The sequence below is a fragment of the Drosophila subpulchrella genome, unplaced genomic scaffold (genome assembly GCF_014743375.2).
Source record: "Drosophila subpulchrella strain 33 F10 #4 breed RU33 unplaced genomic scaffold, RU_Dsub_v1.1 Primary Assembly Seq15, whole genome shotgun sequence".
NCBI classification, from domain to species: Eukaryota; Metazoa; Arthropoda; class Insecta; order Diptera; family Drosophilidae; genus Drosophila; species Drosophila subpulchrella.
The window spans coordinates 423,540-495,628 of record NW_023665489.1 but is presented as its reverse complement, the minus strand read 5'-3'; the positions used below and the strand labels follow the sequence as shown (position 1 = coordinate 495,628).

Here is a 72,089-nt window from a genome sequence, read left to right as displayed (position 1 = left end):
TAAACATAAACATATTTTAAAATGCGCTTAAATCTATATTTAGATGTATTTACATGCCTATTAATTATTTTTTCTACGCCGCCCTGCAAAGTCGCTTCTCATGTACATATGTACATATATATGTATAGACAGATGCACGTGATTTTCATTGCTTTTCATAAAATTTTGCATATTCTTGAATATCTTTCGCAAATTCTTTGTTATTACTCAATTAATTTTGGTTTTAAATTTTAGCGAGCACTTTCAAGCTTATGTGGTGGATGCCGAACTGGAATCTTATACGATTGTATATAAACAATAATTATAAGTGAATCACAATTAAGAAATTTTAGTAAATAAGTATACAAGACACAATGTAAATATCTAAAATAATATGTAAATAAGAAATACTGTAAATATTTTGTACAAACTGTAAATAGGTAATAAAACGTATATGAAAATAAAATAAATAATAAAAAAAATTGGTATAGTATTTTTTAATTAAATTTGTCTTTTACATTATATTATCAATTTGGTATTTTAAATATCCAATCTACTACAATGTACATTTAAAATTATAATATCAAATCTATAATAATATCAAATTTACAACGAAAATATTTCAAAAAATTGATACCGCCTAATGTAAAAATGATATTACCGAAATATCGTTTTTACCATTTCGAACATATCAAATTGATACACCCAAAAAAATCTGTGAGTGTCAATTTGATAAGTGTGGGTGAAAATGACATTACACCTAGGATCAAATTTATGGGATCAATTTGATCCTAAGTGAATGTCAAAAGTATACTACATTGTATGAAAAATCTTTTTTGATCCTAATTAGTGTCATTTTGACCAAATCCAGGGTCTCGTCGATACCAATAATTGTATTTCTATTTTCGAAATTCGAACTGCGCCTATCGTGCAAGCAAGCGTAGTTATCGATAAGTCATTGTGAGCTCGTCATTGCGTAAAAGACGACAAATATTTCAGTGCAAGGTGCTAGTGTTTATTGAATCAGGTAAGTACATTCCTAATAATATAATATGTAATATGTAATGTAGTTTGCGGTTACATACATACTTATTTACGCAGGAATGTGTATCTCTTCGTTAAAGCGATCTTCAATTCATAGATACACACTGCACATATATATGTATGTAAGCATGTAAGCACTGACGGTGACATCGCTTGCAATTTTTGAATGTAATATTTTTTTTCTCATTTAAGTTCACTATGGAGGACCAAGAATGCAGATGGCCCGCCTGTTCACGTATTTACACCTAGTCGACGGCAGCAAATTTATAAGATTAAAAATACACATATAACTTCAATAAAGAAAACTAATTTGTTGAAAAAAAAAAATGAAAAAGAAATTATTGTTCTTTTGTTTTGGGTGTGAAATCAACAATAAATTCGGGTCATATTGATACTAAAATCGTATCAAGTTGGTCTTTTTATACCCCGAATGAGTATCAAAATACTGCGAAATAGTGTCAATGTGACCACATATTCTTACTAAAAAATGCCAAAGCGTAGTGTCCTTTTGACACCAAAAAGTGTTAAATTGATATTTTGGAAAATATCAAAATGACACCAAAATAGTGTCAATTAGATGTTCTTCGTATCAGAGATTTTTTGACACCTAATTAATGGCATATTGATGACGATTTTTTTTTTGGCTGTATGTGCCGTATCAAGGCCGAATTGATACTGGATTTCATCAAATTGACCATCATATCATATCAATTTTTTTTTCTGTGTAGTAGATGCAATCGCTCTGTTGGAGCCCTCGGAGCCTCCCAAAAAGGCGCTGCAGAAGGCAGTGCGGTGCGTAAAGAATCTAAGCTGCACTAAAAAGAAGGCAACGCAGACCCCAGGTGCTGGAGAGGAGGTACCAACGACTCCGATAAGGCCAGGAACCCCCGAGCCAACATTTCAAAATCATGAAATAAATAAATAAAAAAAAATATAGAAATTAAATAAAAGTGTAAGTATATTTGCTGCCACGCGATGAAAAGGTGCCTAACGTGTGCTTTTTCTGCTACTTAAACAAGCGCTTAACGTGCTGAACGTGTGCTTTTTCAAAAAAGCGCTCAAAAAGGGCGCTCAAAAAAGCGCTCAATGCGTGCTACTTTTTGAGTTCTGATGTACCCTAGGACATGCCTATGTTAATTTAAACACTCATTTTCATACAAATTGTGCGCTTTTTTGAAAAAGCACACGTTCAGCACGTTGAGCGCTTGTTTAAGTAGCAGAAAAAGCACACGTTAGGCACCTTTTCATCGCGTGGCAGCAAATATACTTACACTTTTATTTAATTTCTATATTTTTTTTTATTTATTTATTTCATGATGTTGAAATGTTGGCTCGGGGGTTCCTGGCCTTATCGGAGTCGTTGGCACCTCCTCGCCAGCACCTTGGGTCTGCGTTGCCTTCTTTTTAGTGCAGCTTAGATTCTTTACGCACCGCACTGCCTTCTGCAGCGCCTTTTTGGGAGGCTCCGAGGGCTCCAACAGAGCGATTGCATCTACTACACAGAAAAAAAAATTGATATGATATGATGGTCAATTTGATGAAATCCAGTATCAATTCGGCCTTGATACGGCACATACACCCAAAAAAAAAATCGTCATCAATATGCCATTAATTAGGTGTCAATGCGATACTATTGAGTGTCAAAAAATCTCTGATACGAAGAACATCTAATTGACACTATTTTGGTGTCATTTTGATATTTTCGAAAATATCAAATTAACACTTTTTGGTGTCAAAAGGACACTACGCTTTGGCATTTTTTAGTAAGAATATGTGGTCACATTGACACTATTTCGCAGTATTTTGATACTCATTCGGGGTATAAAAAGACCAACTTGATACGATTTTAGTATCAATATGACCCGAATTTATTGTTGATTTCACACCCAAAACAAAAGAACAATAATTTCTTTTTCATTTTTTTTTTCAACAAATTAGTTTTTTCTATTGAAGTTATATGTGTATTTTTAATCTTATAAATTTGCTGCCGTCGACTAGGTGTAAATACGTGAACAGGCGGGCCATCTGCATTCTTGGTCCTCCATAGTGAACTTAAATGAGAAAAAAAATATTACATTCAAAAATTGCAAGCGATGTCACCGTCAGTGCTTACATGCTTACATACATATATATGTGCAGTGTGTATCTATGAATTGAAGATCGCTTTAACGAAGAGATACACATTCCTGCGTAAATAAGTATGTATGTAACCGCAAACTACATTACATATTACATTATTATTAGGAATGTACTTACCTGATTCAATAAACACTAGCACCTTGCACTGAAATATTTGTCGTCTTTTACGCAATGACGAGCTCACAATGACTTATCGATAACTACGCTTGCTTGCACGATAGGCGCAGTTCGAATTTCGAAAATAGAAATACAATTTTTGGTATCGACGAGACCCTGGATTTGGTCAAAATGACACTAATTAGGATCAAAAAAGATTTTTCATACAATGTAGTATACTTTTGACATTCACTTAGGATCAAATTGATCCCATAAATTTGATCCTAGGTGTAATGTCATTTTCACCCACACTTATCAAATTGACACTCACAGATTTTTTTGGGTGTATCAATTTGATATGTTCGAAATGGTAAAAACGATATTTCGGTAATATCATTTTTACATTAGGCGGTATCAATTTTTTGAAATATTTTCGTTGTAAATTTGATATTATTATAGATTTGATATTATAATTTTAAATGTACATTGTAGTAGATTGGATATTTAAAATACCAAATTGATAATATAATGTAAAAGACAAATTTAATTAAAAAATACTATACCAATTTTTTTTATTATTTATTTTATTTTCATATACGTTTTATTACCTATTTACAGTTTGTACAAAATATTTACAGTATTTCTTATTTACATATTATTTTAGATATTTACATTGTGTCTTGTATACTTATTTACTAAAATTTCTTAATTGTGATTCACTTATAATTATTGTTTATATACAATCGTATAAGATTCCAGTTCGGCATCCACCACATAAGCTTGAAAGTGCTCGCTAAAATTTAAAACCAAAATTAATTGAGTAATAACAAAGAATTTGCGAAAGATATTCAAGAATATGCAAAATTTTATGAAAAGCAATGAAAATCACGTGCATCTGTCTATACATATATATGTACATATGTACATGAGAAGCGACTTTGCAGGGCGGCGTAGAAAAAATAATTAATAGGCATGTAAATACATCTAAATATAGATTTAAGCGCATTTTAAAATATGTTTATGTTTAAATGCAATTATGTTTATTCTTAGATGTACATACTTATTAATTTTGTTTTTACGCTGACACAGCCTCTACACATACACACGCTTACGCATACGTATGTATGTACATACATAGTTGCACGTGCTTTTGAAAATCGCACACGATTTTATTTTTTTGCACTTATTATGTTTCTATGTTATTATAACACTTTGGACATATACACATTATACATGAAGTTTACTCACCATTTCCTTGTTCTTCGCTAAGTGAAACACTGAAAATTTACGTCTGACCGGCTTCACGATAAAACTCAAGTGTCAAAAAATCCACTAAACGTATGTAAGTGCAAGCGAGACAACATGGTCGAAGTAGGCCAATTCGAATTTCGAATGTATCTTTTTCGCTTCCACTCACGTGATTGATGTCGCCGTATTCATATATCCTCTCTTTTTCGATGTCAAAGAATTTCCGAAAAGAGAGAAATCGACAACTTGACATTTTTTGGTATCAATTTGACATTATTTAATGGTAAAAATGATATGTGTCTAAAAAACACAAATTTACCATGCGCATATCAAATTGATCCTGGCTCATTTTTTTTTCTGTGTACTAGAAAAAAATTAGTTTTAAAAAATGAACGAGACAAGAATAAAAACGAGTGACCGTAATCGTTATTTGTAAGATTTAATTAAAATTGAAGAAAATGTTATTTTTGGCATTTAAAGTAAAAATCCCAGAAGTCTTTTAAAAATTAAACTTACAAATAATAGTTACTTTTGGCCCGAATAAAAACTAACTTTGTACGGCGCGGGCGAAAATAAAGGAACAAGTTCCTCGGATAATATGCCTAAAATGGAACTATTTATGCTTCTCTTATCTATGGACTTATCTAAAAATTCAAGAAATATTTTAAAAAAACATGAGAAGAAATTCTGAAATTTTTATTTGCGGTCACTTGATTTTTTATTTTCTTATTTGTATTAAATTATAAATAAAAATATACCAAGCGATATAAACATATTTTGTGTTATTTATTATTTTGCAGTAGCGGGAAAACTAACACTTTTCCAGGGACTTAAAATTGAGACTTTTATTTAAATAGCCATGTTTGTTTAAGTATACAAATGTACAAATTGTGGTTTAATATTAATATTCATTTTTAACGAATTTTAACAACAAACATAAGTTTTAAAAACAAACATCAAACATTTACGAAAAAATTTCACATTATTTAAAAGCCAAGGGTGCACAAAAGTCAAGCTATTTTAATTGCTGGGCCTCTTTGCCTTCACCTGCGTTTATCCAGCGGAGACATGGCGAGAGAGGGAGAGCCCAAAAGTACTTTTGAGCGTTCTCTTTGCCGACCCCGACTGAGAGCGCTTCTGCCTTGCGCTCAGCTCTGCCGCCGTCGCTGGCTGCGCTGCCGACGTCGCAGTCGACTTCTTGATGATTGGGTCCATGGTAGAATTATACATGATACAATTACTGAAGGTAGTCCCGTCGGCAAAATCTCGTCTCTACAATGAGTGCGAGTGAGAGGGACTCGCCCAGTAAGTGCGAGCGAATCGACAATTGAGTGTGTGGATTAACCCTTAGATGGTGCGTGGCGCTTTAAGTTGCGTGTTGTAATAAAAAGAGTTGAAGGTATTTTTTATAGTTTAATTTTTAATAATTTAGAATTTGACAACAGGCGTTGTTTTTGTTTTTGGCTTGCAAGCCGTTTGTTGAGGTTCTTAATTCTAAAATATATTCTAATCTTAAAATAAAACTTTTTTATATCTAAATTAATATTTACATTTTCCGCTGATCTTAATAATATTTGCTTAACATGTTTGGTTTTTTGAAAATCATCATTAACAAAGACTAAAAATAGTTGCTCCAATTTTTTTAGTTTTTCTATAAACTGGACAGACGGTCATTTTTGCATAAGGGTTAAAATTGCCAAGAAAATGGTCCGCAGACGTGCTCTCGCGTCAAGCAACGAACATGCACTGAAGCCGAACACGACCGCTTCGTGAGCCGACGGGACTACCTTGTATAATTCTACCATGATTGGGTCCTTATACTCAATTGTGGAGCTGCAGAGTATGTACATATGTGAATTTTCGCGAAGAGACAAGCAAGGGATCCAATGTTGTGCAACGACTTTGCAAAGGAGTGAACGTCACTCAGCCATACACGGATTGTTTTCTGAGAAAATGTTGTATAGTATCCGTACAGCATATGACTAAGGACGGTTGTGAGTCGAGGAGCAGCTAGCCGCCAGGGCAAATAATAACCTCCTATGTGTCACCTGTACAGGGGGGGTCTCAGATCCCTCCGAACTTATTTTACGTGGCGTGTTCCACAATGAAGGGATTACAACCACGGCATTCTAATACACCCACAAGTGAGTATATAATGCACGGGTCTAGATTAAGCGCCAGAAAAACGCCCCGGAATATAAGCTATAGCTATGTACATAGCAACCACCCCAGTAGTAATTCGAGTACTTACTTGTCGGGCAAGCACTCGCCCTTGCGTAGGGGCGAGATCTATCTAAAATCTCTGCCGTTCTGTGGGTCACAGCACCCGAGTTGTATAACGCAACATCCACGTCGAGCCCGAAGACTTTACCCGCGATATAGGTGTCAGCCACAGCCACCACGATACTCCCACTAGGGGGCCAACCTCAATGAGCAGTCTTGGAACTGCTCAACCCGTGGTACCGAGATTACAGGCTCGGTGAGCCTCACCCCTTCAGCTCCGACAAGCTCGGATGGGGCAACCATTGCCATATTAGTCGCCTCCTACGACAAGCTATGGCAGGCTGTGGCAGTATTTTTCGCCGCTACCACACGGCAAAAGAGGGGTGGGACTAACGTCCCGGCGCCTGTGGTTCCTCCCTCGTCGCATCCATCCTTCGCCTCGAGAAGGCAGCATCGGCTAAAACTCCTAGGAGTCGCATCCGTTCTGGGGTCTCGACTTCTCCCGCGACGATCCATCTTCCCTGGTCTCGAACGACTCCAAGGGCATCCAGGTCCCGCAAATCGTTATACAGGCGGCATTCACACAGTATGTGGCGCCAGTCCTCTCTTGCCACGCCACATGAGCATGCGGTCGTGGTGCTGAGGGTCCTGCCTTGCAGAAATGCGTTCATCGACCGTTGTCCTGTCAGCAAGAATCCGGCTTTGAGGGTAAAGACAAAGTCTTTCCTCTTGTAGACGAACGCTGCCTCTGGGAAAAACTCGCGAGTCACGGAGCCGTGTTCCGCGCGATCCCATCTGAGTTGCCACTCATTTAGCAGACGTTCGTCTAGCAGCGCCATCTTAGCTTTCTAGTCCAACACGGACAGGTCCTGTCCGTGGAGCCAGTCGCTCTCATCCAGGGGGACATCCTTCCTCAGCTTGAACTTCACGGCGATCCTGTGAGCATCCAGATCTATTGGAGGAGCACCAGCAAGCACCTGCAGTGCCACCGTGGACACTGTGCGGCATACCGGTAGGCATCCTAAAAGGATGGACCTCTGGCACGAGGTGAGGAGTTTAAGGGACTTGCCCCTACTCGCCGCCTTGTACCAGACCGAGGCACCAAAGAGTGCACAGGGGACCATGAGTCCGCTGTAAATCGTCCTCTTAGCACGGGAGCTGAGCCCCCAATCGACTCGAAGCACCCGCGCTAGCCCTCCGGCAACTCCAGCCAGCCGATCTCTGAGAGCAGAGATATGCGGGAGAAAACTCAACCGCTCGCCGACTAAGATGCCAAGGTACCGGCATTTGGTGACGTAAGGCAGGCTTGCTCCAGCAAACCGTACCGTCGGTCTCCTCGTGCGTGAAAGCTGTCCTTTCAGCAACATTATTGCCGTCTTGCTGGTTGACACACTCACTCCAACCTCAGCTCCCCAGGCTCCCACGATGTCCATCAACTGCTCGCCCTTCCGCTCCAGATCGGCACGGGAATTCCCGTCGACGAAAAGCAAAAGATCATCTGCAAACGCACAATGTGGCTCCAAGCGCTGAAGCAGCACATCCATCAGTAAGTTCCAAGTAAATGGACCACTGACGGACCCTTGCGGGCAGCCCCGTGTAGCCGTAACTGTGGCTGCTTCATATCTGCTGATGATGCTTGCCCTACGGCCGGAGAAATAACTTTTCCACAAGTCAATTTCTCGACAGCCTACGTCGACAAGCCGATCCAGCACCGCGCTCCACTCCACGTTGTCGAAGGCTCCTTTGAAATCAACAAAGATTCCAAGAACCCTCCTCTCACGACTGTTGGCAACGAAGTTTTTGGCGTGTATCCACGCATCCACCATGCCATCTGCAACCATCCGGTAGCACAACCTTCAGCCGATACACCATGATTCCTTCAAGCGCCTTTCCGAACACTGGCAAAAGGCATATGCCACGATAAGAGGCAGTATTGCTCCTGTCCTTGTCTTAGTACAGCTTCGTCAGGTGCTGAGGGATGGCTCGCCATACCTCCTTGACAATACCGCCCGTGATGCCATCCATACAAGGCGATCGCCGGCTTCTCAGCCTCGCGACGCTGGTTGCCACCTCGAAGGCTTCGAGGATCGGTGGGTCACCAGGGGGTAAGCCTTCTCGTGCCGTCGACTTCGCAACAGGAAAGAAGTTGCGGAGGAGCACATTTGCGCAGTCGTGCCAAGTTACGGAAAGCGCGCCGTTCGACCGGAGACATTCGAGATCGGCTGTCTTCTTCCGGCCTCGGCATATTCGGTAGACGTGCCCCCATGGATCATCCTTGTGCCGTCCCACGAAGTCCCGCCAGTTTTTGTCCTTTGTCGTCAAGATAAGCTTCTTGTACTGGCCTGAGGCAAATCTCAGTCCAGCGGCAAGTTGCTCAGCATCGTCGGTGCCACTTCGGCGAGCTGCCTGCAGCCTACGCCTCAGACTCCTGTCCTCTTGGCGCTTGGTACTCAGTTCAGGATTCCACCATATTACGTTTCCCCTCGCTGTAGGTATCCTGCGCCCTATCACCCTGTCGCACACTTCATGTACGATGGAGCGAAGGGCAGACACATGGTCGTCCAACGGCTATTCCTCCAGTTCCTCAAGGCTTTGTGCTGCACTCCTTAACTCTACACTGAATCTTCGCCAACTTGCATTGGAGAGCTTCCATTGCTGTACCGGAGCTAGGCTCTCAACGGTACTGCTCGGATCTGGAATAACCTCAACAGTAATGATGTTGTGGTCACTCAGCTCCCAGAAGTCAACTCTCCACTCATATGTTGCCCATACTCGCGCTGCTTCGTTGGCGAAGGTCACGTCGATATCACCTCTGGAGCGGTAATTATCGAAAGTGAACGCCTGGCTGGCCGTATTCAGCACACTGGCACCGCTTGCAAATTTCCACTCGTTCATGAGCTGTCCCCGTTCACGGTTAAGGCGGTCTCCAGAGTTGTCTGGAGATTTGCTGAACCACATAGGGGAAACTGCGTTGGCATGAAGTCCGAGGATTGTCGGTGTTATGCTAGCTAATAGCAGAACCGTATCCAGGTAGTCAGTGTAGGGCTCCAGGGCAGCTAGATGCTGGCAGTATACGGAGGCCAGAAAGATTGTACCATATCTTCCTGTGACACTCACGCACACTCCGTAGTCCGTCGTCAAGGCCTCGATGGGCATGCAGATCGCGGATGGGTCGTCCACGATGATGGCAGCTTTCTTTCTCCTATCGGCGAAGATCCTCATTCCTCCAGGCAGTCCAGTCAGTCGCTTGCCCGCGTCCACATAGGGCTCCTGGACTAGTGCAAAAAGATGGCCAGCATCTCTCACCTGCTTAGCAAGCTCGATGACAGCGCAGCGGCCTCGACCACAATTCGCTTGGATGAAGCTAAACATGATCAATGTCTAGCTTGCACCCTGGCTAGCAGCGCGCCGTATATCGGGCAGCTACCCGAGGGCATATAATGCCCCGAGGGCATCCCTTTATGACGGCAATTACGGCATTCCACCGTATTTCTGCACTTAGCCACGACGTAGTCGTTCTGCCCACGCTGGTGGCAGACCTGCTTCTCTCGGGCGTACCGACACCCGTTGACCTTACTATCAAAACTGAGGCATCGGTGGCACGCGTAGGTTCGCACCTGAGAGCGGCAGCGGTAAGAAAACCAATTCACATACACTCTCCCGCCTTCGAGAACGGCCAGCGCCTGGTCATCGGCCCCCAACGTCACGTTAACTGTGGCGCCGCCAGCAGATGACCAGGGCTTGGTCGCCAGGACTACCGCCTTCTGGAACTCCTTGAGGGTCATCTCCTCAAAGTTCTTCTCCTTCAGCTCCATCATCAACTCGTCCGGTCCCACGGAGGTGACCACATCCTGGACCGTCACTCGGGGCTTCGCGGCAGTATTCCTGGACACCTTGAGGCCCACCTCGGCGAACTTTGCGGAGGCAACGACCTTCGACATCTCCGCCTGCGAAGGCGTGCGAATGATAGCGCCGCCCCGCTTCAGCTCACGCACCTCGTGCACTCTTACGCCCAGTGCAGGCGCTACCTTCTTGCGGATCTTTTCGGCGATCTGCTTGCCTGACAAGGCCGGGTCGTCGCACGCGACGACTGCCGACCAGGTCTCCCGGATCTTCCGCGGTGCGGCTACGGTGGCAAGGCCGGCAACAGGGGCAACAGGGGCAGCAGGTGAGGCGACTAGGTGCGCGCCTCTAGCAGCGGTGGCTGCATTTGAGGCGGCCGAGGCGACCGGTGTCTGCCTCTTCAAGCGATCCTCCAGCACTCCAATCCGGACCAGCAGGGCTCCGACGACCTCCTCGGCTTGAGACATGGGACATCCTCATGATATCCGCCCTGATGTCGCCCATCTCGGCAGCAACGGCTCCGTTCCCCCTCCATTCCCTGCCCGAGAAGGATTTTTCCGGGCTGGCTGGTACAACAAAGGTCCCTCCCTAAGCAGCAGCAGCGGCGGGGGCAGCGTTAGCGGTGGGGGCAGCGGCGGGGGCAGCGGCAGTGGCGTGCGTCGGCAGAACAGCGACGGAAGCTGCGGTAAGGTCAGCGGCGGTTGCGTCCAGCGCCAACATCTTGCACCTCGAGGCGTCCCTCAGCGTCGCTTTATTGCGCTTGCCTCTGGGGCGCCCCCTGCCCGAGCTGCTTCCACGGCTGCTCGCACTTTCGCTACCAGACTCCACGACCACCATTTTTGGTGGCGCCATCTGCCGGTTATCGGCCCTACTACGTAAGCTCTTTGATAGTCGAGACTTACCTTTTTCTATCAGCTGGTTCCAAAAGCTCGATCAGCTGATCAGCTGATTTAAGCTCAGCGGAGACACGAACCGCACAGCTGTGGCCGACAAAATGTGCCTAAATTAGGCAAACGCCTCTCTCGAGAAAGCGCCTCTCTCGCGACGCACGTGTCTTAATGGAAAATTTCCAAAAATAAAAACATGGATATCGCCCGATTTTCGCAATATTTCGTACGAAAAACACGCGCACTGTGTTCGCTAGCACGAAACACGAATTTTTGTACTATTTTGCACAATGTACCTGTGGTTTTTCTGCCTAAATGCACTATACTCGCGGAGCGTACGGAAAAACACGTCAGTTCTCGCGAGCAATCAAACACCGACTGTGTGTAGATAGGGATAGTAGAAATCTCGTTAACCCATTCGTGCGCGTCACTAATTAGATAATTATTTTTTTTTTTTTTTCCGTGGTGCGGCTACGTTGGCAAGGGGGGCAACAGGGGCAACAGGTGAGGCGACTAGGTGCGCGCCTCTAGCAGCGGTGGCTGCATTTTAGGCGGCCGAGGCGACCGGGGTCTGCCTCTTCAAGCGATCCTCCAGCACTCCAATCCGGACCAGCAGGGCTCCGACGACCTCCTCGTAGCGGTTTGCCACTAATTGGAACTTGAGACTCGCAGTAGGGCTTGAGACATGGGACATCCTCATGATATCCGCCCTGATGTCGCCCATCTCGGCAGCAACGGCTCCGTTCCCCCTCCATTCCCTGTCCGAGAAGGATTTTTCCGGGCTGGCTGGTACAACAAAGGTCCCTCCCTTAGCAGCAGCAGCGGCGGGGGCAGCGTTAGCGGTGGGGGCAGCGGCAGTGGCGTGCGTCGGCAGGAGCAGCGACGGAAGCTGCGGTAAGGTCAGCGGCGGTTGCGTCCAGCGCCAACATCTTGCACCTCGAGGCGTCCCTCAGCGGCGCTTTATTGCGCTTGCCTCTGGGGCGCCCCCTGCCCGAGCTGCTTCCACGGCTGCTCGCACTTTCGCTACCAGACTCCACGACCACCATTTTTGGTGGCGCCATCTGCCGGTTATCGGCCCTACTACGTAAGCTCTTTGATAGTCGAGACTTACCCTTTTCTATCAGCTGGTTCCAAAAGCTCGATCAGCTGATCAGCTGATTTAAGCTCAGCGGAGACACGAACCGCACAGCTGTGGCCGACAAAATGTGCCTAAATTAGGCAAACGCCTCTCTCGAGAGAGCGCCTCTCTCGCGACGCACGTGTCTTAATAAAAAATTTCCAAAAATAAAAACACGGATATCGCCCGATTTTCGCAATATTTCGTACGGAAAACACGCGCACTGTGTTCGCTAGCACGAAACACGAATTTTCGTACTATTTCGCACAATGTACCTGTGGTTTTTCTGCCTAAATGCACTATACTCGCGTACGGAAAAACACGTCAGTTCTCGCGAGCAATCAAACACCGACTGTGTGTAGATAGGGACAGTGGGAATCGGATCCCTCCGCTTTTATTTAAAGTGGCATGTTCCGCAATGAAGGGATTACAACCACGGCATTCTAATATACCCACAAGTGAGTATATAATGCACGGGTCTAGATTAAGTGCCAAACCAACGCCCCGAACTGGAAGCTATAGCTATATACATAGCAACCACCCCAGTAGCAATTCGAGTGCTTACTTGTCGGGCAAGAACTCCCCCTTGCGTAGGGGCGAGATCTATCTAAAATCTCTACCGTTCTGTGGGTCACAGCACCCGAGTTGTATAATGCAACATCCACGTCAAGCCCGAGGACTCTACCCGCGATATAGGTGTCAACCACAGCCACCACGATACTCCCACAAGGGGCCCAACCTCAATGAGCAGCCTTGGAGCTGCTCAACCCGTGGTACCGAAATTACAGGCTCGGTGAGCCTCACCCCTTCAGCTCCGACAAGCTCGGATGGGGCAACCATTTGCCATATTAGTCGCCTCCTACGACAAGCTATGACAGGCTGTGGCAGTATTCTTCGCCGCTACCACACGGCAGGGGTTTTGGACTAAAAGTCCCTCCTCCTGCGGAACGCCTCGTCAGCAAACGTGTTGAGTCGTCGAGTCCTTTCCTCATCCTCCAGAATCCTTCCAAACGTCCAGTTTTCACCATCTCGCTGCACTCCAAGTCCATCAAGGTCGCGCAAATCTGCATAGAGGGGGCAGTCACACAAGACGTGCTGCCAATCCTCAACTGGATCGCCACATGAGCATGCGGCAGAGTCCGACAGCGCTCTATTATGCAGAAATGCGTTTAACGATCCGTGTCCAGTGATCAGGAATCCGGTGCGCATCGGAAATCCGAAGTGTGGATTCCGAAATGCCAGAGTGACATCTGGGATGAACTTGTAGGTCACCCGTCCAGATGCATCTACGTCATCCCATCTGTCCTGCCATCTGTGCAGTAAGCACTGCTCCATACGCACCATCTTCTCTTCCCAGCTCAGACTCGTGAGGTCTTCGCCATACAGCAGATCGTATTCCTCCAGCGGGTATCCACGCTTTAGTTTGTATTTAACTGCCATTTGCATGGCAGCTAAATCAAACGGGGGAACGCCAGCAAGAACCTGCAGTGCCGCAGTGGACACTGTTCGGCATACCGGAAGGCTTCCCATAAGGATTAGCCTCTGGCAAGCAAGGAGTCGCCTCTTGGCCACAACTTGCTGCGTCGTAGTGACATACCATACCGAGGCACCAAATAGCGCACAGGGCACCATGAGTCCGGCATAGATGGTCCGTCTGGCTCGAGGACTGAAACCCCAGTCTACTCGAAGCACACGCGCCAATGCTGCAACGACTCCAGCCATACGCTGTCGAAGGTTCCCGACGTGCTCGAGAAATCTCAAGCCTTCGCTGACTGTGATGCCAAGGTACCGGCAGCTGCTTACATACGGCAAGTTTGCACCAGCAAATTTTACCGCAGGGGGGCGACTTGGTACACGCGAAGGGCCACGCGTAAAGTGTTCGCTTCCTTTAAGCAGCATAATTACCGTCTTACTGGTGGAAACGGCAACGCCGACTTCCATCCCCCACGTTTCAACGATGGACATTAGTTGCGCTCCTTTTGTCTCCAGCGCGAGTCGGGAGTTTCCCTCGACGAGAAGCAGCAAATCATCGGCATACGCACTCGGTGTGCAGTACGACTCAAGGCGCCGGATCAGTACATCCATCAGCAGATCCCAAATGAATGGGCCGCTGATTGACCCCTGCGGACAGCCTCTAGTTACGGGCACATCAACTTCCTCGTAAATGCTTCGGATGACTGCTCTTCTGCCTGAGAAGAAGCTCTGCCACAAGCCCATCTCTCGGCATCCCAACTCCGCCAATCGGCGCAGTGCAGCACTCCATTCCACATTGTCAAAGGCTCCCTTGAAGTCCACGAAAATGCCGAGCACGTATTTCACCGGGCTGGCGTGAATACTGCTCTTCACGTGCATCCAAGCATCCTCCACACAACGTCCTTGGCGAAAACCGAACTGCCACCTGCAGCCTTCCGGAAGAACTTCTCTCACACGATCTACCATGATGGCCTCCAGCACCTTTCCGAAAACCGGAAGCAGGCAAATGCCGCGGTACGACGATGGCTCTCACCTGTCCTTGTCGGGTCCCTTGAGCAGAGCTACCACACGAGGGCATTTCCACTCAGCAGGGAAGTACCCCGACCGGATGCAGCTGGAATACATCGCCGTAAGATGCTGAGGTATGGCGCGCCACACAGCCTTGCAAATCGTACCGTTGATGCCGTCCATGCCAGGCGAGCGTTTGCTCTTCAACCTAGCGACACAAGAACCAACCTCAGAAACTTCCAGGGGCGGTGGGAATTCCTCCGCTGAGGCAATCGGTGCATCGGACTCCGCAACTGGGAAAATGTTGCGGAGGAGCACACGCGCACAGTCACTCCAGTTGGTGACTAGCTCGCCAGTTACGCGAAGGCACCCAATCTCCGTCCGTTTCTTGCGACCTCGGCACATCTTGTAGACGCGCCCCCAGGGATCGTGTGAATTTTCTCCCACGAAGCGTCTCCAGCTGTCCTCCTTCGTCCTCAGGATGAGCTTCTTGTAGGCGGCCGAGGTAAGTCTCAGCTCGCGCACAATAAGCTCGGCCACGTCGTCATGGCGACGACGTCTGGCATCCTGAAGTCGGCGCCTAAGTCTCCTGACTTCGCGGCGCATCGCACTAAGGTCAGCGGTCCACCAACCTGGTCTCGATCTCGGCGATCCTGCAGTCCTCCTACCCAGAACAAGGTCACACACTTCGTGGACGATCCTGCGAAGGGTAGAGGCTTGTTGGTCCAGCGGCGATTCTGAGAAGTCTTCCGGAAGTTCGGTTGCCCTACTCACCATTTCCTGCTCGAACAACCGCCAACGTGCATTGGAGAAGTTCCAGGACGGCACCGGAGCTAGGCTCTCAACGGCTGTATCGGTCGTTGGGTTGGCCACAACAGTAACGATGTTGTGGTCACTCAACTCCCAATCGTCCACTCTCCACTCGTATGTGGCTAGCATAGATCCTGCAGGGTTGGCGATCGTCACGTCGATGTCGCTCCGTCCGTTGATGGACTCGAACGTGTACACCGAACTTGGTTGGTTTAGAAGCACGGCTTCCTTCTCCACAATCCACTGAGACAGCAGCTCACCCCGATTATAGTTTGCAAGTCCCTCAGCGTGAGGAGGGAGCTTGCTAAACCACATGGGGGATGCTGCGTTCGCATCAAGGCCAAGGATTGCGGGGGTTCTGCTGGCCAGCAGCAGGACCGCATCCAAGTACGCGAGGTACGGTGGTAAATCGGCATCAAACTGACAATATGCGGAGCATAGCAAGATTAAGCCAAATCTTCCTTTAATGCTCACACATACGCCGTACTCCGTGGTGAGGGGCTCTACTTGCATGAAGGTGACATCCTGGTGATTAACTAGGATGGCCGTCTTTCCTCCTCGATCGGTAAAACTCCTTATACCGTCAGGCAGCTCATCCATCCTCCCGTCGTTCACATATGGCTCCTGGACCAGTGCGAACAGGCTCTTGCTCTCTCGCAATCGGACTCCGAGCTCGATGGTAGCAGCTCGTCCTTTGCCACAATTTCCTTGGATGAAGCCATACATTTTTAATGGGTAACATTCACCCGCGCCAGCACCGCCGCATACACAGGGCACCCGGGGGACAGCATATGGTGCGCCGATGGGTAGCCCTTGAAGCGGCAATTCCGGCAGTCCACCGGATTGGTGCAGCCTCGCGCATTGTGGCCAGTCTGTCCGCACTGTCGGCAGACCTTGTCGTTCTCCTTCATCCTGCAACTGGCCACCTTGTGGTCGAAACCGACGCACCTATGGCACGCATAAGTGCGCACCAAGGCCCGGCAGTTGTACGCAAACCACCCAATGTAGGCTTTTCCTCCGTCCAGGACATCAAGTGCCGTCGCGTCGACCTCTAGCGTCACGTTGACCGTGGCGCCATTAGCCTGCGACCAGGGCTTTTCGAGCCGCATCGTCCTCTTAAATTGTGCCAGGTCCATCTTGTCCTCGAAGTTGTTTTTATACAACTCCGTCATGAAGTCCTCGGGAGTGTGCGCAGTGTCGACGCTGCTAACTACAACCTTTGGCTTAAGTTCCGGGGTGTGCTTAATTTCAAGTCCGGCCTCGCTGAACTTCTTGTTTGCCATCACACGCTTAAGATCTCCTGACGACAGGGTACGTATAACGGCACCGCCACGCGTCAATCCCCTGACTTCATGGAGTCGGACTCCTAGTGCAGGAGGGATTTCCTTCCGCACCTTCTCCGCCAGCTGCTTGCCCGAGATGGTCGGGTCTGGGCTGTGCACGACTGCCGACCAGGTCTCCCGCGACTTTCGCGGCATCGGGATCGGCGTGGCAGAAGGCACTGGCAAACTGGGGTACGCGACTGCATACGACGGCTGGTTGGCAACAGCGACTGGTCGCTGAGCTGGCGGCGGTGGCGTCTTCTTGCACTGCTTGTAGCGATCATCGAGAATGGCATTCCTTATCAACAGCGACGAGATCAAGGCCTCGTATCTCGCTGTGACTTTCAGTATCTCCGTTTGGAGTTTCAAAGACACGACATTCACGAAGAGCCCTAGCATTTCATTCCTGATGGCAGTCGACTCTTCTTCGACGCGGCACGATCCTTGCTTCACCACCTCCATGGGGCAGTGCGACGAGCGAACAACGGGAGGGGGATAGGGGACTACGACCTTAGCTCCAACGGCGACATTGGCTGCAGCGGCTTATGTCGAGGCTTCAGCGGCGTCGGCAGCGGCAGCAGCAGCGGCAGCAGCAGTAGCGGCTGCAGCTACTACAGCAGCAGTGGTGGCGGCAGCAGCGGGAGCGGGCGGCGGCGGCATCTCCAGAGAAGAGAGCGTCTCCTCTACAAGGGGCTCTGGCCCGCCTCCAACTCCATCCACGGCAACAATTTTTGCCTGCGAGGCATCCCGTGCGGCAGCACCTCGTCTTCGCTTCCCCTTCGGGCGGCCTTTTCGACTAAGGCTGACGCTTCCGCGACTGCTGGCAGATTCGCTGCCCGAGCATCCACCCTCCGTCTCCATCGGAGATGGAGCCATCGCCCACCTACCCTCTAAACTTTCTCGAGCAAGCTCACTTACCCGATAACAGAAAGCTTAGGCGGTACACGCACAGCTGATGCGCGAGAGAAATCACGCGCGGGAGAGGGAACACCTGCGCTCTCGCGAAAGCTCTCTCACGAAAGCGCTCTCTCGAAAGCGCTCTCTCGAAAGCGCTCTCCTAGCGCTGACTTTCCGCAAATATTTTTGCACCACCGTATTCCTTTCACTAAGGCACGAATTTTAACGCAAAATTTGACTTTGTACACCAAGTACTTCTCGAGATATGACGAAATGATTGGGACCACGAAAAAAAAAACACGTCCGTCGTTAATCCATTCATGCGCGTCACAATTTAGATATATTTTTTTTTTTTTTTATACTTATTTATTTACGTCTGCCCGGGGGCAATATATTAAATTTTTTGATAAAATTGAGTGTGAGTTAACAAAAGTTTGTGTGGTGAGGTGTATTTAGAGTGTACAAAATAGGTGGGGTTTTTTTTTTTAATTTTATTAAATAAGCTTAAATATATAAAAGAATAAAAGTGGTAGAAGAAGAGAAGAGGTAGAAAAGCTCCGATCCCGCGGAACTGCCGCAAAGCTATACTTCGCGGGACGGATGGCGGTCAGGTTGCCGCTCGTCCTTATGACTCGATGCGTCGACTCCGTTCTCGACGCCTAAGATCCTTCAGGATGCTAGCGGCCATGTTGGCTATCGCGTCCCACTTGCTTTGATCTTCCAGCATGCAGCTGATCACGTTGTCCGCTGTCAGGTTACAAACGGTTGTCGTTTCAGCTTCGGCTCGGTTCCTAGCGTATAGGGGGTAGATGAATATCGCCAGGGCTTAGTCGCCAGGACCACCGCCTTCTGGAATTCTTTGAGGGTCATCTCCTCAAAATTCTTCTCCTTGAGCTCAATCATGAATTCGTCCGGTCCCACGGAGGTGTCCACATTCTGGACCGTCACTCGGGGCTACGCGGCAGTATTCCTGGACACCTTGAGGCCCACCTCGGCGAACTTTGCGGAGGCAACGACCTTCTTCATCTCCGCCTGCGAAGGCGTGCGAATGATCGCGCCGCCCCGCTTCAGCTCACGCACCTCGTGCACTCTTACGCCCAGAGCAGGCGCTACCTCCTTGCGGATCTTTTCAGCGATCTGCTTGCCTGACAAGGCCGGGTCGTCGCACGCGACGACTGCCGACCAGGTCTCCCGGATCTTCCGTGGTGCGGCTACGTTGGCAAGGGGGGAAACAGGGGCAGCAGGTGAGACGACGTGGTGCGCGCCTTTAGCAGCGGTGGCTGCATATGAGGCGGCCGAAGCGACAGGTGTCTGCCTCTTCAAACGGTCCTCCAGAACTCCAATGCGGACCAGCAGGGCTCCGATGACCTTCCCATACCGATTTGCCACTGACTGTACCTTGAGGCTCACGGTAGGGCTTGTGATGTGGGACATCCTTCCGATCTCCGAGCGGATGTCGCCCATCTCGGCAGCGACGGCACCGTTCCCTCTCCACTCCCTGTCCGAGAAGGATTTTCCCGGGCTGGCTGGTGCGACGAAGGGCCCTCCATCAGCGGTAGCAGCGGCAGCTGCAGGGGCGGCAGCGGTAGCGGCGTGGGCAGCGGCGGGGCAGCGGCAGAGGCGGCGGCAGCGGCAGAGGCGGCGGCAGGGGCAGCGTCAGGGGAAGCGACGGGAGCTGCGGCAGGGTCAGCGGCGGTTTCGTCGGCGCCAACAATTTTCGCCGGAACCCCAGGCTCCGCATGAGCTGCGTCCAGCGCCACAATCTTACACCTCGAGCATATAATGCCCCGAGGGCATCCCTTTATGACGGCAGTTACGGCAGTCCACCGCATTTCTGCGCTTAGCCGCGATGTGGTCGTTCTGCCCACACTGGCGGCCTGCTTCTCTCGGGCGTACCGACACTCCTTGACCTTATGGTCAAAGCCAAGGCATCGGTGGCACGCGTAGGTTCGCACCTGAGAGCAACAGCGGTAAGAAAACCACTTCACATACACTCTCACGCCTTCGAGAACGGCCAGCGCCTGGTCATCGACGCCCAACGTCACGTTAACTGTGGCGCCGCCAGCAGATGACCAGGGCTTGGTCGCCAGGACTACCGCCTTCTGGAACTCCTTGAGGGTCATCTCCTCAAAGTTCTTCTCCTTCAGCTCCATCATCAACTCGTCCGGTCCCACGAAGGTGTCCACATCCTGGACCGTCACTCGGGGCTTCGCGGCAGTATTCCTGGACACCTTGAGGCCCACCTCGGCGAACTTTACGGAGGCAACGACCTTCGACATCTCCGCCTGCGAAGGCGTGCGAATGATAGCGCCGCCCCGCTTCAGCTCACGCACCTCGTGCACTCTTACGCCCAGTGCAGGCGCTACCTTCTTGCAGATCTTTTCGGCGATCTGCTTGCCTGACAAGGCCGGGTCGTCGCACGCGACGACTGCCGACCAGGTCTCCCGGATATTCCGCGGTGCGGCTACTAATAAAAAAAATTGGTATAGTATTTTTTATTTAAATTTGTCTTTTACATTATATTATCAATTTGGTATTTTAAATATCCACTACAATATCTACTACAATGTACATTTAAAATTATAATATCAAATCTACAACAATATCAAATTTACAACAAAAATATTTCAAAAAATTTATACCGCCTAATGTAAAAATGATATTACCGAAATATCGTTTTTACCATTTCGAACATATCAAATTGATACACCCAAAAAAAAATCTGTGAGTGTCAATTTGATAAGTGTGGGTGAAAATGACATTACACCTAGGATCAAATTTATGGGATCAATTTGATCCTAAGTGAATGTCAAAAGTATACTACATTGTATGAAAAATCTTTTTTGATCCTAATTAGTGTCATTTTGACCAAATCCAGGGTCTCGTCGATACCAATAATTGTATTTCTATTTTCGAAATTCGAACTGCGCCTATCGTGCAATCAAGCGTAGTTATCGATAAGTCATTGTGAGCTCGACATTGTGTAAAAGACGACGGATATTTCGGTGCGCGGTTCTAGTGTTTATTAAATCAGGTAAGTACATTCCTAATAATATAATATATGCACTAACTACATATTTTGAATGTGAGTGTGAGTGTGCAATGAAAAAAAGCGTATGCAAGTGCCCAAAAGAAACAAATAATTAGATCGATATTTACATATGCGCATTACATTATAAACAATACAGATTTAATAGGACTTTTAGGCTACTTATCTTATATGAATTAATGTAATAATGGTGTAATGCAATTCTCCGAAACAGCACATGTATTTACATTTGTATGTATATTTAGAACGGAGTTCCCGAGAACGCACAAGAATGTAGATTGCGGTTACATACATACATATTTACGCAGGAATGTGTATCTATTCGTCACTGCGATCGCTTGCAATTTTTTAATGCCATTTGTTTTTTTTTTCATTTAAGTTCATTATGGAGGACAACGTTGCTATGCAGAAGCTGATCAAATTTGTTAAGGAAACCAATTTGGACGAAGGATGTCTAACAAAATTAACTGGTTCGTTTGCTGTTACACAATTAATTCAACAATATTTATTTAATTATATTTTTTTAATATTATTTATTTTATTATTTAGAATTAAATAAAATCGATGTATTTACTGGCCCACCTATCCACGTACACCTGGACGACGGCAGCAAATTTATTAGATTAAAAATATTATAAAATTAACATATAACTTCAATAAAAATACCAAATTTTTATTTAAAAAAATGCAGAAGAAATTATTTGTCTTTTTTTGGTGTGAAATCAACAATTTATTCGTGTCATATTGATACTAAAATCGTATCAAGTTGATCCTAAAAATGGCCCCTTTATACCCCGAATGAGTATCAAATTACTGCGAAATATTGTCAATGTGACCACATATTCTTACTAAAAAATGCCAATGCGTAGTGTCCTTTTGTCACCAAAAAGTGTCAAATTGATATTTTCGAAAATATCAAAATGACACCAAAATAGTGTCAATTAGATGTGCTTCGTATCAGAGATTTTTTGACACTCAATAATATCACATTGACACCTAAATAATGGCATATTGATGAACATTTTTTTTTGGGTGTGTATGTAAGCATGTAAGCACTGACGGTGACATCGCTTGCAATTTTTGAATGTAATATTTTTTTTCTCATTTAAGTTCACTATGGAGGACCAAGAATGCAGATGGCCCGCCTGTTCACGTATTTACACCTAGTCGACGGCAGCAAATTTATAAGATTAAAAATACACATATAACTTCAATAAAAAAAACTAATTTGTTGAAAAAAAAAATGAAAAAGAAATTATTGTTCTTTTTTTTTGGGTGTGAAATCAACAATAAATTCGGGTCATATTGATACTAAAATCGTATCAAGTTGGTCTTTTTATACCCAGAATGAGTATCAAAATACTGCGAAATAGTGTCAATGTGACCACATATTCTTACTAAAAAATGCCAAAGCGTAGTGTCCTTTTGACACCAAAAAGTGTTAAATTGATATTTTCGAAAATATCAAAATGACACCAAAATAGTGTCAATTAGATGTTCTTCGTATCAGAGATTTTTTGACACTCAATAGTATTGCATTGACACCTAATTAATGGCATATTGATGACGATTTTTTTTTGGGTGTATGTGCCGTATCAAGGCCGAATTGATACTGGATTTCATCAAATTGACCATCATATCATATCAATTTTTTTTCTGTGTAGTAGATGCAATCGCTCTGGTGGAGCCCTCGGAGCCTCCCAAAAAGGCGCTGCAGAAGCCAGTGCGGTGCGTAAAGAATCTAAGCTGCACTAAAAAGAAGGCAACGCAGACCCCAGGTGCTGGCAAGGAGGTGCCAACGACTCCGATAAGGCCAGGAACCCCCGAGCCAACATTTCAACATCATGAAATAAATAAACAAAAAAAAAATATAGAAATTAAATAAAAGTGTGAGTATATTTGCTGCCACGCGATGAAAAGGTGCCTAACGTGTGCTTTTTCTGCTACTTAAACAAGCGCTCAACGTGCTGAACGTGTGCTTTTTCAAAAAAGCGCTCAAAAAGGCTGCTCAAAAAAGCGCTCAATGCGTGCTACTTTTTGAGTTCTGATGTACCCTAGGACATGCCTATGTTAATTTAAGCACTCATTTTCATACAAATTGTGCGCTCATTAAGCGCTCAGTGATGAACTTTTTGGTTCTGCAGGGATAGGCATAAAAACGACGCGGCGGCGATGTTGTGACGGCTGAGCACTACATGTGTGCTTTCTGCGATCTTCTAATTGTCAATAACGTTCTGTCATCTCGTACTAATAAACTGATTAATCTCTGATATATAACTCTCGTTTTCTGTCCAACATAAAGCACAATCAGTTTCACCCCAGTTTGTCCTGAAGCCTCCCTGCAGTACCATTCAGCACTTATTGAGCACTCAATCGCTGCAAAAAGTTCATCACTGAGTGCTCAATGAACGCACAATTTCTATGAAAATGAGCGCTTAAACTAACATAGGCATGTCTTAGGGTTCATCAGTGCTCAAAAAATAGCACGCATTGAGCGCTTGTTTGAGCACCCTTTGAGAACTCAAACTAAAAGGTTGGCGTACAATCTTAGTTGGGACAACATATTACAATTGGGACAATAGCTACCACATGGCGACCGTGACATGCAATCCGAAGATTGCAGGACCTCAGAAGATTGCAGGACCTCAGAAGATCGCAGGACGAAAGACAACCCAGTAAATTGAAAAAAAAATCTGATGACCTAACGGAAATCAACATGATCGGAACGACGGAACGGATAAACAAAAAGTCTGAGTGAGTAGAGTGTGAGTGATGGGGTAGACGCGGAGGTGTCGACCCCAAAAATTACAAGCTGAGCTTGATTATTCAAAATTAAGCGCCCCATTTCACAACTCACTCAGCAAAAATGAAAATCATTAAAGAACGAATAATATTAAAACATCCATCCCCAAAAGAAGTGCCTCAACGACCAGCCGATTGCCCTGGACCACTGGTCCAGATCTAATTGCTGCAAATCAACTTGTCAATAAACCTGTGCGATGACCGGCACCGGTACCGCCTGAGCCCCGGACAGCAGCAGCAGAAAATACAAGTGTGGGGGGCAAGCCAAAGCCCCTACGCCGTCGATGGAGCATCAGCGTGCCAACCCCGGCGACGCCCAGCTGATGCAATAAAGGGTCTGAAGAAAAACGGATTTAATTCAAAAACAAGGAAGAACGCTATAGTCGAGTACCTCGACTATCAGATACCCGTTACTCAGCTAAAGGGACCAAAGGGAAATGGAGATATGCAAGCAGCAAAGCGAGATTGAAATGCGCCACCTATCGGCGGTAGACAGATTTAAGTGTTATGGGCGTTAGAGTGGGCGTGGCGAATTCGCGTACTGCGTGGCAATTTGTACTGCGTACAAGGCTACGGAATCTAAATCTGAGAGCCCAATTCTCTATTTTTGATAGTTTCCGAGATATCCACGTTCATATTTATGATTTTTTGAAGTTTGTGGGCGGTTTGTGGGCGTTAAAGTGGGCGTGGCGAACTTTTTTTGGGTCAATTGATTGGTATTGATAGGAACTATACATTTCAGTTAAAATGTTTATTCTAGCATCAAAACTGTAGGATCCACAGATTTGGGCGGCTTGTGGGCGTTAGAGTGAGCGTGGCACTCTGCTGAAACAAACTTGCGCTGCGTAAGAAGCTCAGGAATCTGCACGTCAAATCTCAATAGCCTAGCTCTTATAGTTTCCGAGATCTCAGCGTTCATCCGGACGGACAGACAGATGGACAGACGGACATGGCTAGATCGACTCGGCTAATGATCCTGATCAAGAACTTTATGGGGTCGGAAACGCTTCCTTTTGCCTGTTACATACTTTTCGACGAATCTAGTATACCCTTTTACTCTACGAGTAACGGGTATAAAAAGAGATGCTACTGGTAAACCATAGGCAAAAGTTATGGCTATCTCTCTCTCTCTAAATTATAAATTATATTTATAGGAGTTGATTTTATAAAACAAAGAGCACGTCGTAAATAAAAATTTATATGCACTTTTATCTTTTTAGAAACCACAGCAGAAATATTAGCAAAAGACAAACATGAATACTCTATTTTAGAGAACACAAAATTTTATAAAATAAAAGCGGTTTATTTGGGTAAACACCAAACACAAATCCACTGAGCATTTGCAGAAACATATTAGTTTTATTGGCTTTAAAAATAATCTGATCAATGTCTTCTACCTAAAATTGACTTGTTCTACTTCTGATATTGCTATATTATCACAGATTATGTTTGCAGGCAGTCTTCTTCTATTGAAATGTATGATCGATGATTTATTGGAATTAAAAGTAAGATTGCTGATATTGTACAAGGTATTGAAAGCATTTATCTTAAGTTCTTAAATATCTCTAGCTTTTGCAAACTGTCATCATAAAGAAAGAGTATACAGTTTTCGTCGTTGATGGAACGAAAATCTATAGTATATATATTAAAAAGAATGGGTCACAGAAAACTATTTTGACATACACCTTTGTTTACAACTATTTCTTGGTTATTACTTAATAAAATTTTTAAATTTTTTTGCTTTAAGGCTTGCTTTATTATTTATTACGACATTAATACATTGAAAGGTGTAGGTGAAACTGTAGCTACTAAACTAATGAATGGATCTCAATGATGTGTATAAGAAAGTTCAAGGGCATTCTATTACCTGTAAAATGAGTCTTTAATGACCGATTTCGGTTTATCAGAACTCGAGTTAGAAAATAAAAAAGTGCGTAAAACGTTTTTAACACTTTAAAAAAAATTGGTACGATAGAAAAAATTTTAAGTGCCCTTTTCTTAATCAGGGAGATGTACCTTACCGGAAAAGAAAGGTTTCCTTGAAGGCGTATTTCATCAATTTTTTTTGTAAACTGGTGCTATCAGGGATAGTTTCGCTAATTAAAATTTCATTTAAAAGAGATAATACATTTTCTAATTGATTATTGGAAGATTCAAAATCATTTTGTATGAAATGTTGTCCAATCCTTTAGCTGAATTAGGGTTTCTAGATTTGAAAAAAGTAATAAGATCATCTAATTAAAATGAAGACTAAAATTAGGAAGATCCCAGCTTGTTGGAATCGTGGTTTGAGCGCAATTTGAGGTATTTGGAATATTTGCTATTTGATGCAAAAATTCCTTCCAAAAATTCCTTTCGGTCCAAGAGCTTTTAACCGGTTTAATTGTTTATACATTTTAAGGTTTTTCATCTTTAGCCACATATCTTTTGGTGATGTTGAGTTAGACAAATCGTCAGAGAGAGCGTTCATATTCAATTGTCTTACCTTATAAAGATAGTTGGTTAAATAAAGATTTTTTTTCAAATAATTTTGGCGACTAGCGTTTCTTAATCTAAGTAATCTATGACATGATTCATCCCAATATTTCTTAGGAGTGTAAGGAGATCATGCAAAAACACCTTTTAACGAGGTAAAAATCTAGTGACGATCGAAACTTCAGCAAACAAAAGTTCTGATATCAACTTTTGTGACGAATATGTATTATACGATCTACTAAATAAATACAATTTCTTAATTTTTTTACATTAGCACATGACTGTAGCTTTAGTAGTTTACAAATTATGGGTGTTTAAAATTAAGCTGTTTCTTCTATTAAGCTGTTAAAAATCATCTTAAGTTTCCAGGACCTTCAAATAAAGTACAAAACAAGGAAGAACGCTATAGTCGAGTGCATCGACTATCAGATACCCGTTACTCAGCTAAAGGGACCAAAGGGAAATGGAGATAAGCAAGCAGCAAAGCGAGATTGAAATGCGCCACCTACCGGCGGTAAACAGACTTAAGCGTTATGGGCGTTAGGGAGGGCGTGGCAAATTTTTGAGTCAATCGATAGGTATTGACGAGACCAATACATTTCAGTTAACATTTTTTATCTAGCACGAAAATTGTGGGCGCCACAGGCATGGGCGGTTTTTGGGCGTCAGAGTGGGCTTGGCATATTCGCGTAACAAACTTGCGCTGCGCTCAAGCCTACGGAATCTAAATCTGAAATCCCGTTTCTCTATCTTTGACATTTTCCGAGATATCCGCGTTCATATCTACGATTTTTTGAAGTTTGTAGGCGGTTTGTGGGCGTTAAAAGGGGCGTGGCAAACTTTTTTAGGTCAATAGGTAGGTATTGATGAGAAAAATACATTTCAGTTAAAATTTTTATTCTAGAATCAAAACTGCAGGAGCCACAGTTTTGGGCGGCTTGTGGGCGTTAGAGTGGGCGTGGCACTCTTTTGAAATAAACTTGAGCTGCGCAGGAATCTCAGGAATCTGCATGCCTAATCCCAGTATTGTAGCTCTTAAGTTTCCGAGATCTCAGCGTTCATACGGACAGACGGACAGACGGACACTGCTAGATCGACTCGGCTAGTGATCCTGATCAAGAATATATATATATTTTATGGGGTCGGAAACGCTTCCTTCTGCCTGTTACATACTTTCCGACCGGTCACCGTCGTTTTTTGCCTTTTTCAGTCGAGTAGTGGGAATATACGGGAGGAGGCAGAATTTGAAATTCGTTACAATTTTCCTCTTCAGTGCTTTGTTTTAGGAAATTCTTAAAACTAAACTTCTTATCCTATACATAAATCAAACAAAAACACCTCTTAACGAGGTAGAAAGTAGTGGCTTTGTTGATTTTGATCGTATTTTCTTTTACTCTGGGTTATAGAATATTTTAACTTTTCAGCATTACGAATTTAATTTTACACAAATATCACTGAAGCTAGCGACAATCATTAAAAATTTAACACGGTTGTTGATGAACGCATTACATACGTTATTTAATTTTGAATCTTATTCTCTTTTTGGTATATGAAATACTAACTTTGCCCTAATAATATATTTTGGTGCTGCATCACACTTTAGAGATTTTTTAGGACTTAGTGTTAAGACTACAACGAAAAGCATCGGACACCAAAAATGTGACAAATTAAATAATTGAAATACAGTCCACTCAAATCGGGAAATAAAACGTTTTTATTCTACACCTTCTAGCCAAATTTAGTTACTGATAAACATGGATCAGCTTAAACTTTTGAAGGCAGCTAGAAGTCGTGCGAAGGCAAGCATTACGCGTTTGCTAACGGCGTCTCAAGATCCACGTGCGGGATCAAAATAGGAACTTGATGAAATACAAGTTTCATTGGAAAGGCTCAACATCGTATGGAAAGAATTCGAGTCCATTAGCGACCAAATTGCCGTTTTTGACGAAGAGGAAGGGTACGTCGATCCAGCCATCGACAACGAAAGGTACGAGGACAAGTACTTACAAGCGAGCACATTATTTCGCAACCTCATACGCACCTGTGAAGAATATCAGGAGAATGAAAGAGAAGGCAACAACTTAAGACAACCTGGCAACCCTGATGAGGCCGCATCAATGGCATCAGGAGTGGGAAACGAAAACCTAGTTCGTTTTCTGGAACACAACAGCAGTTCAATGAGCGTTTGGCTGAGCAACAAGCAACGCTTTTAAGGGCAAACTCGGCAGCAAATGTAATGCATAATGAACTTCCAAAAATCCACATCAAGCTATTCACTGGCGACTACAAGGAGTGGCCAGCCTTTGAAAACATCTTCGAGAGTACGATACATTGTAAGTAGCATTTGACAGTAATACAAAAGTTGCACTATTTGAAAACGTATATCACTGGAGAAGCAGCTGACTTGATTCGACATATGCCAATAACGCATGCAGCTTACGAGGCTGCTTGGGCTTGCCTAATTGATCGGTACAATAGACCACTTCACATTGTTAACACTCTGCTGGAGACATTTGTTAACTTACCTTCGACCGCCAGAGCAGATGTAACAGTTCTGCGCAAGGTGACGGACGGAGCCACCGAAATTGTACGCGGCCTGGATGCAGCAGGGCAAACTAATAGGGACTGCTGGATTATACACTTCATCCTAGCCAAGATCGAAGCCGGGATCTGGAATCTCCGTCTGTGGATGATCTACTAAAGTTTTTAGACCGACGTTGCGAGGAATTCGAGCTCAGCAAAGGTGAGTCAGACATAGACTCCAAGGTTGGCCCAAAACATGGCAAGGCAAAGCGATCGTCACACGCTTTAGTATCGATGGATGCAAACACCTGTGTAAAGTGTAACTCGAAGGAGCACAAGATCTACGCCTGCTCGAAGTTTGGTGAATTGTCAATCGAGCAGAGACGCACATTTGTTAAGGCAAAATCAGTGTGCTTTAGCTGCCTTAAGCCTGGGCATGTGTCGCGAAAGGGTGAATCCAAATTAACATGCAAGTTTTGCCATAATTGTCACCACTCTTTGCTACATGCAGATATTCTTAATTCGCAAGCCGCTGTCACTTCGACACACTCACGAGATGATGAAAGGCACATTCCAAGCGCTCCCGAAGATGCTACGGTCACCATTAGCCATGTCGCACGGGCACAAGTGGCTCCCACAGCTGAATCCTTGTGCCACGGTTCAACAACAGCAACACAGCCACAAGGGCTACGAAAAAGTGCATTGCCAACAGCTCTAGTGTTTGTAAAAAACGCAACAGGATCGCACACTACCTGCCGGGTGCTTTTGGACAGTGGTTCGGAACTTTCGTACATCTCCGAGCGGTGCGTTCAGGAACTCGGACTGTCACGCTCTCCATCACGAATTTTGGTGACCGGAATCTCGTCAATCAAGGCTGAGACAACTAGAGGCTGCAGCACACTGGACTTGCAGTCAAGGATCTCAGATCACACAATGAAGGTACTTGCCCAAGTACTCAGCAAAATTACCTCCACGTTGGCAAGACACGATATCGCCACCTCAGCACTAGGCATTCACTGGCTTTGAGCTTGCGGATTCTGACTATCAGTCGTTGGCGCCAGTTGATATACTCCTGGGCAGCGACTACGATTGGACCGTGTTCACCGGTCAAAAGATGTTCGACAACCAGGGCAACATCATCTCCATTTCGACCATATTTGGATGGGTCATAACATCTATCGTTACTACCGAATGTTCATTTACAACAACAATGCACACGGCTATTGACATTGACGCATCGCTATGGCGCTTTTGGGAGCTGGAAGATGTCAATCAGGAATTCCATGGGAAACCAGAGGTCGATGAAGTTGAACAGCACTTTGTGACGACACACACTCGGGACTCTAAGGGGCGTTACATCGTCGAACTCCCGTTCAAAAACTCAAAGGAACAGTTTTCGGATACATTACAAGGAGCGCTAACAAGATTCAGGGGTGTAGAACGCCGCCTAAGGAAAGACCCCAATCTGCATTCACAGTACGTGCAATTTATGCGAGCTTATCTTCAGTTGGGCCACATGCGAGAACTATCGCCAGAAGACATTGACAAAAAGCCGAGCTTTTACTTGCCACATCATCCTGTAATTACTCAAAAATTACGGGTCGTATTTGTCGGTTCATTCAAGGACACGAATGGACGGTCCTTAAACAAGGCTCTGCACATTGGACCCAGCATTCTACGAAACCTTTTCTCGACTTGTATGCGTTTCAGAATGTTTAAGTTCGTGTTCTCGGCAGATATTGTCAAAATGTACCGACAAATCTGGGTGGCTGCCAACCATTGTGGCTATCAGCGTATTGTTTGGAGAGAAGATGAAACGAGATTAAACACTATGAACTGTCCACGGTAACATACGGCACATCCTGCGTACCATTTTTGGCAGTGAGGGTCCTGGATCAGTTAGCTCAAGACCATCAACACGACTTTCCTACCGCTGCAAAGATCTTGAAGGAGCAGTTTTATGTGGACGACGTACTGACGGGAGCACATAACGAGGAGGAGCTCATTCGCAATCAAAATGAGTTGATCCAGTTGATGAAATGTGCAGGCATGGAACTTGGTAAATGGGTTTCCAATTCATCACGTGTCGCTAACACATCTCCCACTACAACCGAAGTACAAGGCAATGGATCCAATTCTACAGCAAAGGTTCTTGGCATTCATTGGGATCCAGAAGAGGACATGTTATCCTACAAAGTTTGCCTTACAACAAATCCGCACAACACCAAACGCCAAGTGCTGTCAGATGTGGCACGCATTTTTGACCCGCTGGGTATTCTGTCGCCAGTGGTAGTGCAGTTTAAAATTCTGTTCCAATAATTGTGGCTACTCGATCTCGGCTGTAACACGGAGTTTCCTCCGAAAATTGCGGACTGGTGGAATAAATGCCGTAACGACCGTCCAAAACAATGAAGATCACATCGAACTGCATGGATTTTCAGATGCCTCCATCAAGGCATATTCCGCAGTCATCTATAGCAGAGTGGTGCGAGCAGATGGCACCGTATCTGTTTCACTCATAGCAGGAAAAACCAGAGTTGCTCCGCTGAAGCAGCAGTCTCTACCGCGTCTCAAACTGTGTGGCGCTTAGCTACTGAGCCGACTGTTCTCATCAGTCAAGGCTGCACTACAACACAAGGACATTGAAGTACATGCATGGTATGACTCAACCATAGTCTTGGCTTGGCTTTCACATCCACCATCTAAGCTTAAAACATTTGTAGCCAACAGAACCTCAGAAATACTCGAAACCTTACCGCGCAACGCATGCATCATGTAAACAAAAAGGAGAATCCGGCAGACTGTGCCACACGAGGAATGCTTGCTTCGGACCTTCTCCATTTCGACTTATGGTGGATGGGACCTTCATGGCTGCAAGATCCAGAAATGCTAGCGGTAAAGTTGAGCTGTAAAAAGTTATATTCTTCCCTTCCAGAAAACCATGGAAAAGTAGAAGTGAAGACCACCGTATTAACCGCACAGGAAAGATGCTCATTGTCACCAATCGAAGCTTTGACTCAACGTGTCTCGTCCTGGACAAAGCTGGTACGCGTTGTAGCTTACGCCTTACGCTTCATCCAAAAGACAAAGGCCATTAAATCTGTAACGCTGGCAAAGGTAAAGATGCTCACCTTTGAGAAGATTCAGGCTGCTCGCATTCTTTGCCTGCAAGAGGCTCAGAAATGTTTCATGGAAGACCGCAATCTACTGACGGAAAACAAGCCACTTCACAGCCGCTCCCATTTGCTGAAGCTCTCGCCTTCGAAGGATGGCCTTCTTCGAGTTGGTGGACGACTGGACAATTCACAATTACCAGCTGATGTAAAACACCCAATACTGCTTCCGAAGTCGAACCGCATCACAAGAATGATTTTGGAACACGAGCATACGACAAATCTTCATCCAGGAGTTTCTGCACTTTTTGTAATTGCGCGTCAAAAGTACTGGATCTTTGGTGCACGTAACCTGATAAGAAATCTGGTTCACAACTGCATCAAATGTTTCCGTAAACTCACGGAGCACCAATTCATGGCCGATCTACGAGGCATCCGTATAACAGAAGCTTTACCCTTCCAGCACTCAGGGTGTGACTACGCTGGTCCATTTATACTAAAGGAAAGGAGAGGGCGTAATCCCCGAAAAACTAAGGGCTACATATGCCTTTTTGTTTGCCTTGTAACACCAACCATACATTTGGAACTGGCCACCGAGCTTAGCACAGACACATTCCTGGCATGTCTTCGGCGTTTCATGTCCCTTCGAGGAAAATGCTCACAGATCTTCAGCGACAACGGGACGAATATTGTTGGTGCCAAACGGGCATTAGATGAGATGCAGCAATTTGTATCTTCGCAGGAGCATCAACGCAATCTAACACAATCGCTGGCCAATGATGGAATTAAGTGGAGCTTTATACCTCCCTATTCGCCACATTGGGGAGGAAAGTGGGAGTCATCAGTACGTTCCGTCAAACTACATCTGCGTCGAGTTGTGGGAAGAACTGTTCTAACCTTTAAACAAATGCAAACTCTAATTGCTCAGATCAGTGCAGTGGAGAACTCGCGACCGTTATGCTATACACCTGACACTGACCTTACCTACTTGTCTCCGGCCCATTTTTTAATTGTTCCAGAGGGAGATCTGACTCATTTGCCGATCAATCGTCTGGACTATTGGCAGCACTTGCAATCGATGTATCGAGGGTTTTGGAAATGCTGGCACCACGAGTATTTAACATCCCTGCAGCAACGCCAAAAGTGGAGCCACAAGGAACGCAACATCGCTGTAGACAATGTAGTCCTCGTCAAGGACTCAATCTCCCTCCAGCAGCTTGGATACTAGCCCGTGTAGTGGAAGCTCATCCTGGACCAGATGGACTTGTACGCGCTGTGAAACTTAAGACGTCTGCTGTGGAGATGACCCGGCCCATCACCAAGTTAGCTGTTCTGCCTAATTCTGAAACATTGTTTCAGGGCGGCCCGTTATTTAATTTTGAATCTGATTCTCTTTTTGGTATATGAAATACTTACTTTTCCCTTTTAATATATTTTGGTGCTGCGTCATACTATAGAGATTTTTTAGGACTAAGTGTTAAGACTACAACGGAAAGCATCGGACATCAAAAAATGTGACAAATTAATAATTGAAATACAGTCCACTCAAATTGGGAAATAACACGTTTTTATTCCACACCAATGGTGTTACTGACATTGATTATTTCTTAAAACTGCAAGGGTATACAAACTTCGGTTTACCGAAGCTTACCTCCTATCTTGTTATATTTATGAATAATAAATAATAATAAAATAGTTATAATAAATATATATAATGTAGTAACGAGATATTAGAATCGAGATAAGTGAATTGCTCAAAACAAAAATTGTATAATTAATTATTTATTTATACCCGTTACTCGTAGAGTAAAAGGGTATACTAGATTCGTCGGAAAGTATGTAACAGGCAGAAGGAAGCGTTTCCGACACCATAAGGTATTTATATTTTTGATCAGGATCACTAGCCGAGTCGATCTAGCCATGTCCGGCTATAGAGATTGGCGTGCAGATTCCTGAGCTTCTTACGCAACGCAAGTTTGTTTCAGCAGAGTGCCACGCCCACTCTAACGCCCACAAAACGCCCAAAACTGTGGCTCCTACAGTTTTGATCCGAGATTAAAAATTTTAACTGAAATGTATTGTTCTCATCAATACCTATCGATTGACTCAAAAAAAAGTTTGCAACGCCCACTTTAACGCCCACAAACCGCCCACAAAACTTCAAAAAATCGTAAGTATGAACGTAGATATCTCGAAAACTATCAAAGATAGAGAATTGGGATCTCAGATTTAGATTCTGAAGCCTTGTACGCAGCGCAAGTTTGTTACGCGAATATGCCACGTCCACTCTAACGCCCACAAGCCGCCCAAGCCTGTGGCGCCCACAATTTTCATGCTAGATAAATAGTTTGTAGGGGTGTGAAATTATTAGGAAAAGATTCTTGTATTTTTTTAAAATATAAAATAGCGCTTCTGGTTCCGCAACCTGGTGGCAACCACACATCCTAGAAAATACTAAACGATAATTTCGTATTTTCTAACACTGCTTGTCAGAGGGCTTGCACCCGCCATTTGCGTTTTTTCGTTCTCTTATTTCTGATCTTTCGGCCAAAGCACACGCGTTTTAAATCAAATCGAATTTTGCAAGGAAGTGCTAAGTCCACGTGTGTATATATATATGCACCATACCGGGCTTAATAACCGCCCAACAAGACAAAAGACTAATAAGTAAACCACCACAAAGCTATTTCCAAACGCCCAAAGTGGCTGGCGTAATTTAGCTGGCACCGATCGCAACATCCAACTTATAGTTGAAAAACTAATTAGGTGAGCATAGGGAATTTAATATTTTTCAATAATTGTGTACTAATGGATAAACGAAAGTAGGAGTGCGCAGCGCTATTTGATCAAATCGCCTGGTGCTCGTTTTGGCCCACTCTGGCTGCCAACACGTGGAGCGGGACTACTCGAGCCGAGCCACATACAGTTTACCAGTGCAAATTTAAGTTTTGAGCCAAGCTTTCCAACCGTTGTAAGACGAAGGAAAACTTAAGGTAAATAAAAGTAAACCCAGCCTTGACCAGTTAGTTATTATGTTTGCCGTTCCTAGATTGATACACGTGTTGTTCGCCATATTCTCCTGACCAGTTGCGAGTAACCTAACCCCGGACTGATGGTTAGCCATCGACACGTCCAACACGAGCGTATCGCGGATAAGCAGACACCCGGGACTCTTGTTCTAGCTGTTGAATCTGCCGCCTCGCAGCTAAGGATTCACTCCCGATCTCGGCAGCCGATCTGACTGTTGCATCGCTTTTGTAGTTTTTAGAATAGATTTAAATTTTATAGAAATTAAGCTTATTACACGGGTACAGTATGTATATTTGGACTTAGATTGACTGTTAACTAATAATATTTTGTAGTTCACTCAGCATACACACATCCTCGTTTACACACACCGTCCACAGGCCTGTCGACTGCACTGGAAACAGATTTAAAGTATTCATGTTGTAAGTACGGCATAGCCGACCGTCTGTTAACATCAATCTGAGCCAAGTAATATAACTATAGATTCAAGTTTCGACACCCGTGCTATTTTGTTGAAGACTACCTTTTTTCTTTTTTAAACTTAATTGTAAACGTAAATTTTTGAATGAAGAACATAAATGAAGTCATTTGTACCCATTATATGGTTAATGTTACTAATGTTAACTGAAATGTATTGGTCTCGTCAATACCTATCGATTGATTAAAAAAAAATTTTGCCACGCCCACTCTAACGCCCATAACGCTTAAATCTGTCTACCGCCGGTAGATGGCGCATTTCAATCTCGATTTGCTGCTTGCATATCTCTATTTCCCTTTGGTCCCTTTAGCTAAGTAACGGTTATCTGGTAGTTGAGGTACTCGATTATAGCGTTCTTCCTTAATATAGATTATCTTGATTTTTACTCTCACTGTTTACAAAAATATTGGTCTGCGACAGACTTACCTGGGAATCGTTCTCTTTCACTTTTAAGCCACTGATTTATTAAATACAAGAACAAATACAACAAAGTTAATTACTTGTACTTTTGTTTGTACTTCTAACTCCTTCACTTAAGTAAACGCAAGTGAAAAAGACGAAAAAAGGCGCTCGCCTTCCAGAAAAACAACAAGCAACAACAACACCGGTTCCGCTAATCCGTTGTTGTTCTGTTTTTTTGGCATGTCCCGTTTGGTCTATCCACCTTCCATTGCACATAGAAGCAGGGTACACCCAAAAAAAAAACCAAAAATATACACTTAATAAGCGTTGTGTTAAAAGTATACTAAAGTTAGTATAAAATTGTAAGTATTAACTCAACACTAATTAGTTTCAACTGTATACTTTGTAGTGTAAGTGCTCTACCAAAGAGTATAAAGCGTAAACCTGTAGTGTTATTTTTAAACTAGTCATATTTGACTATTTAGTTTATAATTTATACTTTTGGTTTCAACAAAAACTTGATGTAGTATAAAGAAAATGTAGTTTCAATTTATTACAAAATAGTTTCATGCCAACACTTTATAGAATTAAGCTTATACTAATTATTATATGAGTGAGACTCAGTAGCATAAATAGTATACTGAACATTAAATAGTTTTTCATGGTGTGAAACTAGGACAATAGCGATTATTCGAACATATATTTTGGTGTAAAACCAGGACAATAGCGAGTATACGAACACAGAAAATGCTACCGGAGTTGGCGTTGCTTGACGCGTTAATTATTATTGCCTTCCGGACGATCTCGGACGACGCAGCGCTCGTCATTACAGGCCAAGTTCCCCTATGTGAACTGGTGCGGGAGCCACAGAACCAAGACCGAGGTGAAGAGGAGTGCCAGGATGCAGAGCGTCGATAACTGGCAGGCAGCCTGGGACAACTCCAGCAAGGGACGCTGGACGCTGGGCGCAAGGGTAAATAGGAAGCACGGCCAGGTAGATTTCTACCGCACGCAGGCGCTGAGTGGACATGGTTGCTTCCGAAGCTTCCTTAAGCGCTTCGGGCACGACACGGAGAACGGTTGTCCAGAGTGCGGCAGTGGGATTGTTGAGGACGATCAGCATGTCCTATTTTAATGTCACCGCTTCGGGTCTGATCGCCAAATGCTGATGAAGACCACCGGGGCAAGAGTTCGGCCAGCGACGGCAGCCTACGCAGCGAGTGTACTGCGAACGCTGCGTCGAATCGAGAAGGAGAGGAGAGAAGCTACAGCCTAGGTGGCTACCATTGCGCTAAGCAATACCTTGCGGTGATACCGCGCAATCACGGCCCCTACTCTTGTTGCTTGTACTTATTTTAGTCTGTATATACGTGTTAGGTAAAGGAATATAAAAAAAAAACACGAAGGAGCTAAAAACATGTGTTATGTGTGCTGCGCAAAATATGAATATTTATGAAATAATAACAAAATAATATGTGATATAGTAATAAAAGAAAAACAACATACAACTTGATTTTATTGGGTTTGGGATACCACGAAAAACAAAATAGTATAATTTTTATACTACAGGCAACCGGGAAATAGTATAAGTTTTATACGAAATGGTATAAAATGTATACTAACGATTTCGATAAATAGCTTAAAAAGTATACTACGGCTCTCTAGATTAGTATAATATGTATACGAAATAGTATAAAACGGAGACTATATAGGATAGCTTTTATACTAAATAGTATAAAAAGTAAGCTATCAGCATAAATTTCAGTACACTGAGTGGGTATAAATTGTATACTCGTTAGTTTAACTTTGATAACTTCGAAAGTTTCAGCTTAATACTTTCGGTGTCATAAGGTTAATACGCATCTTATCAAGATATTTTTGACACTCAACAGTTTAGTTTTAATGTACGAATAGTTTAGTTTCTATGATCATTTTTTTTTGGGTGTATTTATAGACATATCCGACTATGCAAATCGTTATATAAATATATATTCTTATACCCGTTACTCGTAGAGTAAAAGGGTGTACTATATTCGTCGGAAAGTATGTAACAGGCAGAAGGAAGCGTTTCCGACACCATAAGGTATATATATTCTTGATCAGGATCACTAGCCGAGTCGATCTAGCCATGTCCGTCTGTCCGTCTGTCCGGATAAGCGCTGAGATCTCGAAAACTATAAGAGCTAGGCTATTGAGATTTGGTATGCAGATTCCTGAGCTTCTTACGCAGCGCAAGTTTGTTTCAGCAATGTGCAAGTTTGTTACGCGAATATGCCACGCCCGCTCTAACGCCCATAACTCCTAAATCTGTCTACCGCCGGTAGGTGGCGCATTTCAATATTGCTTTGCTGCTTGCATATCTCCATTTCTCTTTGCGGACCCCGACTGAGAGCGCGTCTCTTTGCCGCCGTTGCGCTCAGCTCTTCAGGCGTCGCTGGCTACTCTGCCGACGTCGCAGTTCGGCGCTTATACTCAATTGTGGAACTGCAGGGCTATTACTGACAACGCTTTTCGTCGGGTATTTTTTTTCAGCGCGGTACTCAGATGAGCTAAAGAAATACCAGAAAAAATACCTGATTTAGCGAGTGAATTTCGATAAACGCCGTTAGCCGCGGCCCAAAGAATACGAAATTTAATCTATGGCGGTGTTCGTGCAATAGCGGTGTGGAAACTCAAAATTAAAAATGGAAGGAAAACCCAAAAACGTCTGCAGGAGGTCGGTGCAGATGAAATAGGACGCCTAATCCAACCTGTTGCCTATTATTGTGGGACTTCACAGACAGAAAGCAATACCACAACTGACTAAATCCGCAGAATAGTTGAAGTACTGGAGGAGATCTACTAGAGAATCCGAGTGGGAAGGAACATGCCGAGTGGGACTTCGCCCCCTTCATGGACATTTTGCCTGGGGTGTCGTCTACTAATAGCAGTATCTTTCTCCACTACCAGCTACTTGGCAGCTAATGCGGAGATGGAGGACGCGCTGGGTTCTATAGGGAGGAGGAAAAAAGAGGGCCCGCTAAGGGTCAGCTGGAAGAGCCATTACCAGGATGCTGGGCGAGTTTCATCTCCCTCTTCCTCAAGGGCCAATATGCCTAATGGGACTCGGAGCTGGACCACAGATGGCGCGGGAAAGATGGAGAAGCCTCCGTGGGACGAGATGGAAGCTTTAAACTACTAGTTTACATAAATAAAAACATTCGTTGAACATTCAATTTATTTTAACATTAGGTTGTCAAAAAAGTCCAGCGGTATTTTTATTGAATTTTCAATTGTTCTTAAAATAGGTTACAATAATGCGATTCAAGTCAAATATGCGCCGTTTTGTTCGATAACGCGTTCCCACCGAGATGCTTACTTAATAATGCCCCTCTTATAGAAGTTCGCTTCCTTATTGGCAAAAATTTCGGAGAGCAAATTTTCACAGGAGTCTCTTGTGGCCAACTTCAGACTACCAAGCGCGTTCGCCATGGACAGAAACAGGTGGTAATCACTTGATGCGAGATCCTCCCATCCGAGCTCCCGTAGCTTCTGGCGTGTCACCAAAGATGTGTGTGGCCTGGCGTTGTCCTGATGACAGACAATTCGGCCTCTGTTGATCAAAGATGGCCTCTTCTGCATGAGTGCTGGCTTCAAGCAGTCCAGTTGTTGGCAGTACAGGCCGAATTGAGCGTTTGGCCATAAGGCAGCTCATAGTGGATGATTCCCTGACAATCCCACCAAACACACAGAAGAACTTTCCTGGCCGTTAATCCAGGCTTGGCCACCCTCTGGGCCGCTTCACCGCTTTTCGACCACGACCGTTTGCGCCTTACGTCTAAGGCCAGTGGCGATGAAAGGCCGAAAAGGAAAACTGGCGCACTACGGTGAGTTGCGGCAAGACCAGAAGAAAGTTCGGCCGCCCGAATAAAAATGGCGGTACCTCTCAACGCCGCGCGTTACGACGACCAGATGTTCCCAAGATGAGGTGGACATAATAGTCCGGAACGGACTCACCGGGAAATGTTGGATGGCGTCGGCGGCAACCAAGCAAGGAGACGTTACCTGGTCCATGTACTTCTAAGCGGGTCGAACGGACACAGGTTACATCACCAAATCGTGGCTCTCAGGTACGGCGAATCTGTGCATACGACCGTGGAACTCCCAAATAAATATCCCAGGGAACCCCGGTTGCCCTACGGTTAATTATTTAAAAATAAATGCATAAGCTACTACCACTAACATACATTTTCTATCACTCACTTTTATTAAGTTTTTAGGCACAAGCACTTATTTTGGAAACTCCCACTGCATCTGTCTGCTTGGACAATATGGCTGCGATTATCCCAATAAATGCCGATCATCATTGGGGCATTGGGCACTTTTTTGCCATTTAAGGTAATCTCTGAGCGAACCGGCAAGATTCATCCCACTGCTGCAACTATCGCCCTATTATCCTTACCTATCGATAGAGTCCCTCCCATTATCGACTCCAATTGCAAAAAAATTTTTTTCCTTACACCCTGTAGATTCTCGTGGCGGCGACTTTTCTTCATAAGCAAGCACCAGAATCCCTCCATTGACGAAACCTTAATTCTGACTTAATTATCGATATTTGATTGGCAAATACGGTTTTCCGTTAAATTTAAAATTGGAAATCAAATGTTATTACTTGTAAAAATCGAAAAGTTCTGTACATACAATGCTCCGACGGAAACGACCTGCAAGGATATAGAAAATTTAGCCTGCCGCAGTTAGCTTACTTTCTTGTTATACCCTTGCAGAGGGTATATTGATTTCAGTCAGAAGTTTGCAACGCAGTGAAGGAGACGTTTCCGACCCCATAAAGTATATAAGTTAACACCCAGAATGCTAAATGCTCAAGTAAGAGTATCGCCACACGCGCAAAATCCCAAACAAAAACAAATTGGTTATGAGCACAAGAAAAGCATAAGCACCAATTTCACAACAGTAACCCTATACTGGCCAGAACGTTGCCCAATAGGCCCCTAATTGAGTTCAGCAGCCACGTGCGCTGAGCTTGCACTTCCCACCTTACGATCGTGGGAAAGCTTCAACGCTGGGTGATTGAACCCAACGCCGAGTGCATTTGGCAACAACAGTTATTGCCAAATTAAGTTGACCAATCAGAATAAGAAATGGTCAACTGCACCGCGGCAGCAGCAATATCAGCGACAGCAACCAATTAGGACCGACCACATCAACAACAGCAGCGATGTTCAATGACGATAGCAGAGAACGTCAGCAGAGGCAGCAGCAGCAGCAGCAGCACCTAGGTTACATTATTAATTATTAACATAAGAAAAGTTAGTTGTAAATCTGCACTCAAATAATAAAGTTTGTATTTTTTTTAAATAAAATACTATCTAAACTTTTAACTGGCTCCCGAACAGGGACCTGATATAAAAGTTTGCGAAAGATACAAGTTCCGCGCTTCGCGACGAGCAGTAAAAAAATCCTGCCGGTTCGGTAAAATTATCCTGCCTAATCCGTACGAAAAAACCCGACCACCGAAGCCCGGAAGTGCCACAATTAAAGTGCCGTTCCAGAAAACGCTACAAAGTGACACTCCTGCAAAAAGGACTTGTACCTGGTGGACATATCAGGCCAACTTTATCGCTGTGATTCCCTTTAGTACCCGTTCGGAGGGAACGTGCAAACAAAGGTGTAAAGGAGGTGCCCTAGTAGACCCGCATCCTGGAGAAATCACTGCAACGTGGGACAAAAAGGAAAAACACCAAGATTACCGGCACGAGAGCACACCGAGATATGATTATTTTGTAAGCATAAAATTAAGCAAATATTCCAAACAAAAAAAGGAAACAATAATTGTCAAGCGACAAACAAATTCCGTGAAAAGGAAAAGTATAATAACTAACGAATAATTAAATTGATAAACAAAGAATCAAAGAATTTTAAAATTAAATTAAATCGATCAAAATAATCGTTACCTATCAAATTTAAAGAAAAATATTTAAGGATTAAAAATCTATATTAAGAATTAAGAAAACACAGAGCACTTAAATTCTAAGCTCTAAATCAAACCTTATAATTTTTACAGCACGAAATAATTAATTATTTTTATTCCGAATTCTGAGTAACTATCAGGAAAATTTTTTTTTAAAATATAAATTCATCCTTTTAATCTACTGTTCAAATATCGTGATCACAAAAAAATAACTAAAATGCCCGAACAAGATTTAGCGGACAGACTAGGAAACCTTACAGGCCCTTCCGCAACTACCAATGCGCGACTTATGACCGAGAGGGATATCGAAGAAATAATAAAAGGTGTCTTAGAAACCAAATTAAGTGGCTTGGTGAAAGAAATAATTAAACCCAATAATGATTTTTCGCAATATAAAGACCAAACAATTAAACGAGAACTATCACACAACCTTAGTGAATTAGACAAAATACCGGACATTGTACGATCGCTTAGGGAATTTTCAGGAAACAAAAGTGAATATTCCTCATGGAAAAAGGGTGTAGCACGAGTTTTAAAAATCTATGAAGGGAGAATTGGTTCACCAAAATATTACGGAATTATTTTAGCAATCCGCAATAAAATTACTGGACAGGCAGACGCAGTGCTAGAATCATACAACACCCCACTCGACTGGACAGCTATTTCGAAATGCCTAACATCGCATTTTGCCGACAAACGAGACCTTAAAACTTTAGAATACCAGCTCTATGCCCTCGCTCAAGGAAACAATACTATAGTCGAGTTCTACCAAACAGTCTACCAACAGCTATCCCTCATCCTGAACCAAGTTAGTAACATGGACGTTTCACAAGAAACCATACAATCTTTAACAACTATGTACAGGGAAAAAGCTCTAGACACTTTTGTTAGAGGCCTAAACGGAAATCTGGCTCAACTGTTAGCAATCAAAGAACCGCACGACGTAGGGCACGCACTACACCTATGCAGTTTGCTTGAGAACCAGACCACTAGAAACAATCAAACACCTAAAAACATTTACTCAGGAAAACCGCCTACACTACCACCAAGAACCCACCAACCGTTCCGAATGGTAGGAGCGAAACAAAATTTTCATCCCCATCTATACCACAACCCTAAACAGATGCAAGTAGTAGCCGCAACCGGGAAATTCCCTTTCACACAAACCACCCAACCTAATTATTACAATCAAGCTAATCCAGACCAAGCAAGACAATTAACACCCTATATTTCCCCGACACCGCCCCCCCCGACCCCAACCAAAAGCAGTACCTACGGAAGTTGATCAATCAATTCGATCGCGTCATATTAACTATATGAATAAGCCGGCGAACAACGATTATTCTGGGAAACGACCTCTCAGCACTTCTAATGTTCAGAACACTAGCAAGATGCCAAGACAATTTCATATTCAAACCGAGTCCGAAACTACTACACAACAGGAAACGCAAAAAGACACAACTAGTGCAGAGCAGGAATATTACGAAATGGCAGAACATAATAACATAGGCGAACTTCAAGAAGAATTTACTTGGCAAACTGATACAGAACAACATGAATACATTGACATGTCCGAGCTCCATTTTTTAGAATAAATCGTTCCTCACTACCTTATTTTAAAGTAACGACGGGGAACGGAAAAATCTTAAAATTTTTAATAGACACAGGCTCAAACCAGAATTACATCCAACCACAACTGGTACCAAACCCAAAACCAAACGAGAAAAACTTTTCAGTTAGCTCTGTGGGAGGCAACAATAATATTACACAACACACGATTCTTAAACTCCCCAATATCTCAGATAAACCAATGAAATTTTTTCTACTTGATACACTAAAAACATTCCATGGCATATTAGGCAACGATACAATGAAAATATTAGGCGCAATTATAGATGTCAAAAACGATACACTCATTCTTGAAAACAAAAGGAAAATTAAAATTCACCAATTAGCCGCACAAGCCGTTAACACAATAGGACCACAAGTCAGTCATATGACCGAGTCACAAAAAATAATTATAAAAAACCTTGTACAAGGCCACAAAAACTTATTTGCCGACCCAGACACAAAATTAGCATACACAACTAAAGTGGTAGGAGAAATAAGAACTTCATCAGACTCCCCAGTCTATGGAAAACACTACCCATACCCAGCTTCACTAAGACAGGAAGTAGAAAAACAAATAAACGAAATGCTCGAAGATGGCATTATTAGACCTTCACGTTCTCCGTATAATGCACCCGTTTGGGTAGTTCCAAAAAAGTCAGGTCAGTCCGAAGAAAAAAAGTATAGATTAGTAATAGATTACAGGAAACTCAACGACGTCACTATCTCTGATCGGTACCCTATCCCAGAGATTGGCGAAATTATTGCACAGCTAGGGGATAATAAATACTTTTCAGTGTTAGACCTTAAAAGTGGATTTCATCAAATCCCATTAAAGGACACGGATATCGAAAAAACAGCCTTTGCAGTAAACGGCGGAAAATATGAATTCACCAGGCTCCCATTTGGTCTAAAAAACTCGCCATCTATTTTCCAAAGAGCCTTGGACGACATCCTGAGGGAATATATAGGGAAAATTTGCTATGTGTACGTGGACGACATAATCGTTTTTAGCAAAAACGAAGTAGAACACGGTCAGAACCTCGAAAAAGTATTTTCAACCCTACAAAATGCCAACATGAGGGTACAAATAGAGAAATGTCATTTTTTCAAAAACGAAGTAGATTTTTTAGGGTATACCATCTCACAAGACGGAGTTAAGACAAATATTGACAAAATAAAAGCAATTGCAAAATTTCCGATTCCGAAAACGTTAAAAGATCGACGATCTTTCTTAGGCATGACAGGGTATTATAGAAGATTTATTAGAGATTATGCAAAAATTGCAAAACCACTAACCATTCTCCTCAGAGGAGAAAAAGGTCGCATATCAAAAAATAAATCAAGCAGGACAGCTATTAATTTAGACAAGGAAGCAATAAATGCTTTCGAAAAATTAAAAAATACACTTATCTCCCGAGACGTCACCTTAGCATACCCAGATTTTGGAAAAGAATTTCAGCTTACAACCGACGCGTCAAGTTATGCGATAGGCGCAGTCTTAGAACAAAACCATAGACCAATAACATTTATCTCACGCACACTCACAAAAACCGAAGAAAATTACGCAACAAACGAAAGGGAAATGTTAGCCATCGTGTGGGCACTTCAAAGCCTAAGACATTATCTTTACGGATATTCGAAAGTGGTAATATACACAGACCACCAGCCCCTAAGTTTTTCAAATAGTGTCAATAACCATAACCCGAAACTAAAACGATGGAGAGACCTTATTGGCGAATATAATCACGAAATTAAATACAAGCCAGGAGTAGCTAATGTAGTAGCTGGCGCACTTTCTAGGGCCCCGGCCGAAATAAATTCACTCAGCTCCACGGCAACCATTCATAGCGACGAAAGCTCATCTCACAATCTTATATTTTCTGTAGAAGCTCCCATTAATGTTTTCAAAAATCAATTATTCCTACTCATGGACGAAACGGACTCAGATACTTTTGAAATTCCATTCCCAACCTACCATAGACACATAGTAAAAAGAAGAGAGTACACAGAAGAACAAATAATAGCAATCCTAACATGCAGACTAGATCCCAGATTAATAAACGGAATTTTTACTTCCGAAGAAGTAATGGGAAAAATACAAAATGTTTATCCCACATATTTCAGTTCATATAAAGTAAGGTTCACGCGAAAACAAGTAGACGACGTCATGTCCGAATTACAACAAAATGAATTAATAACTCTAGAACACAAGAGAGCGCATAGAGATGCGAAAGAAAATAAAATACAAATACTTAAGAATTATTTTTTCCCGCAAGCTCAAAAGAAAATTCAAGCAATAGTTCAGTCCTGCCAGACCTGTAAAGAATCTAAATACGATAGGCATCCGCCAAAGGGCGAAATTCAACCAACACCTATCCCCAAATATCCAGGAGAAATAGTCCATGTAGATATTTATATCACAGAAAAAAACAGCGTATTAACAGGTATTGACAAATTTTCCAAATACGCTCAAGTAAAAATTTTACAGTCAAGAGCAGCTGAGGATATTAAAAACCCCTTAAGAGAAATGCTTATAGCTTTCGGTATGCCGAAATGGATAATAATGGATAACGAACGTTCTTTAAGTTCTGCAGCTATAAAATTCATGCTTGAAGACCAACTTAAAAGTAAGTTAAGTAATGGACAAGTAGAAAGGTTCCATTCGACACTATCCGAAATTTTAAGGTGCTTAAAAAAAGACAACGGGAGCATGGTATTTGAAGATTTACTTTTTCAGGCGGTCCAGGAATACAATAAATCAATACATTCAGTAACAAAAGAAAAGCCCATAGACATTTTTTTAGAAACACGATCCCTAATACACCGGAAGGTATAAGAAATCAACGAGAGGAAATAATACAAAAAATTCAAAAGAAACAACTTTATGACTTAGAATACCACAACAAAAACAAGAACCTACCAAGACATTTCAGGCCAGGCGAAATAGTACACGTTAAAATCGACAAAAGATTAGGGTCAAAACTAACACCTAGGTATAAAAAAGAAAAAGTAGCAGAAAATAAAAACACCACCATTAAAACTCAAAGCGGAAAAATAATTCATAAAAATAATATTTAAACATAATTTTTCAGACTATTTTTACCAACCTGCCTGGGTATTACCACGGTCCTCGACTATTCAAACTCCCAACTCATTTCACTTGAAACCGGACTAGCAGCCAAACAAGACGGAACGTTTAAAATCATCCATATTTTCAACTTGACCAGCTACGAAGAGACATTTACAACTTTAGAGGAATCATTTAAATCACTTACTTCATCTCACCCGCTTCAACCATATCTGTCGTACGAACTAAAACAAATCAAATCCGACTTACGCAGATTGCAAACACAAAAAAAACCAAAAAGAGCAATAGAAGCAATAGGGACAGCATGGAAGTGGCTGGCAGGATCACCAGATCACCATGATTATGCGGTCGTAGAAAATAAGATAAATGAACAGCTAGAAAATAATAACAGACAAGTAGTAATAAACCGGCTAATTAACGAGAAAATAAATCAACTCAGTAATGCCACAAATGCAATTATAAAATTTACTCAAAGCTCGGAAGGAATAATAGACCAAAAAGCCAATATTTTAAAATACAAAATACAACTAATTAAAGAAGAAATTACAAACATTCTGTACGCAATAACTTGGGCAAAATCTAACACAGTGAATTCATTCATTTTCTCAGCAAAAGAAACCAACATTGTAGAAAACATTTTTAAAGAAGAAAACAGTTTATTTTTCGACATAGAAGAACTTTTAGAATTTGCTAAAGTCAAACTTGCCACCAACGGCCACGACCTCATTTACATTATTAGCCTACCAACAATTAACAAAGATACTTGCAGAACATTAAAAGTAAAAGCACTAAAAAAAGCCCATATAATTAACGATCTAAAATATGAAAATCTACTAGAATGTAAGAAACAGCTATTCGCAATAACAGAACCTTGCGAGGCACATAACGATAAAACTATTTGTAATTCCGAAAAATTGCTAGACTTAAGTAACGATTCTTGCGTAAATGCTCTGCTCAACCTTAAGGAACCAGTATGCAAAACGGTCAACAATCAACACATTCCCGAACGACTTTAGCGGATTTGTCTCGTTGGACGAAAAACTCTTAAAACTACAGGGCTCATTTATAATCCAATACAGGAACTCTACAGTAACAATTGGAGAAAACATCTACAAGTCAAAAGAAACCAGCACGGTCGAACCGGAACCTCCACTTTTTCAATTAACAGCGGAAAAGTCGAAAATAGATGAAGTACTGTCACTACAAATGGTCAAGGAACTTAACATAAACAACACAAGAGTACTAGAGAAACTCAGAAGCGAAGGAATTATAGATTCTTCCCTGAATTATGGATCCGCCATCATCCTATTTGTAGTTACCCTAGGACTGATCATACGATTCATGCGAAGGCGCAAACCAACAGAAGGCTTGCCAGCTCCAGCGAAAACAACTGAAGAGCCATCCCCTCCCGGATCTGTACTCTTTTACGTTGCGACCGAGGACAGTCGCGTTTAAGGGGGGAGGAGTTAACACCCAGAATGCTAAATGCTCAAGTAAGAGTATCGCCACACGCGCAAAATCCCAAACAAAAACAAATTGGTTATGAGCACAAGAAAAGCATAAGCACCAATTTCCCAACAGTAACCCTATACTGGCCAGAACGTTGCCCAATAGGCCCCTAATTGAGATCAGCAGCGACGTGCGCTGAGCTTGCACTTCCCACCTTACGATCGTGGGAAAGCTTCAACGCTGGGTGATTGAACCCAACGCCGAGTGCATTTGGCAACAACAGTTAACAACAACAAACAACAAATTAAGTTGACCAATCAGAATAAGAAATGGTCAACTGCACCGCGGCAGCAGCAATATCAGCGACAGCAACCAATTAGGACCGACCACATCAACAACAGCAGCGATGTTCAATGACGATAGCAGAGAACGTCAGCAGAGGCAGCAGCAGCAGCAGCAGCACCTAGGTTACATTATTAATTATTAACATAAGAAAAGTTAGTTGTAAATCTGCACTCAAATAATAAAGTTTGTATTTTTATACCCTTGCAGAGGGTATATTGATTTCAGTCAGAAGTTTGCAACGCAGTGAAGGAGACGTTTCCGACCCCATAAAGTATATATATTCTTGATCAGCATGACTAGACGAGTCGATCTAGCCATGTCCGTCTGTCCGTCTGTCCGTCTGTCCGTCTGTCCGTCCGTTTCTACGCAAACTAGTCTCTCAGTTTTAAAGCTATCGGGCTAAAACTTTCCCAAAAGTCTTATATCTTTTGCAGGTAGTATATAAGTCGGAACCAGCCGGATCGGACAACTATATCTTATAGCTCCCATAGGAATAATCGGACAAAAAAATGAAAAAAAATTATATCTTTGGTGTTTTTTAGCATATAAACTCCTAAGCTTGGAAATAACAATTTTTAAGTAATTTTGAATTTTGAATTAAATTTTATCGAAATCGGACGACTATATCATATAGCTGCCATAGGAACGATCGGAAAATTTGTGGAAAAATAATATGAAAAAAATTATAGCTTCGGTGTTTTTCAACATATAACCTCCAACGCTTGGAAATAACATTTTTTAATTAGTTCTGAATTTTGAATTAAATTTTAGCAAAATCGGACGACTATGTCATATAGCTTCCATAGGAACGATCGGAAAATTGGTAGGAAAATAATATGAAACAAATTATAGCTTCGGTGTTTTTTAACATATAACCTCCTACGCTTGGAAATAACATTTTTTAATTAGTTCTGAGTTTCGAATTTAATTTTATCAAAATCGGACGACTATATCATATAGCTGCCATAGGAACGATCGGAAAATTGGTAGGAAAATAATATGAAACAAATTATAGCTTCGGTGTTTTTTGACATATTATCTTATACTATTGGGAATATCATTTTTTGTGTTTTTAAATTTAATAATTATAGCTGCAAGGGTATATAAGCTTCGGCTTGCCGAAGCTAACTTCCTTTCTTGTTTTTAAATAAAATACTATCTAAACTTTTAACTTATATATTCTTGATCAGCATGACTAGACGAGTCGATCCGTCTGTTCGTCCGTTTCTACGCAAACTAGTCTCTCAGTTTTAAAGCTATCGGGCTGAAACTTTCCCAAAAGTCTTATATCTTTTGAAAGTAGTATATAAGTCGGAACCAGCCGGATCGGACAACTATATCATATAGCTCCAATAGGAATAATCGAAAAAAAAAATTGAAAAAATTATATCTTTGGTGTTTTTTAGCATATAACCTCCTTCGCTTGGATATAACATTTTTTAATTAGTTCTGAATTTCGAATTTAATTTTATCAAAATCGGACGACTATATCATATAGCTGCCATAGGAACGATCGGAAAATTGGTAGGAAAATAATATGAAACAAATTATAGCTTAGGTGTTTTTTCTTATACCATTTGGAATATCATTTTTTGTGTTTTTAAATTTAATAATTATAGCTGTAAGGGTATACAAGCTTCGGCTTGCCGAAGTTAACTTCCTTTCTTGTTTTTGATTTGATTTTTTTGAAAATAAAAATACACACATCAGGTAAGCGTTTCTGTCTTAATAGAAGTTTTACTTTTTAATAGTAAGCCAAGCAACCACAACTGATATTGTATATTTAATAATAAAATAATATTTAATATAGTTACATAAACTTTCGTATTGGTCAATTTGTCCAAATAAATTTTGTTGCTTGTAATAACATCTAGTTTTTACCATTGACCGACACAAAGACTCAAAAATTGTAAGCTAGTGTGACCAAAAGTAAATGTTACGTACTAAGTTGCTAATTTTTGACGGAAATCAAACTGTATAACATTTGTAAACGGACGAGCTTACCTGCTCTGCTGAGAGCGACAACATAATACAGATATCAATCTCGATTAACACTTTTTAAGCGATTAACACTTTCTTCTACGCAGAAGATCAAAACTTTGCTTACCAAAACAGCACACAAGACGCACACAGGAACAAGTTGCCGAAAGCAAATGGAAAATTAGTAGGATAACAGCAGTAACAACGGGCCAATGGCCCATAGGCACGCAAGCCAGTAAGGTGGGACTGCCTTACAACAACTGCTCCAGAAACTGCAGGGATTCTACAGAACAGGAAACACCGGAACATCTACGGTGCTACTGCCCAGCGCTCAACCACGTCTCTTGGGGCAGTAGGAGGGGTTGCAATTGCGGGTCTTCTAAGCTTCCCAAATTAGAGGTCTCACCACTTTAACCTTCCTAACTACAAAAGTAAAAATAAATGAAGTAGGTATTCTTATTGGATACCATCCTACCACAAACCAAAGTGATTCCATCAATAATATTTGCCATCATTCATACGACTCTTTGTTAAATCTCATATATATTAATCATATAAATGCATTATTAAATTTTTTAGTTTGGTTTTGGTTTTTGTTTTTCCCTTCGTTTACTGTGTTATTCTTTTCATTTCTTCTCATCTATTTTGAATTTTTCGTTTGGTTTTTAACCGAAGGTCGTAAATGAGTCTACTTTAATAATAATAATAATAAAAAAAAAAGTATTATTACAATAACAGCATAACGTATACCGTAACTCAACTATCATGGTAGATAGAATAGAACAGAAAATACATTTTAATTAATTAAACCACTGCACTCAGGGTTTTCCAGCCAGCTGCCGGACGCTGAAACGGAAAACTAAACCAGCACTAAATGCCTGGTCTTTCTCCACACCATCCATTCATCCAAAATGGTAAATCGTTCATCCACACATCATACTTCACAAGTCGGCCTTCGTATATCGCGCAGTTATCGAACGCCAATCCATCTCATGATCGACCGCAGGTGGGCAGGTTGACGCGAAAGAACACATTGAGTTCAATGAGGGAGGCGAAAACCATAAAGACCAGATACATCACTAGGCAGGCGGTCCCCACCTTCTTATCCAGCTTGAACTTGTTCGTAGAGAAGGTAAGGTAAAGCAAGAACAGCGTCGACAGCAAAGTGATCGCCGAGTACTCCAATCCGGTCGAATTTATTGCCACGTAGTTCTGGCCCGGCTGGATCGGGAAGAAGACAGCCTTGATCAGCCATGGCACCCCCAGGCACAGTAGGATGTCGAAGGTGTTCGACCCAATCGAGTTGCAGATCCCCATCGATCCGTGACCTGTGGCAGATTCTTGAATTCCACACATTCTCTGATATCGATTTTTAAACACTTACCGCGTTTCGCCACGATCACACTGGACACCGCTTCAGGAACACTGGTTCCAGCCGCCAGGAACGTAATCCCCATCACCGAATCAGGTATCTTAAGTGTGTCACCTATGGAGAATAAAAATGACAGGAAGACATTTAAATATGAGTTACTGGTCCGCGCACAAAAGTCAATCCATTAAATAGAAGACCGCAGGAATTTTTTTTCAGTTTGCGCATACTGTTATACCAGCTAGAAGTTGCTCTTCACATAAAAGAGTTTCTTTAATATTCAGATAATTTTAATATAGGTACAGAAAATAATTACTGTTACAAAATATTAAATAAGTTAATTATTCCTTAATATTTGAAGAAAGCTGTACCGCAGAGCAGAGAAGAATAGGTCCAAATACATCAAAGAAATAATTTGTTTTCTGTTATTTTCCCATTAACTTTTCCATCGTTCACATGTCAGCTATATGGTTACGTCGTCCGATTTAAATCAAATATTATTAGTATTTGTGAAATCTTAATTGTGAAATCTTAATTATGTGAGACTATTGTCTATTAAAAACTATATTATAAGACATGGACAGAAACGCGGAAGGACGTGACTAAAGTATTATATGGAATTGAAAATGCCTTCTTCTCTGCGCTGCAAACTTCTGCCAACAAAGCAAAACATATTTGTATGTATATTTTCCATTGATTTTTCTTTTAACTTTCCAAACCGCTCTCATGGAAAATATATAATTCAATCGTCCCATTTAAAAAGAAGGAAGAACGATATTGTCGAGTACCTATCCTATCAGATATCCGTTACTCAGCTTAAGGGAGCGCAAGGGAAATGGAGAATATGCGCCACCTAGCGGCGATTAAGATATTTGGTCATAATTTTATGGCCCGAGTTGAACAATTTGTAGATAGGTAGCTAGCGGTGTTGTGTCTTTTATCATTATCATTTCTTTTTAAATTATTTTGAAAATGTAATGCTAAATAATTAAATACTTTTGACAAAGTAATGCTAGTGAAAAACAAGAGAAACCTCGACTACACGTTACTCAGCTAACAAAAAAGCGCCACCTATCGCCTATTCCTATCGGCTGTTTACGAGATATCACTAACGCGCAACATAACGCGAAACCTAGGTGGCACTAGTGAAATTTCGTAAGCAGCCGATTTTCATTATAAATATATCGTACACTATTGAGTTTGCAAATTATTAATTATTATTTGGTTATAACTTTTTAATGAGTCCGATTTGGCATGGGTATATGGGTATTGATAATAACAAAAAATCTCATTTAAATTTTAACAAAATATTAACAAATGTGGGCGCTAGACGGGTTTTAGCGTTATGTGCGATTGTGGGCGTCAGGGTGGACGTGGCACTCTGCTGAAACAAACTATCGCTGCGCAGGAAGCCCAAAAATCGACATGTCATTTTAGATGCGATCCAATTCTTTATGGGGCACTTTAGTGGTGGATAACGAAAAACCGCGAATTCTTAAGATGGCCAAGGTGCCGTGCCTTATGTGCGGTAGCAATTTTATTTAAATTGGATTGGATTAAATTGGTCATATCTTCAGATTTAATTGACCCCCAAGCTAAATTTAATTAATTATGTATTTAATTATACAATTTTTCAATAGCATTATATTTTCCAATGGAAAATACTCATTAGCATTACACTTTTCAATTGTAATGAAATATTTTTCCACTATCATTAGTTTTGCTAAAAGTTTTAGCTTTATTAGTTTGCGCGATCACAGCGTTCATACGGACGGGCATGGCTAGATCGACTCGGCTTGTGATTCCTGCGCAGCGTAAGTTTGTTACAGCCAAGTGCCACGCTCACTCTAGCGACATCAAATGCCATAACGCTACAACCTGACTGGCGCCCACTTGCACATATAGGTTTTTTAAAAACTAAAAATATTTATAAAGTTTTCAAGGTGTAAAGGGATTTCGTTTTGATTATCAATATTAACCTACATGCCGGAAATTTGACAAGTCACTGAAAAGCATATAACGGAATCTCCGCTAGGTGGAGCTCGTTAAAGAACGGTCGCTTTGGTTCTCGCATATCTCCATCTCTTTCCCAGTCCTTTTAGCTGAGTAACGGGAATCTGATAGTCGAGACACTCGACTATAGAGTTGTTATTTCATTCGACTCAATAAATGCCTTTTATAAGCTAAACAGTATGCTGAAACGGCACGAAAAATAACGTTTTAGATAGTGTATTTACTTAGCCGAATGTAAAATTATTTGCGTGACAAGATATTGTCACAACATTATACCCTTGCAGAGGGTATATTGACTTCAGTCAGAAGCTTGCAACGCAGTGAAGGAGACGTTTCCGACCACATAAAGTATATATAGTCTTCATCGGCATGACTAGACGAGTCGATCTAGCCATGTCCGTCTGTCCGTCCGTTTCTACGCAAAGTTGTCTCTCAGTTTTTAAGCTATCGGGCTGAAACTTTCCCAAAAGTTTTATTTCTTTTGCAGGTAGTATATAAGTCGGAACCAGCCGGATCGGACAACTATATCTTATAGCTCCCATAGGAATAATCGAAAAAAAAAAAAAAAAAAATAACTAAAACAAATTATTGCTTTGATGTTTTCTTACATATATCCTCCAATGCTTGGAAATAACATTTTTTAATAAGTTTTGAATTTCGAATTAAATTTTATCAAGATCGAACGACTATATCATATAGCTGCCATAAGAACGATCGGAAAATTGGTGGGAAAATAATAGGAAACAAATTATAGCTTCGGTGTTTTTTAACATATAACCTCCTACGCTTGGAAATAACATTTTTTTTATTAACTCTTAATTTCGAATTTAATTTTATCAAAATCGGAGGCTTATATTATATAACTGTCATAGGAACGATCGGAAAATTAGTCTCTGATTAGCATTCCTTGTTGTCAGACGTGTTTTCTTTTCGCTATGAATTCTTATTCGTGCACCGAATGCAATGCTGAGGTTACAGCAGCGCAGCTTCGCGGTTTTGAAGCGGTTCGTTGCTCATCGCTTTGTCGTTGTACTTTTCACACTGCATGTGTTGATCTCCCGGAGGATGCTATTAGATTATTGACAAATATGCCGAATCTACTCTGGCAGTGTGATCGCTGTGTTGTGAGTAATGATTCACACTCCAAAATCGATGAAGTAATGGAAGAACTTCATGACCTGAAGAGTCTGTACATGGATTTAAACTCAAAGTCTCTGAAGGCTTTTCCCAATTCTACCACTGACAATAGCAATGTCAGTCAGCGTAAAAAAGTGGTGAAACCATTGGCTCCAGCTTCTTCAATTGGTCGTCAAGCCAAACATGCAGACCTGATACCCCCTGCACATGCAAAGAATAACAGGAACAAGAGGCGAATAGTTGGTCAAGCTCCTAGTTGTGAACTACTCGAAGTTGTGCCGAGCAATAAATTCCATCATATTGGTAGATTCAAAGCGCACGTAAAATCTGATTCTGTGTGTGAATATGTTGCAAATAAGCTATGTGTGGATACCGCCACCATAATTTACAAGCCTTTAGTCAAAAATGGTGTAGATGTTGCTACACTGGAATTCGTCAATTTCAAATTAGGAATACCTGAGCAGCACTTTCAGACTGTGTTTAGTGATGCGTTCTGGTCCAATCCAATCAAGGTCAGTCGATTCATCCACAGGGATAGGCCTATTGTTGATGGAAACGTTCTGGATTTGCACAATCATCATACATCGGACTCAAAAAAACCCCAATAATCGGCGCCTCTGGTGTCGATTTGACTACGGCAAATTTTTATGATCCTCTTCCTCATCTTCATGCTACTTATTCGCAATGTCAACGTCCGCTGGTTTCGATATCGCTAGCTGCTACCATTACTCTCTCATACGCCGCTCCCAGTGCACTCTTAAGTGTTGGGCGCCCGTCACTCCCAAATCAAAAACATCATCAGCTGAATTTTTCTTTTTTGTTCCGTCTAACGTTCATCAAACGCTCACTGGAGAGGCGTTGTCACCAGATTCCATTAAGATTCCCGCTCTAAGCGCGCTCTTCGGAGATGTGCACTCATCACATTCAAAACAACATCGGCATCAGCTGGATTTCTCGTTGTCTATTTCGCGCGACTTTTGTCAAACGCTCTCTGGAGAGCTGCTCTCATCATATTTCATCAAGATTCCCGCTCTAAGCGCGCTCCTCGGAGTTGCGCTCTCATCATCTTGCACCTCTCTAACGAAGTACCTAGAACATTGACTGGATTCTTACTCTTCATTAGGTTGGAACCCGCTCATTGAAAATATGTTCTCTACATATTCGCCGCTGGAGTTAAACCAACATCGGATGCTGCTATCTTCGGATTCTGATACTATTGAGCTCAGCGCGCCTTTTGGGATAGCGCTCTCTTTTATGAGTAGTCGGATACACTCTTCACTGTGCTCTTCATCGCCTCTCTCCATTGATGCAATTTCTTCTACGCTCATTGGATGGCCGTCACAGAATAGGCATGCGTCCGTAAGAAAATCATTTACATATTCTCAATTTGACTGCACTATTATTCCATGGAACGACGATCTCAACCTGCCTATAAAAATACGTACGGATACGTTGCGCAAGGTACTTAATAGTACTTATGATCATGCGAGGCCGACATCTAATTTGGATGTTGAGAATTCCTCTTCAACAATATGCGCTGACTGGCAACCTGCTAGGGGCTTGCCTGCAGTAAACTCAAATAGCCATCATTCAGGAAATAATGGCCTGAAAATATACTTTCAAAACATATCCGGCATGAGAACTAAAACGCAGTCTGTCTTTATGAATACTTCCAACAGTGACTATGACATTATCACACTGGTTGAGACTTGGCTAAATTTTAACTTTAGTTCGAATGAATTCTTCGATCCTAAATTATTCCAAGTTTTCGTAAAGATAGAGACTTCGGCAGAATGCAGTGCGAGAGAGGAGGTGGTGTCATCGTGGCTGTTAGCCGTAAATTCTGTTGCACTGTAATTCGACTCCTTAATGATGAATCCCTTCTGGACCAATTGGCGGTGGCGGTGTCTGGCTCATCCGGGAAGATATCGATTGTGGCTTCCTATGTTCCACCTGGCAGTGATTCTGGGCTTTACCAGGCTCACTTAGACAACATCTCTAACATACATGCCAGCTTGGAGGACTCTGATGGCATATGTGTGGCTGGAGACTTCAACCTCAGCTCTGTTTTCTGAACGTGGGACCCACAAGCATCTGCTATGGTGCCCGGAAATGTTCATCATTCACATGAAATAATTGTCATTGATGACTGTTTTAGTATGGGCCTCACCCAAATTAATAATGTTTTCAATGATTTGCATAAGCTGCTTGATTTAATCTTCATTAATTCTATTGTTCACTCTTACGTAACTCTGGCTGAATTTACGATTTCAAATTGTGTTGTACATCACAAACCCTTGTGCTTAAACATCGAATTTTACAGCTTTCTGCCATTCAATGATTCTAATCCTAGATAAATATTCGATCCCTCCAGTTTGAGTTCTCTAAGGGATTGCCTGCTATCCTTAAATTGGGGTACCTTGCTATCGAACCCTTGCATAGAAACTAATTATAAAACCTTTCTTTCAACGATTAGAAGTACTCTTGACAGCATAGTCCGTTCCAAGATACGGGGTTCCTACAGGCTTCCTTCGTATACTAAGGGACTGCAAAAAATCAACAATTTTAGAAACAAATACTACAAAAAATTTTCTAAAACACATAACCTGGCCGATTGTTAAAGATATAGGCAGCACAAACGGGAGTTTGAGTTTCTTAATAAATTTCTATATAGCCAATACATTTGTGTAGTTGAGCATAGCTTGAAGGCCAACCCTAAGGCGTTTTGGCGCTTTGTCAACTTAAAAAAATCATGTTGCTTCCACTGAGGCCGATATCGCAAATTTGTTTGCTGCCTTTTTTTCCTCGAACATGGAACCTTCCGATGATTGGTATGACCTGGAAACTTTAAATTCAATTGCAGAAATTTGCAACATTGGGAGCCTGGACATATCGTATGATGACATTTCTGAATCAATTAGTTATTTTGATGATTCCCCAAGACTAGACTTTGATGGAATTTCTTCATTCTTCCTTAAGAATTGTATTGCCAGTCTTTACCTACCCCTGCAAATTCTGTTCTCTTCTTCCGTGTCTCAAGGAAAATTCCCAGTTAGATGGAAAATTTCTAGAGTCACGCCGGTCCATAAAGGAGGAAGTAAATTTGATATTTCTAACTATAGGCCAATTGCTAAGATCAGCAACATAGCTAAATTGTTCGAAAGAATAATTTTAAAAAAATTATTTTTCTTAATAAAGTCTTACATCGAACCTTATCAACATGGCTTCATGCTCGGTCGATCTACGACGACCAACTTGGCTGTCTTTACCAATCACTGTATAAATGCATTTGAGGATCATTTTCAGATGGACACGATTTACACAGATTTTGCCAAAGCTTTTGACAAGGTTTGTCACTCTGCCCTAAAGGCTAATCTTTCCAAACTTGGCTTTCGCTCCTCTTTTCTTAACTGGATAGCATCGTATTTGGATAACCGACGCTATCATGTTGAAGTAGGTGGTGCATTATCCCACCCTTTACCTTTCATTATTTTTATAAATGACATTTGTGTCTGTATCCATTTTTCTAGCTTCCTTTTATATGCGGGTGACCTAAAGATTTATAGGACTGTCTGTAACGTAAATGATTCGATATTGCTTCAATCTGACCTAGATAGTATCGGCAGTTGGTGTTCCAAGAATAGTTTGCCTTTAAACCTTAACAAATGCGACATCGTTCGTTATGCGAAAAGTTCTGTAACTATTCCATCCACTTATCACATAAATAACTACCCTCTCTCTGTTTTGAATGAAATAGTTGATCTGGGGGTATTATTTGATGACAAATTTCTGTTTAATGAGCACCTGAATTTTATATTACCAAAGGCTTATGCAATGTTCGGCTTTGTGAAGAGAAACACTTTATTATTCAAAGATCCGTATTCCAGATTGTCTGTATACTCTGCTTTTGTCCGTTCTAGGGTTGAATATGCTTCCTTTGTTTGGAATCCCTCGGGAAGTGTCCAGATCAATAGGATTGAGAGGTTGCAGAAAAAGTTTTTGAAGTTTGCATTGCAATCCTTGCATTTTACTGAACTGGCACCGCCCTATGATAGTCAGTGCTCCCTGCTTCACACTTGTTCCTTGAAGGATCGCCGTGCAACTGCTGGCCTTCTCTTTCTGAATGTTCTGCTAGTAGGAAATATTGATTGTCCTTGCCTGTTGGGATGCATCAATTTTAATGTTCCTGCCAGGAATCTCCGTACCATGGTTCTATTCCTGGACCGTGCTGTCAGGACCAATTATGCTCGCAATGAGCCACTACTAAGGGCTCTTAGATTATTTAATTCTTTGCCTTCTAGCATTAGATTCAGCTGGGGGGGCCAATAAAGATATACTAAGGCAAACCCTTAAGGAATATTTTTTAAGTAATTTTTAATAATAGATTTAAGGTAATCGTATGTAGCCAGATAAGGATTCATCCATTGGCGATAAGTAAATAGATAAATAAATAAATAAATAAAATCTCGGCTGAGGAACTTGTGAGATGGTTCCAAAGTCGCCTAGCTGGGGCAACCGAGCGGGTCGCAGGTTGCGGATAGCGGACGACCGCCCTCGAGGCCAACTGTGAACAAGCTGGTGGGGGAAGTCAATCACGGAATCGTGGACGGAAACCCCAGTAAATAAACAGTCCCGGACAGCCAGCGGGTATCCTGCAACAAAGCAATACCGACGATGCGAGTTGTTCAGACGCATCTAAATAGTTGCTTTACACAAACCCACCCCCAACACAACACCTACCCATCTCCCCTCCCAAAACAACATCTCACTCCGGGCCGAACTACGGTGTAATACGGACCGTGCCAAGAGGCAGCCTGTCTGGGGGCCCGGATCAAAAACTAGCCCAGTCTCAAACGGTGTGCTCAGGGACATGGCGACCCCCTGTTCTAACTATCGCCTTACCCGGGCACCGCGGATCTCTGCCCGGGCGGACCTTTCCCCTTCTCCGCAATTCGTGGAATCAACAAAAGTTATAGAAAAACAAAACACAGAGACGGGAACTCTCAAAAAACCCACGGAAAAGCTGAACACTGGTTCCAACATCCGCACTAGCACGGTCCCAAAAGGGCCGCATCCCAAACTGGGGATGACGGGTGGCAGAAAGCCAGCCGCGAAAGCCTCCGCCACGGGCGCTTCTGCGCCTAAAGCAGCGGTAGGCACAGCCAAGGCGCTCGGGCCACCCGCTGGCGCCAATAAATTTACATACGCAGAAAGGCGGACTGTCGCCCAGACTCTGCGCTCTCATGACATGAGCAACATTGCCACACCTTCGCCTGAATGGCTTAAGAAGGTTGAATGGGCAAGGAAGGTGCTTCCTAATTACGGGCAGGATAAGCCCACCCAAGATAGGGCTCAGGCGAAAAGGCAGCGATCCCTCGAACTACCAGGACCAGCGGCAAAGAGATCTAAGATCCAGCCATCGGTCTCTTTCGCCGAAATCACCAAAGACCGAGTCTTACTCGGTCTCATAGACAAGGGCAATCCGGAGGGCAGGATTCCCAGAAGTAATTTTTTGGGGCTCTTAGCCTGCCACCTTGTGTGCCAACGAGCCAGTGGCCTGTAAGAGCTCAAACTAGCACACTCTGTGCGGCTGAATTTGAGTAGCTCCGGGGTTTTTTACTGTTTATCACAGGCAATGTCTAGTTAGAGATACGACACTGTGGTGCGTTTTGCCAATGGGTGTTGGTGTTTACTTATAAACGAAAAAGTGTAGTTTCATTTAATATAAAAATATTATAACAATAAATGTCATCTTGGAAGACAAAATTATAGACTCGGCCATCAAAATAAATAGTTTCTGTACTTAAAATAAATAGTATAAAACAATTTCTTTACTCTAAAATTAATAAAGTATTAAATTTATTAATGATTAAACTTTGTCCTTTTTTCCGTTTTTTTTTGTCTGATCTGTCCAGTTTAAGCTGAGTGTTGGCAGCACTGGTTTCTATTATCGAATATTATTTTATTACGCATTAGCAAGGTCGCCCGCAGCTTCGCCTGCGGAAATTTCGTTAATATATCGTTATATAATCCTGTAATTATACGCATAATACGATTCGAATGCAAATTTCTAAACATATTTCCAGTTACCCGTCTATGTTTAGGACTGCAATCTTCGTTTTGACCCTTTTTGGGTACCACCAACAATACTCTCATTTCAGCACCATGGTAAAAAGCCTTGAGCTGCGGAAGAAGCTCTAAAATCTGTATGCTTAATCCCAACATTTTAGCTCTTATAGTTTCCAAAATCTCGCCGTTTATACAGACAGGCAGGACAGACAGACATCAAGAATATATACTATAGGGTCGGAATCGCTTCCTCTTACCTGTTACATAGTTTTTAACGAATCTCCTATATCCTTACGCTACGAGTAACGGATTATAAAATCGCAATAGCACTAAACATAAATTTATCGAGATAAAATGGTGTCAGGCGCACACAACGATAAAGAGAACATTTTTTATATCAATTTATTCCGCGTCCGCTATTTCTAAATGGGTTAAGATACGTGATACACCCAAAAAAAATCTTCAAGTGTCAATTTGATAAGTGTGGGTGAAAATGACACTACACTTAGTATCAAATTATTGGGATCAATTTGATCCCAAATAAGTATCAAAAGTACTACATTGTATGAAAAATAATATTTGACCCTAAATAGTGTCATTTTGACAACAACCGTGGATACTTCGATACCGATAAAAGCTTTTTTTGATTGTTCGAGTTTAAAGTATAGGTTATCATAAGATTTGAACTAAGCATCCGTGGGAAACGTTGTGCGATAGACCAATGGGTAAGGTGTCTGTCTATGGTGCGAAAGGTCCCCGGTTCAAGTGCGTGCCGATGTACGATTTTTATACCCTTGCAGAGGGTATATTGATTTCAGTCAGAAGTTTGCAACGCAGTGAAGGAGACGTTACCAACCCCATAAAGTATATATATTCTTGATCAGCATGACTAGACGAGTCGATCTAGCCATGTCCGTCTGTCCGTCTGTCCGACTGTCCGTCTGTCCGTCTGTCCGTCCGTTTCTACGCAAACTAGTCTCTCAGTTTTACAGCTATCGGGTTGAAACTTTCCCAAAAGTCATATAACTTTTGCAGGTAGTATATAAGTCGGAACCAGCCGGATCGGACAACTATATCTTATAGCTCCCATAGGAATAATCAAAAAAAAAATTTTTAAATCTATATATTTGGTGTTTTTTAGCTTATAACCTCCTAAGCTTGGAAATTACATTTTTTAATTCATTCTGAATTTCGAATTTAATTTTATCAAAATCGGACGACTATATCATATAGCTGCCATAGGAACGATCGGAAAATTGGTAGGAAAGTAATATGAAACAAATTATAGCTTCGGTGATTTTTAACATACAACATCCCACGCTTGGAAATAACATTTTTTAATTAGTTTTGAATTTCGAATAAAATTTTATCAAAATCGGAAGACTATATCATATAGCTGCCATAGGAACGATCGGAAAATTTGTAGGAAAATAATATGAAACAAATTATAGCTTCGGTGTTTTTTGACATATTATCTTATACTATTGGGAATATCATTTTTTGTGTTTTTAAATTTAATAATTATAGCTGCAAGGGTATATAAGCTTCGGCTTGCCGAAGCTAACTTCCTTTCTTGTTAAGAATAATATCTAATATTTCTCTTACAATTGTAAAAAAAAGTTATATTTAAAACGTTTCCTGACTTCAAATAAAAAAGAAAATAAAGTTTGTCATGAGCGGGACTCGAACCACTTACCCTCAGGCCCGTGCATCAAAAACAATGCGCTAGCACTCTGAGCCACGCTTATATTTTTTATTAAGCGGCAAAATGCTTTTTTGTGACAAAAAAACTTTTTTGTAGAAAACATTTTTCCAGTGACAAAGGGATCCTATATTAGGGTCAATTTGATGTTCTTCGTAGCAAAGATTTTTTGACACTCAATAGTATCACATTGACACCTAAATAATGGCATATTGATGACGATTTTTTTTGGGTGTACATGTCGTCGACCAATCGTACATTAAACACGCTGCTATTGGAAATTACCGCATAAAAAAACCCAAAATCCTTACTGAAGCATGCCGAGTAAGAAAATTTTTTTTATTTAATTTCACAGGAAGACAACATTGAACTTTGTGAAATTTCCAGAAACGAGCCCTACTTTTCCATGAGTAAAAGTCTCAGACAAATTGTTGTGCCATCACCTACAGGTTCCGCGATATAGCTAAGAATACACAAAAACGATGTTTGCTCATAAATTGAATTACTGAATTCACTGAAGCTCACTCTCAGAACATAACGGTATTTCAAAAAAATTACTCCCCATCTTGAACCATTGCCCACGTCTTTGCACATGTCTTTGACGACAAAGTTAAAATTCCTTAATTTTTCACAATTTCTCTGATGAAAACAAATCTAAAATGGAAGTAATTTTTATTTTTATTGGAATCTATTGTCTGCTCTATGCCTTAATTTCGGTCTAAAGCGTTTTCATGAGAATATTTTAATGGATATGTATGGCACAAAAACGTTTTGTTTTAGTTTTACTATCTGTTTCTATATGTTGTCAAAATTAACGTCAAACTCCGAAGATGGGGACTGTTATACCCGTTACTCGTAGATTGAAAGGGTATACTAGATTCGTTAGTTTGTAACAGGCAGAAGGAAGCGTTTCCGACCCAATAAAGTATATATATTCTTGATCAGGATCACTAGCCGAATCGATCTAGCCATGTTCGTCTGTCCGTATGAACGCTGAGATATCGGAAACTATAAGAGCTAGGTTTTTGCGATTTGGCATGCAGATTCCTGAGCTTCTTGCGCAGCGCGAGATTGTTTCAGCAGGGTGCCATGCATACTCTACCGCCCACAAGCCGCCCAAAACTGTGGCTCCTACAGCTTTTATGCTAAAATAAAAATTTTAACTGAAATGTATTGTTCTGATCAATCCAATTTATCAAAAAAAAGTTTGCCAACGCTCACAAGCCGCTCACAAACTTCAAGAAATCGTAAATATGAGCGCGGATTTTTCGGAAATTATCAAAGGTAGAGAATTGGGATCTCCGATTTAAATTCCGTAGCCTTGTACACAGCGCAAGTTTGTTACGCGAATATGCCACGCCCACTCTAACGCCCACAAACCGCCTAAGCCTGTGGCGCCCACAATTTTCATGCTAGAAAAAAATTTTAACTGAAATGTATTAGTCTCGTCAATACCTATCGATTGACCCAACAAAAATTTGCCACCCCCACTCTAACGCCCATAACACTTAAATCTGTCTACCGCCCACATAACAATATATTGAGATCGCTGGTAGGTGGCGCAATTCAATCTCGCTTTGCTGCTTGCATATCTCCATTTCCCTTTGGTCCCTTTAGCTGAGTAACGGGTGTCTGATAGTCGAGGTACTCGACTATAGCGTTCTTTCTTGTTTTCTTAGTAATATCGTCTTGTAATAAGAGTCTGATTCAGCAAAAATATTTAAGATAAGTCGTTAAACATCGTTTTTTTTATTCTTAGCTATACTGCGTCACCTGTAAGTGATGGAACACAAGTTTGTGTGGAACTGTTACTCACGAGGATCGAATTATCATGAAAAACTAGGAATTGTTTATGGACATTTTTGGCTGTGTTGTTACTTAATTATTTTTTAACACAAAATTATATACCAGATCCTTTTGTTATTGAAGGTGAGGTCGTCAATTTTATGTTCAATAAATTATACAAATTTTCAAAAATTTTAAGCAATCCAATCTTTTGCTTACCATGGTTGTAGTGCTTGAAGTTGATTGAGTCCCAGCCGGAGAACATTGTGCTTATTATGAATCAGAACCTTTTCACAATTTCAAATTTAAATATAAAAATAAATCATGTCTATATCCCCAACAAACAAAGGAGGAAAGATCGTTTTTTTTTGAATGATTTAGTAAAGCATCGCTTGACTTAAAATTTGTTTTGGGCCTATAAGACAGGAACACAAAATCTACTGAGTTAAAATTCTCCACGTACTTATATTTCAATTTAATGAAATTTAGATGTTTTACATTTTGAATTTTATGACATATAACTAAGCTTGTTGATAATCTGGGTATTCCCTAAACTGTTGAATTGCTGAATTGTTAAAAATTCAACAGAAAATTTCAGCAATTAAGGGCACGACCCTAAAAGTTCCCTGTTGAATTTTCAATTTTAAGATGACAGCTGTTATATAAGCTGCTTGTCAGATTGTCAAATTGCCAGTCTGTGTTTACCAAAGATTATGTTTAAAATTAAGAAAAATGCGAAGAAAATCCAAAAAACTAAACTATTAGAACTGCTATTAGTCAGCATCCTATTAGATATCCTTTATATGCATATTTTATACGTTTGCAATTCCTCCATGTTTACAAGTGACCAGAGTTACACTCTTACTTTTAGTCGAGAACAGCGACAACTCTGGTTTTCAGCAATCAAACAAAATTTTCAACAGCCCCGAGGCTGTTGAATTGTTGAAATTTCTGACAGTTGACTTTGTATAGAACAGCTGATTACAGCTGATCAAAACTCAACAATTCAGCAATTCAACAGTTTAGGGAATACCCTGAATATATAAAAATATCGATATATCGGTATGATTAGTAACCATGTGCGTTCAATTAACTTATATAAAAATTATAATATTAATAATAATATTAATTATTAATTCATTAATATTAATATTAGTATTTTTATATAATATAATATTAATTATTAACTAATTAATATTAATATTAGTATTTTTATATAAATTAATTGAACGCGCATGATTACTAATCATGATGTAAAAAAGGAGCGACAAAATAGTACGCTACCTTTTCGTGATGTATGATACATTGCTGCTGACGTGTATCGATAAGTGAAATTTAGATAATAATTAAGTTAAATACTTAATATTTTAAAACTATGAAGTTAGTAAATTATTTATAACTGTTCAGGACGTTTTGGTTTTTACGTCTCCACGATCGATACGGTTGCGGTGGCAACCGATATCGTTTTTACAAGTGAAATTTTGTATATTATCGTTAAAACCTAACACTTGGGACCTATCCGGCAGGCCCGAATTAATTAAAAAGAAGAAAATCGATCATAGGCATCTGATTCGCAGGTTGTTAGTTAGTTTTGGTTTATTTTCTTCTTCTTTTTATAAAGTATTCAATATAGTCTTTTATCCAGAATTGAGGAGTTAATATTAGCATTATTACCCAGCTCCAAAAAAAAAGGCTAAGGCAGGTTAACTAATTTTGAACTATGGGTGGTGGAATCTACAGGGGTGGTCAAAAGTATTTACACAAAACAAAAGTTAAATATACTCATAATTTGAACTTACTTCATGTACATTTTGGCATCTATGGAAAGGTAATTTAAATTCCGTATGAATGATAAAAGACTTTTCTTAACCCATTCAGTACTTATTGAATGAGCCGATTTTTTGTGAAAATCTAATTCTTAAACTTTTTTCCACTTCTTGGAAACTACAATTTTTTGATGTTGTTGTTGGTGCATTTGCTCTATTATCGTTTCGTCGTGAACATTTATATGCACGAAGAGCTTAACGCTGACCGAACTGCAAGATGCGCCTTCTACATCTATATTGTTTGTATACGCGTATATATTAGACAACCATATAACAACATACTATGTCTGCCTATGTCTGCTGCATCAAACCTTGCTCTTTAAATGACTTAATCACCTCTCGACAGCCCACAATTTGTTGGTGGCTGTGTGACGACTTGCTTACCCTAAATGTGCCAACCTTGGGCACAGTGCTGGCCGTTCTGGAATACCAGTCCTTACCGGCCGGGTTTAAGGACTATCTGCTCGGTTTCAAAAGGCTGAATCTAATCTTAAGGGCCGAATCCTGGTGTTAGATCCAGACAACCTCAGTGCTGACGCTACCTCGGAACCACTAGCCGTGGCTGCCAATTCTACGTCTTTTGATGCTGCTGTCGGCACCAGCTATGATCCAGCACTAGGATCTGATTGTTTAACTACCAGTATGCCCTCTTTGGATGCAGCAGACGGCCGCAGTGCAGTCGTTTCCTCCGGACCTTCACCTGTCGCTGCCTTTTCTGGACCATCTGATCCCGTCGTACCCCTTGGTCTGCAAGGGGTCAACATTGTCAACATTGACCAGGCATCTACGTCGCGTGCTGCTGCCAATGGCTCCGGCACTATTTTGCCGCCCGTGAAATATCCTCGGTTAAAATTGGACTTCCTGAGGTACATTTTGATAAGGCTCTCAATGTTTCTATATGGTATGAACATGGCATCATTCACAAGTACGTAAACAAGCTTAATCCTCGGGTTCACGGGCCTCAGATTCCTTCAACCAACATTCCAAAAAACTAAATAATAATATTTCCCTACACTACCAAAATATTCGCAGTTTATTGGGCAAACTTAGTAAACTGCACGTCCGCAGTGTCTCCTTTGATGCCAATGAAATTGATTTTACTAAAAAGTGGCTTAATTCCGCTGTGATGACTGTTAAATATTTGCGGGAAAAATATGTTATCCATAGATGTCACCGTTCAGTTCGCCTTGGCGGCGGTGTTCTTATTGCCGTCAAGGTCGATTTTGTCTCTCAACGTATTCCGATGATTGGTGCGGATAGCACATTAAAGTTTGTTGCTGTTCGGATCCAGATTCACGATTGATTCGTTTTTATATCATTCTCGTATATAACCCCTTGGTCTGATACTAGTCTCTACCTTCAGCATTTGTCTCAAATACATAGTATTCATTCAACCCTTGTCAATCACGATCATCTTATTGTTATGGCCGTCTTTAAGCTTCCTGCCATTTTTTGGATGCCCTCAACTGATTCAAATGTTCTCGTTCCAACATCGGCCAACCATGAGTTTGTTCACGGTCTTATTAATCTTTCTTTAGAACAACTGATCTCAGTCTTGAACTGCTCTGGTAAAGTTTTAGACCTTATTTTTGCCTCAGAGTTCGTAACTCGAACTAGCTCTCTAATCCTGAATACACGTTCCAACCTACACTTGAGGTTACTTTAGAAGCATTTGTTCCAGTACTGCCATTTCCCGAAATCGAACTAACATCCTTTCGTTGTTTCGTAGAGCTAAGCTTGCAGAAATGAATACGCATTTATCCGAACTCGATTGGTCTTTCATGGATTGAAACGATGATTCCTTACATATTGTTGAACCGTTTTATGGTATACTCCATTCAGCTTTCGATATGTTTGTCCCTTCATTTCCCTCTGCAAACACGTCTCGAAAGCCCCCTTGCTTCTCTCGTAAACTCTCTTTCCTGAAAAACTCCATGTCCAGACTGTTTAAGAAATTTAAGAGAACCGGGCTGCAAGCTAACCACTGGAGGTATCTAATTGCTCGATCCATTTTCTGAATCCATAATTCCGAATGCTACAATAGTTACCTAAACCGTTGTAGAACGAAATTCCAAGATAACCCCAAACAGTCCTATGCATCAATTTCCATCTTGTTTTCACCCTGATACTACATCCGCCTCTCGTGACTCCGATATTGCGAACATATTTCCAAAATTTTTCCAGTCTACACTCTTATTTCTCTGAAGTTTGGAAGGAACCCTTTATAATTCCACTTCCTAATAACGGGAGCAAATCGGATATTAAAAACTCCTGCGGTATTGAAAAACTGAGCGCGGTTCCCAAGTTTTTTGAACAGCTAATTACCGCTCAGCTACAGCACCAATGCAGCGAAGGTCGACGTCTACGACGTCTTCTTTAATTTATTTCAGCGCTTTGAAAAATAATAATCAAACTAATGTCATTTTTACGGACTTTAGTAAGGTTTTCAATTCCGTGAACCATCAGTTATTATTGAAAATACTTATACTGTTAGGTTTCCCTATCACGTTGACTAAGTGGATCTCAACATACTTATGGAAATAGACTCAGAGAGTAGCTTTAAAAAAAACATACTCTCCAACTTAGTCCACGTGACCTCTGGTGTTCCGCCAGGAAGCCACCTAGGACCTCATCTGTTTGGAATTTTCATAAATGACTTGCCTCAAGTAGTTCTCTCCTCTTATGTTGTGATGTATGCTGACGACGTAAACTTTGTTTGCCGTTAACTAATCCCAGTCCCCATGTACTTTTTCAAGCCGATTTAAACAATTTGAATTCTTGGTGCATTCAGAATTTTCTGTTTTTAAACCACTCTAAATGTAACTTTATGTCCACGAAACACTTATAGAATTTTTTTGTTCGTCCATCCCTTGAATACTGCTCATGTGTTAGGTCACCTCAATATGCTAACTTAACTTGTAAGTTCAAGCTACCTTCTTGGGCAAATACAGTTCTCCATCCCTGTAAGGTCAACTCGTCACTTTCGACCAATTGCGCTAAAGATTTGTAAGACCAATTTAGAGTTACATGATCCATTTCGCTTTTTATGATCGTAATATAATAAACTATATTTTTTGATATTCACTGAATGCTCTTTAAATTTAAATGTAACAAGCATCTTACCCACCTGGCAGATATTTGCTGACTTTAATGAAATAAACAGCTTCCATCCGTGCTGTCAGATGCATGCTCTCAAAAACTCTGCAGTCTTGTACAAAATGGCATATCCGGTGCATCTTAGATGAACCAGATGCTCCCTTTCGTTCCTTACTAGCCAATATTGACTTCTTGCTAATGGGTGCTGTTCTGTGTTGCACATCGAGATGCGCAGAGAGCTCTTCCAATTCCTGCAATGTAGCCAGGGATTTTCTTCCAGTCTAACCACAGTTCCGCAGGTAATTTCTTAGTCACCATGTAGGCTAAGACATTACTTTGATGGGAGAGAATATTGCCAACTTTTTCCAATGACTTATTGCAGGAACAAGTTCGTAAAAATACCTTAAGCGTGACAGGGTCGCCGCTCTGCACCATGGGCTGCTGCTCTAATACCTGCATATAATCTTAAAACAAAACACGCGTATTATCGTATAAGTTGAATAAAATTTGCCAAGCTTCATGAATATTTGTTTTGATCAGGGCTATTCTTACGTACGCCCTCCATATAGATAGATTCACATAGGGAAACCACGACGAATCTTCAGTCGGGGGGAGGCGTGCATTTGACTAACCAGACTCAGACTGATAAAGGCAGAAGAAAATGTAACTCGGCAATTCACGGGTGTCGCGTGGCCAGAACCACGGCCACGATCGACCTACTGGTAACAATACCCCGGTAGCTGGCAAAGTGCAATAGCCGGCCGTTGACTTCCAAGATAGCATATATCAAGAAACAGTAATACTAGGAGGGAACACCTAGTTAATCCAATCCATACCGGCAGCCAAGTTAAAGCTCTAGTCTGGTATAAAAGACCTTAGACAATTAGAGAAAAGGGTAGAATCCATTCGGGTGTCTTGCTGACGGAAGCCGGCAGCTCCGAGGAAAGGCGAATTTTCCAGGGGCACTCAAAATGACCAGCACCCAACAAATCAAGCAGAAGCCAAGTTGGAAGCAGTACCAGGCGCTCAGTAGCACCCACTGCAGATAAGAATTGCTGATCAGCATATTATATCTCTCACTTCCTCACCGTCTTACCGTCTCAACGGTACACTGACCCACCAATGCAGTCAGCACATTTAGCAGTGTCAGCCGAGCCAACTACGCAACTGCTACCATAATCAAAATTCCCTGACCTACTTTAGAATATAGCTTACTTCACTAATCATTACACTTAGCTTCCGTGTTCCAAGAAGTATATAAACATGTATCAAATGAAGAACAAATCAGTTATCAACGCACCTCATAACTCCGCGGTTCTCCTTCCTACCTCTGGGAATAGGGATCGTAATACACTATCTCCACTAGCAGCCAACCATGTTAGCTCAACCCCAGCGCAGCTCAGCATCGCCCGTGGTCCGGCATCCTAGTAAACATCGTTACCATTGCAGCGACGCGATCGGCTTGCGAGTGTCCACTTCGGTTAGGCACAAACACAATGGAAGCTTTAAAAAATGCATTAAAAATCATTTAAACCAACGGAATCGATAGACAAAGTGCGAATAATGATGAACAATTCGAGAAGACGAGTCCCTCCCCCAGCTGTTGAAGAAGTCGCATGCCTCTGGCATAATATATCTATATATTTCGTGTTTAAGTGAATTGGTATACCCAAGAACAGCCGTATTTTGGTGCACGTATATTTATATATATATATATCCAATATAATATTTTCCAAAGCCCATAATCCGCAGCGTCTATATCTCATCGCACAGGATTTAAAAGGGGGTAAGTTTGTCGGAACACGGTTCCTTTCTTATAAACATACATATATAAATATTCACGAATTTTCCTATAATTTTCTAGACTTCTATCAATTTTTCAGCGGCGAGTATCAGCCTTTCAGTTGTATGTGCAATTGCAAGAGCCCTCTGAGCGACGTTTGTAGTCGTGAATAGTCAGCGGTCTGTTGATGTGTGCACCTTAAATTAAATTCGATATTCTCCGCCTGTAAAAATAGTTCACAATTAAATTAATTTCATATGCATTAGCCAATACTATTTTACTCATCCACGGCGCACGCCGATATATTACTCAATAAATTTATAATGTGAAAAAAATTCAAAACCTTGGTGTTCTAGAACTTTAACAAGAGGGGTGTGCTGTCGCGTAGGTCAAGAACAATGACATAACTTTTGACGGACAACCTTGTCAATAGGGAATCGTATTGCACTGCCCGCGACGATCCATTTGGCACACGAATGTGTGAAGGGGAAAGAATATGGCCGAAACGCAGCCCGATCGTATAGCGATCAAGCGACATCTAAGCTTGTGGGGCAGTGTGAGTTGACGACTGACGAGCTTTACGGAGTAATATTATTTTACAGGCACTTCAAATATTTATTCTCGAAATGTTGGAGGGGAGAGATGCTTGCCTACGCACGACCCAAATACGACATAGCTTATGCCGGCAAATGGTGCCTCGGACGCCTCTCCCTCGACCCAAGTCCCTGTCAGGATTCGGGCACTAATTTGCCATCGTAACCCTATTTTCTGTATATCTTTGATGGCCTCCCTTGAGGAATAACGTATTTATAAGCTGCGTTGCAGCTTTGTTTGCATATTTAGAGCAAACAGAATCTATGCAGATCAGTGAGTCTAGGGTAATTGTGGACCAAAGGATCAAAGGAAAGCTGCT

General features: G+C 42.0%; 1 protein-coding gene across 3 annotated transcripts; it reads right to left on the bottom strand.

The window, feature by feature from the left end:
• Positions 1–50,982: 50,982 nt before the first annotated feature.
• Positions 50,983–64,836, bottom strand: LOC119558910 (sodium/potassium/calcium exchanger 3-like). 3 transcript variants are annotated; one of them, XM_037872103.1, is made up of 3 exons: positions 64,691–64,836; positions 51,781–51,882; positions 50,983–51,724 (listed from the first exon to the last, which is right to left on the bottom strand). In XM_037872103.1, the coding sequence occupies exons 1-3, from the start codon at positions 64,734–64,736 to the stop codon at positions 51,387–51,389; spliced, it is 486 nt and encodes a 161-aa protein (XP_037728031.1). In that variant the 5' UTR covers positions 64,737–64,836; the 3' UTR covers positions 50,983–51,386. The 3 variants fall into 3 exon arrangements, with proteins under 3 accessions (XP_037728031.1, XP_037728032.1, XP_037728034.1); XM_037872104.1 differs by lacking the exon at positions 64,691–64,836 and adding an exon at positions 55,764–55,784 and having other exon boundaries at positions 50,984–51,724; XM_037872106.1 differs by lacking the exon at positions 64,691–64,836 and adding an exon at positions 55,372–55,390 and having other exon boundaries at positions 50,984–51,724.
• Between the last annotated feature and the right edge of the window lie 7,253 nt (positions 64,837–72,089).

Bases quoted from the DNA above. Each gene is read 5' to 3' on its own strand.
- LOC119558910 (XM_037872103.1), bottom strand. From the start codon at position 64,736: ATGTTCTCCGGCTGGGACTCAATCAACTTCAAGCACTACAACCATG. The intron at 51,883-64,690 runs GTAAGCAAAAGA...TATTCTCCATAG, and splicing joins CTTCAAGCACTACAACCATG to GTGACACACTTAAGATACCT. The intron at 51,725-51,780 runs GTAAGTGTTTAA...AATCTGCCACAG, and splicing joins TGTGATCGTGGCGAAACGCG to GTCACGGATCGATGGGGATC.